Source organism: Petromyzon marinus, chromosome 29 (assembly GCF_048934315.1).
Source record: "Petromyzon marinus isolate PM22_M1 ecotype Great Lakes invasive population chromosome 29, UKy_Petmar_22M1.pri1.0, whole genome shotgun sequence".
In the NCBI taxonomy this organism is placed as follows: domain Eukaryota; kingdom Metazoa; phylum Chordata; class Hyperoartia; order Petromyzontiformes; family Petromyzontidae; genus Petromyzon; species Petromyzon marinus.
The window spans coordinates 1085872-1152328 of record NC_133695.1 but is presented as its reverse complement, the minus strand read 5'-3'; the positions used below and the strand labels follow the sequence as shown (position 1 = coordinate 1152328).

Sequence of the window (66457 nt, the reverse complement as noted above, 5' to 3'; positions counted from 1 at the left end):
AGTCAGTTTATTTTTTGTAAAGTCAGTCGGTTTATTTCAGCTAAGGCCCATTTGAGCAAAAACAGCTACTTTTCAAGCTTGTTGCATGGCAAGCAAGGGTTGGCCGGACTGCCATCAGTCAACTCTCTACAATCGAGAACCTGTTTTAATCACAGCCAGCTGCACGGATTGGATCCCAGAAATCTGAGTGGTGCCAGCACTTTGCTAGCCGAGCGACGTTTTAACGATTGCATGCTGCCTCGCCCCCACCCACAACGGAATGTATTGTGGATGTCACAGCCTCGGCGGAGTACATTGCGGAACATTTCAGAATCAGTGTCGGTCATTATGGCCGACACTTGGAAGCGATATCTCCAAAATGTTCCTTCGGGGTGAAAAAAAAAATACGCCGAAGCAATGAACACAATTGTAATGCTTCACAAGTAGGAGACCACGCATCAGCACATATCTAAATGCCAGTCAAGTGAAATAAAATTACATGATGAGCAATGGCCCATTTTTTTCTCTTGTATGAAGTGCAAATAGTGTGTTCAGTTAAGGTTTCAAAAAGCAGTGATCCTAGCCAATTGTAAGCAGTCTCTGTTCAGGTGATGGCATAGGACTGATGAGAACAATGGAATAGGTTATATTGATCACTCAAACGATAGAATAAGTAGGACACCAATAGAACAATGATAATGATCTATGATATATATTTTAAAATGTACTGCAATCTGTATTTAAGCAACCTTAACATTTGGAATCATTTTCTCAGGTTTCTGTTAATAGATGCACATAGTGTATTAGCGCTCTGTTAAATTGCACGAAGTCGCGAGAGTTTAAATAAAAAAAATAGATAATATATCTTATTCTCCACATTATAACACACTTCAGGAAGTAAGACGCACCCCAAACCTATGCCCGGTGTCAATAAAGTTACACAAATCCGGTCCCACACAACTGCCGGATTATAAGACGCGCACACAAGTTTTGCTTTTAAAATACAGGGAAATAAGTGCATCTTATAATGCATAAAATACATAATTAGTGCAGTGGTTTATAAACTGGGATCTGAAGTTGAGGGAACCGTGTTCCCCTCGGGTGGAGCAGCCTGCCAGGGGATCTGAGGGCTTTGCAATCATTAAGCAATTTTAAGTTAAATTTAAAAACTCATCTTTTTAAACTTGCTTTTACTTAAGATAATTTAATAGTGTTAGTTGTTATATTCCTTCGACAGAAATGTATTAAAATGCAATTTAGTTTTGTATGGAAATGTATTTTATTCTTCTTGTGATTTCGTCTTTTAACATTTTTTTTGTTAATCTGTACAACACTTTGAATGGCATCCTTTGCACGAAATAGTGCTATAGAAATAAAGACTTGATTGATTGAGTGAGTCAATATATTGCCGTGATTTAGGAACTATGATTAGATTGAGTATGTTTTTGTATCTCCTATTATCTACATAGCTCTTCTTCCTATCATACGCAACAACAACAAAATTTCTGCAGCATGTAAGTGGCGTAAAATCTCGGAGAACCGCGTGGATAACATAATCTGCAATCCCTCTCGCCCCCCCCCCCCCATCAACACAGTTTAGAGGCGTTTTTCTGTTTCTTTTACGGTGTAAATGCGCACTTGTTGAGAAAGGAAAGAGCCTGCACGAGGTGCCAGTGACGAGGATGTATTCGCGTGGCTGGCTCCGTCACTGTAATCCGTAACGCGGGTGGCAGCTGGTGACCCCAGGCTTGTGGGACGTGGCAGTGGAGCTTGTTTGAACGCTTTTCGTGGCAACGTGCATTTCGGCATTTTTCGATACGGCATATACATTCAAATGGTCGGACGTGTTCAGTTACCTAAGCATGCGCGTATGCCTTTTACAATTCACTGTTTGCATGTTGCTGAAATGTAAACAGACGGATCACAGTCATGGACCTTTAGAATATTTCATTATATATTGTAAATTATGGGCGTAGGAGAGGCGCAGAGGTTAGTTCTGGGATGTTTTAAAACGGCCACATGAGTTAAATTCCTGGCCAAGGTTAACATCAGTGGCTAATGCTATCTGCATCAGTCCTGGCTCTCTGCCCTTCAATTTGAACTAACCAGTATGGTGAAGTATGGTCAAACAACTCCCATAACCGACAGTGTCCATGCAGACTCCTTCATCCAGCAAGTCGATTGATAAAGGCTGTATACATTTTTTTAGTGTGAATTCTACACACAGACTCCACAAAATTTCAGTTGCAGACGAATCGATACCACAGGACATTATATACATGACAGTAAAACCTCGAAGCCAGACTCCAGTAAACTGGAATTTAGTCAGAAAGACTAGCAGAAATCATGAATGCAAGGACTGCACCTTTACATACAGTGAGGGAAAAACGTATTTGAGCCCCTGCTGATTTTGTACGTTTGACCACTGACAAAGAAATGATCAGTCTATAATTTTAATAGTAGGGTTATTTGAACAGTGAGAGACAGAATAACAACAACAAAATCCAGAAAAACGCGTGTCAAAAAATGTTATAAATTGATTGGCATTTTTATGAGGGAAAAAGTATTTGACCCCTCTGCAAAACATGACTTGTACTTGGTGGCAAAACCCTTGTTGGCAATCACAGAGGTCAGACGTTTCTTGTAGTTGGCCACCAGGTTTGCACACATCTCAGGAGGGATTTTGTCCCACTCTTCTTTGCAGATCTTCCTCAAGTCATTAAGGTTTCGAGGCTGACGTTTGGCAACTCAAACCTTCAGCTCCCTCCACAGATTTTCTATGGGATTAAGGTCTGGAGACTGGCTAGGCCACTCCATGACCTTAATGTGCTTCTTCTTGAGCCACTCCTTTGTTGCCTTGGTCGTGTGTTTTGGGTCATTGTCATGCTGGAATACCCATCCACGACCCATGTTCAATGCCCTGGCTAAGGGAAGGAGGTTCTCACCCAAGATTTGACGGTACATGGCCCCGTCCATCGTCCCTTTGATGCGGTGAAGTTGTCCTGTCCCCTTAGCAAAAAAACACCCCCAAAGCATAATGTTTCCACCTCCATGTTTGACGGTGGGGATGGTGTTCTTGGTGTCATAGGCAGCATTCCTCCTCTAAACACGGCGAGTTGAGTTGATGCCATAGAGCTCAATTTTGGTCTCATCTGACCACAACACTTTCACCCAGTTGTCCTCTGAATCATTCAGATGTTCATTGGCAAACTTCAGACGGGCATGTATATGTGCTTTCTTGAGCAGGGGGACCTTGCGGGCGCTGCAGGATTTCAGTCCTTCACGGTGTAGTGTGTTACCAATTGTTTTCTTGGTGACTATGGTCCCAGCTGCCTTGAGATCATTGACAAGATCCTGCCGTGTAGTTCTGGGCTGATTCCTCACCGTTCTCATGATCATTGCAACTCCACGAGGTGAGATCTTGCATGGAGCCCCAGGCCGAGGGAGATTGACAGTTCTTTTGTGTTTATTCCATTTGCGAATAATCGCACCAACTGTTGTCACCTTCTCACCAAGCTGCTTGGCAATGGTCTTGTAGCCCATTCCAGCCTTGTGTAGGTCTACAATCTTGTCCCTGACATCCTTGGAGAGCTCTTTGGTCTTGGCCATGGTGAAGAGTTTGGAATCTGATTGATTGATTGCTTCTGTGGACAGGTGTCTTTTATACAGGTAACAAGCTGAGATTAGGAGCACTCCCTTTAAGAGTGTGCTCCTAATCTCAGCTCATTACCTGTATAAAAGACACCTGGGAGCCAGAAATCTTTCTGATTGAGAGGGGGTCAAATACTTTTTTCCCTCATTAAAATGCAAATCAATTTATAACATTTTTGACTTGCGTTTTTTCGGATTTTGTTGTTGTTATTCTGTCTCTCACTGTTCAAATAAACCTACCATTAAAATTATAGACTGATCATTTCTTCGTCAGTGGGCAAACGTACAAAATCAGCAGGGGATCAAATACTTTTTTCCCTCACTGTATGCATACCAATTTTGACTTAAAACCTTTTTGTCAATCGATTTCTAAATGAAGGTCACGCCACGCTGTGTCGGTCATGGTGGCTGTTTGTCCATACTTCACCATTCTGGTCAATGTGAATTTGTGACGAAGTGTGGCAGCCAAGTCTGGTTCAGATACCATCCGTGGCCAGGAAACAAACCCAGGGAGTGGGGTTCATAGTGCGCTCTACCACTGCCCTTGTATTCCACTATGAGTCTTGTATTTGAGGGTGTTATTGTGTATCTTTAAAATGGAAAATGTTTACCAGCCTATTGCATGAGCTACCGTCCTATCACCCTTCCATCTGTGCTGGGCACATTTATTTCCCAACGTGCATGTCTGGCTGCTTGTCCCCACTTTTGCCCCCACCAAGCGCGCTTCGCAGGGGGTCGCCCCACCTGCTCCCTGAACCACAAAGACAAAGAAATCCTCCTTATAGCCATACCAGACTGCTGGGGCAAGTGCTGTGAGCGAGCAGCACCGATGAAGGCCACCACGGCACACGAGGGGGTGGTGTGGCCAGCACCACGCCCGGCCGCCTTTGTCTGCCCAGTAGCGATGTTTACAGTGCACCAGGTAACTCATTTGAGGCTGAGTCGACCTAGGGGAGGCCCAGTACCGGTTCAGATAATCGTCACCGGTGTTGGCCGTAAGCGGGAACTGAACTCGGGTCGCCAGGTTCGTGGCGCAGCGTAGCGCTGACCGCCGTGCCAGCGCTCCCCTCTATGAACTACAACCGGAGGTCAACCGGAGGTCAACCGAACCCCACGTACGCCGCCTCCAATCTGGAAATGTCTCCGAGTAGGGGGCACACCGGAGCCACTCGCCACTTGGTGGCCTGCCGCTTCGGCGCTAGGCCCACCAGGGAGAGCGTCGGGCAAGAGCTGTCCCGACCGTTTCGGCAGGGAGGCGTGTTAGAGCCATCCCTTCGCCTTGCCTGGCTATCGACTCCTTGACGGGTCGAGTTGCGCTCCACCACGGAGTGTCCGTCGGCACAGCACGATTTACCACCCACTGCGACTCCGTCGACCGTGTCCGCACTGCTCGCCAGCGACCCGGTGGCGCACTTCCATCCTGGGCATCGACCGCGTGGAGACCTGCAGGGTCATTCGATGGCCAAGATCAAGATGCAGGACGTGCCAGGGGGTCCGAGGGACCGTGCGGGGAAATCTGGCGATGAGTTGGCATGGCCTCCTCCTTCGCCTCTCTCAACATCTGTCAACGGGGTCAGACTCGACCTCGACACAAAGCGATGCATCTGCAAGGCTGGCATCCTGCCGCTTGTGCCCTCGAATTGCTCAGAAACCTCGACACGCTGCTGGCTGGCGTCTGGTGACACAAAGCGTCTGGAGGCTTTTCATTCGCGCTGTCACCAGCGCACAATCTTGGGACCAGGTGGTCTGACTCCGTCGAAAAATGTCACCGGGTGACATCTCTCACCGCAAGCCCCCACCCTGCCCCCCCCCCCCCCCCCCCCCGGCTGGGCATATTCGGGCTCGCATCCAACCAATCGTTCCCCATGAGCTCGCCCTGAGGCTCGGCGTCGACATCGGATGACGGAACCAAATCCGCCCGTGCGCCGTTTCGCCCAAGGGGACTCCCACGCTCGGCCTGGCGGCTGCTCACGGGCCGACGGTGCGGACCACACGCTTCTCCAGGAGGCCCCGGCTCGGGGCTGTGGATCGCGACGAGTGGAGGAACGTTCTAAACGGCGCATTGGTGGCTTATCGACTACTTCTACCGCCCCCCCCCTCGCCCCCCATGTTTTGTATCGCATCACTGTACAGGTCATTTGCTCACGGGCGACAGTTCGGGGCTGTGGTGACGCTGGGTGGTTCTTCACGTCAAGAAGGGCCTTGGTTCGATTCCCATCTCGGGATCCTCTCTCTGCTGAGTGTGTGTGTGTCCCCGATGCTCCTGCCACTTTCACCTCTACAACATTCACAAAGTCTGTCCGCTCACCCACAACTACGGCCGCAACACCTCTAATTCACTCCCTCGTTTTCACTCGACTCCATAACGACAACTCCCTCGGGTTTCCATGCGATGCGTTTAAACAGCACCGACAAATCCAAAATGCCGCTGCCCGGATGAACTTTTTTTTTAAATCTTCCTGTTCCACTCCCACGCAGAACCTCTCCTCGTCCAGCTGCACCACATTCACGTCGACTGCGGGTGCCTTTTAGAACCCCTCAGCCGAGTCCACACGTCTCTCCGTGCTCTCGCCCCGACCTGTGATCATCATCATCTCGCTTCCCTCAGTTCGTGCTACGCTCCTTCCCCCTCCTCAATCCCAGCTGTCTCGCTGTCCCCCCTGTGCCCAATCACCATTCTGTTCTTTCTCGCTCTTGGCCGCCTCACCACTGGAACACGCTGCCCCTACACGTGCAACAATCAGCCTCACTCGCCAGGTTTCTACCCTTTAAACACGCTCACGGATTGTCCCTTGCTTGCCCCAACCCCCTTCCCTAGCATTAGCTCCATCCCTCTTCCCAAATCGCCTACCCATCCATCACACTCGCTCATCATTCACCACTCACTCATTGTCACGGACAGCAGCGTTTATGTCCCGCAATGCTATATTCAATCACGTCGGACAACCCTTCTCATCAACTAATCCCATCACACTATTGGGCTGTACAAATAGCGAATTCAATGTTCAGCGCCTTAGTCAAGGCGTCGTAGTCAACGCGCTCTCTACATTAAAATAAGATGTTCTGCACGCGTTTCCTCTCTGGGTTTCCGTTTTCTCTGATGTCTACACTTTGCTTGAACTGATATTGGAAAAACATTCCAATGCTGAAAATGTGTGTGCAAGTGACTGAATTGGGATTGCAGAGCCTTGGAAGGAGGCCTTGCCGAAACAAAAAGACAGTACAGTATTAAAACTCATGAAGTCGTTCCTGCTTTTGAAGCTTCATGCCTTTCCATCCTTTCGCATGAGAATATGATGGTAAACTAGCACCCTCTGCTGGGAATATCATATAAGCATGCCCCTCAGCGTGGGATATTGTAACTGAGAAATGCAGGTTGTACAGTACACATTCACAGAGAACGATTTTAGATTTGTATGAATTAACGTTACTCATGGGCAGTAAACCTGAACTGCTTAAATGTTAACTGTAAAGCACTTTCATGTGCTCCACATTAGGTAATGTATGTGTGCCTCTCCCCCACCACCGCCAAGCCTTTAGATTAATTAGAAGTCTTACATTTTGTGACAATTTGATGACCAGGTCAAAACATTGGAAATTGACTTCTCACCGGGGCCAAACATTGGGGCAAAGAGCCGTGGAACAATTTGTGAGACCCCTGGCCTCTCCCTCTGCACTCTGCCCTCATCTTAGTGGCCCACAATTATTTTTAAAACAGCCAACGATTGACCTGAACCATAAGAAGAGGCCCACTTTACATTTCATCTTTCCTGTAATGTTACTCAATAGTTGTTGTTTCAGCGGTGCCTTATATCTCTCTGTGACGAAGCCAATATTGTCTGGCTTCCATGAAACGTCAGCAGCAGCCAGCAACTTCATATATTGGAGGAAGAGCATGAGCTGTTTCATTCAGTTTCTGAAGAAGCTCCCAGCACGTGGAGCGAAACGCCTTGCATCGTGCCGAACAACACGTGGTATATTCTCCTAAGTGTTTGTTTTTGTATTCGTATCAGCTGATTCTTGATTCCTCTCCGTGAACTCATCTGCAAAAAATTACAAAGCCTTTAATGATGTTGTCTTTGCCCAAGGGAAGTAATATCCTTTTGTAAACTCCCCAACCAGTACAGCACACGCAGAGACCACTCGCGATAGAATGCAGCACTTGAATGCCTCTTCTGACAAGCCAAGGTCAATGAGAGGCACATATGCCAACACTTTGAAAGTAATGTTTTAAATGCTTACCACCTGGTGCAGTGTTTATGTGGCTTTCCACTTTGCAGACAACTGCACAAAAGTTTGCTTCAAATCATGTCCAGGGTGATCACTGGAGTCCATGATGTGTGATGAAGCCAGTTGAGATGTTCAATGCAGATCTTTGTGTATTCTCCTCGTTATCATGATGCCAGGTGTGTTGCCTGTCGCAAGACAAATGGATGTTTTTTATCGCTGAGACGACGACTAAAACATGAAATAGAGGCCACTCCCACATCCTTGCCTCCTGAAGGCAGGAAACCCCCTCCATGCCCCACCCAGCACGATGCAACCGATAATGGCAATGTAATCCTTCCTATCACCTCCCGTCCAGCGGCACACATGGGAACAGTGGTTGCGATTAGTCAAGTAATCGAACCGGTCATCGGTAGAGTAATCTATTATATAAATAATCAGATATCCCAGCTCGAGAAGTGTTATTCTCATGATTGATCAACCAGTGGTCTATCAACAAGCCACACACAGCAATACAGCATTAATCTTTAGTTGGGCGGTATTTAAATTTATCCATACCGCATTTTTTGTTTAAACATGAAACGTGTGTTCATGCTGGGCATGGTCACGAGCTGACATTGCCTCTCATCTCAATCCCGAGTACCACCGTGGGCCATAGTGTTTGAAGAAACATTTCTCTTCATTGGAATGCCCAAAGCTGGCAACTTCCTCTTCACACATCTGCTCTTATAAACAATGCCGACACTTTTCATCTTAAAAAAAAGAAGTTAAGTTTTTATGCCTTTGGGTAGCTCTATAAATCGTGTTTCTGCGTCGAATTATTAAATTAATATTGTGCGTTTGCAAAATGTTTCGTGCAAAGTTATTGTTAGAATTTCTTTCGTTGAAAACTAACATTTTAAGCCGAATAAATATAAAGTGTACATGCATACGTATATGCGTGTGTGTGTATGCATGCATTGTTCATGGTGGAACAGCGGCGAATTGCTGAACAGACTTTGATATGAATCCAAAGAGTTAAACCCACGGCCACTGTCACTATCAGTGGGGAGTGATATCTAAACCAGTCCTACCACTCATCCCACATTCATGATGTGACACTGACCAGCGTGGTGAAGTCTGGTCAAACAAACCCCACTGACCTACATGGAGTAGGGAGGCCTTCACTCAAGAGTGGATTAAGAACATAATAATAAACAAATATTTTATTTTACATTCAGTATTTATTTTCATACTCCAGTTTTATAGAAAGGAGGGGGAAAGCGTTGGCACTGTGGTTGTGAACCTGCTACACTAAGCCTGCTACACTAAGCCTGCTGCACTAAGCCTGCTGTACTTAGCCTGCTACACTACACTAAGCCTGCTACACTACACTAAGCCTGTTACACTAAGCCTGCTACACTACACTAAGCCTGTTACACTAAGCCTGCTACACTACACTAAGCCTGCTACACTACACTAAGCCTGTTACACTAAGCCTGCTACACTACACTAAGCCTGTTACACTAAGCCTGCTACACTACACTAAGCCTGCTACACTACACTAAGCCTGCTACACAAAGTCTGCTACACTACACTAAGCCTGCTACACTAAGCCTGCTACACTAAGCCTGCTACACTACACTAAGCCTGCTACACTAAGCCTGCTACACTAAGCCTGCTACACTACACTAAGCCTGCTACACTAAGCCTGCTACACTACACTAAGCCTGCTACACTAAGCCTGCTGCACTAAGCCTGCTGTACTAAGCCTGCTACACTAAACTAAGCCTGCTACACTACACTAAACCTGTTACACTAAGCCTGCTACACTACACTAAGCCTGCTACACTACACTAAGCCTGCTACACTAAGCCTGCTACACTAAGCCTGCTACACTACACTAAGCCTGCTACACTACACTAAGCCTGCTACACTAAGCCTGCTACACTAAGCCTGCTACACTACACTAAGCCTGCTACACAAAGTCTGCTACACTACACTAAGCCTGCTACACTAAGCCTGCTACACTAAGCCTGCTACACTAAGCCTGCTACACTAAGCCTGCTACACTACACGAAGCCTGCTACTCTATGAACCCAGCTACCTGAGTTTAATCCCAAGGGTTTCTTTCATTAAACAATTCTTTTTTTTATATTTAGTTGTCTGCGGACAAGATACACACATCAGTTCACCGCATACTCCAGCTTGTAACGCCAGTTGTGAAAGAATGAGGCTCGTAGCGAAGTCCACGCTCTTCTGGTACAGCCCCCGCATGGAGGCAGTGAATGGGGCAAGTGACGCGAACTTCTGGGATGCATTCATGCGTTTGCTTTGTATAGGGGTGGTCCATGTACAGACACTCCACTAGCTCGTAGTGGCCCTCTTATTTCCTTCTCAACAGCTGATTGGATATTGTGAAAGCGATGGCTCCGTATCTCACAGGGCAGAGCGATACAATATTTAATCATTCTCTTTGGGTCTTTCGGAAAAGGCACGTAGATAGAAAAATAATAATAAAATATCACGACGTTTCGATCGCAACACAAGCAATCGTCTTCAGGTGAAACAATACAGTGCATTTTTAAAATAATAATATTTAATAAGTGCATTGCCATCGGTGGAAGACACTTAGAGGCTTTGACAAAGAATGTTGTTTTGGTCTCTCCAATAGTTTCTCGCCATTGTTTAATGTAGTGGAGTATTCATAGATAGATCGTCACGTGTATTCCTGGCATGGCATACAAACAGTGATTCGTCATGTCATCATATGTATTATGTCGGTATGCTCTATGTCATCTTTCATTGGTGTATCTGGAGATCAGGGACATGCTTGTATTTTTTTGACCAACCCAATTTAAATTGTTTCTGCTTTGTCGACTGTAAACACATTCATCATGGGCAGAGTAAGAGCTGCCTGTAGTAAATGTTGGCCAGGCGTGGCCCGAGAGGGTTCGCAAAACCACAGAGGCCCCCTACTGGCTGCTTCTTTGTCTGATGAAAAATGTTGCCACTGTGTTCGACAGCACAACAGATGGCATCGGAGGAGAGGAAAAGTCCAACAACATTTTCTAGATCACTTCCTTCCGCTATTGTTGGATATCGATGGAGTGAGCGTCCCTTGCTTGACACTGCACTCACAAAATTGTTCCGGCAACAACACAAATCCTACGCAAATAATACATCGGTAAAGGTGCGTCCCTGCAATTGCCTGTTTATGCCGCTGGTGGCTCGAGAGAAGCAAGTGCCTCGAGGCGGTATTTGGCCTACTCTTCCACGCTCGCCTGCCCATCGCCTATTTGTGGGGTACCCATCCATTCTGCTGGCAGCGACAGAGGCGGTGAGGGGGATTCAGGGAACTTGGACCACTCGGTCACTCTGGACTGCAGGTCTAGCGTGATGATCGTGACACCTGGGCACATTCCCAACGCAATAGTATCGCCCTCAAAATTGGTTTGCTTGACCCGCTGAATCTGAAGCTCGAATGCTCTCGTTTCTCAAAAAGGCAATTAAAGTTGACTTGCCTCACCAACACAGCGCGTGAAGATACCCTCGAAGCTTCAGGCATCTCTGAGAATATATTCAATGCCAAAAAATGTATCTGGCAACGACCACGATACCCCACCTGTCCAGTAAATGTCAATTAACTGTAGGCATGGCACTGTGCATTAAAGCGAATTATGGCTAACTCTCTGACGTGTTTATGAGTTGTACCGTGTGTTTCTTGGCATGATGTCTAACGTTCCGCACCACGTGCTGGAAACTTCTTCGGGAATTGAATCTAAGAAGCTCCCATCAGGCTTAGGGAAACGTCAGACATGGCGCCTGAAGAAGACTCGGTAACAACCCGAAAACCGCACCGGAGAGACATGCGGAGCAACCCTCAAAACCTTCCTCCACAGTGCGTGGAAGCTGTAGCTCATGGGCCCAGACGAGATCGTTTACGTGTGGGCACCACCTGATTTGGCAAAGCTTCAGCAGTTCCAATTTATCTACGTGGCCAATACCAGTGACTTACGTGATAACTGCTTGATATGGGTGGCTTATCACGTAATTAACTTTGCTGTACTCGACAGTCAATTGGTGCTGATTAAATGTTGCTACCTTACTTGGTACTAACTTCTGCTGTGGCCCATGGATTAAGAAGATGTATTTGCTCAGAGCCTGCAATTGCATTGGCAACGCTAACAACAGGGTGGTGGCAATGTTCTCACTTTAACACTTGTTGTTACATGCAGGCATCGAACGCTTCACGCGTAATAAATGTAACGTTAACATCTAAACCGCATCATGAGCATCACAACGTATGTTAATACATTGGTGAGTCGAAACATCGGTACGTACTTGCGGTCACCCATAGAGAACTTTAAAAAGTCACGGAAAGTATGTAACTATTTCGAAAAGTGTTGTCTCTGCGTATCGTTAGGAGTACTATTAGTGATACAGTACTGTTAGAATATATTTTATTGCGGTGCTATCTAATGTGGAAGAGCCTATCTACTGTTTCAATAGAGCATGAAATACAATTTCAAATGTGTTAAAGAATTGCGTAAATAAAACACTGAAAAAAAGACAATCCAATAAAGAAGCAGTATTAAATAATAACATTACCAACAAAAACTAGCAATGTGCGTAAGATGCATTGATTTGGCAATGTAGTGTGCTGTTTAATTGCGTACACTTCACCCTTTAAACTGCATTGTTTGAACAAATTGTGCTTACTTTTTATCTTCCATAGGTTACTTATTTTTTTATTTCAATATAAAATGTCTGTATAATTAATAGCATCATCATTCTAATGAACCATGATCAAATCCACTGCTGGATGAAAATCTCCCCAAGCCGACCGCCGCCATCCTCCACAACCCCACGATGGAAGAATCCACCGAGCGACCTGCGCACGATTTCATTTCATCGCTCCATCTCCTACGGTGGAGACGTCCTCAATACGTATAATTGCAGCACTTTTATTTATACTTTTGTTACCAAAGTTCGTTGTTGTCGTTGAGATTTCACTGAAAAGGTTCACTGAGAATTCTCAGCGCTGCACTTTTTTTTAATTCGCTGAATGTTTTTTTTAAAACATTGGCAGTAAAACTCATGCTTTTGGTCGCTAATGAATCCCATATTCCACCTCCCCATACGGGGTACAGGCACACACCCCCAAAGGGCGACTCCCGCCATGAGACCAGGGGTACGCACACGGCGTCTTATGTGGAGCGCATTAAATTATCAATCGATTATTGACAGCCTGTGGTCTACTAAACTGGCGTCGTAATTTAGTCACGCCGGGTAATAGCTGTTTCTCTTTCTTTTTTATGAGTCTGCATTGTATTATGGAAGCCAGTGTGGGTTAAAGTCATTGTTATGATAAAGGTTATAAACATTAACATTTACCACTTGCGTGTGTTGCACGAGTTCTACCACTCCTGGCCCACAAATTGTTGCCCTGCCATAGCGGCAGTCCACAGGAGAGGTCACGTGTCCCCTGCATATGAGCAGTGCAATGATGCAAGTACGTTGGCCATTGTCACGTGTGCATGTACAAGCCATGTGGGGCAATCCATTTCCGAATGCAGCCAGCGATGGCTCTAGGATTTGGTGTTACATGTTATTTATGTAGTTTATTGTAAAAATTCGGTCACAGTCCCTGTGATCACTGTTACGTTGCAATTATGGCTTTATTTTTTGGTGATTTCGAAAACGTTTTTTGATTTGGACATGTTTGTTTTGTTGTAGTACGGAGTTAGACTGATGGCCTTAATCTAAGTTTTTGTTGTTTGACTTGCATCCCACTGGGATTTTTTGCACACAGCGTTGGTGTACGGTGCTTTTTTCAGGAATATTTTGCTGTTTTTTTTCATGGATTTTCTGTTTGCACAGTCACATAGTCACTTTAAGATGTTTTTCTTGTTCGTTTTTTTATTGTTGTGGTTGCATCCGATTCAAGAGCCGAATGGCTCACAGGGCTATACCAAAATAAATTAACTGAAAACTGAAATTGAATAAGAGCCTCCCAACGCCGTGTGAGTTTAGGTTATTTGAACATACTTCGCCATGCTGGTCAGTGTGGGATGGTTAAGGCCGGGAGCATAGAATAACAGTACAATAATGGATGTATCTACACTGCTCTCTGCTCCCCACAGTGTGGTAATCTGGTGATTTATTCATTAATAAATCACAATCGAATGCACGCCAACCTTCTGTATTGAACACGTTTCACACGTGCTTGGGACAGCCAGAGAGCCTATTACAGTACTGTGGCGAAAGACTCACTTCGAGACCAACTCGATGGCAATTCCATGAATTGTCACAAATTAGATTCACAATTGTATTTAAAAAAATCCGTTATCTTTTTCACGTTGCCGTGAATTTGTATCGGCTGAGCAACGACAAGGACAGCATGAACCCTTCACATACTGTACCAGCGTCTTAAAATATTAAGTCTGATGCAAGTAACTTTCGGCCTAAAAGTCGCCGTTAATAGATGCAAAGTTACACCCGTAATCTACTACTGCAGTCAATATATTCGCCAATGTGCCACTTTGAGGTTATTGAATCAACAATGGTCCAGTTACCACTCTCGCAATGACTGTGGCACACAATGGTTTGTATGGTATTTGTTTTTAATTAAGCGAATTATGAGAACTCATTGCAGTTGTTGCATTACACGTTCTATGTTCCTGTATATGCCCATTGCTGAAAGATGGTTCAAGGTCCACTGAGAAGTTCTGAGCAGACAGGTGCTACACATGGCACGCATGCCACGGTAATTTGAGTCATGTTGTGAGTCTCCATAAGCAAATAAAAATTGAGGAAGTTAGATAGTTAAATATTTGCAAGTGCCAAATGAGACTTGACATCACAGTAGTTACTACAGTTCAGAGAAACATTAAATATTTTAATGAAATTGTTCGTTATTTCGAGAGAGTATTTTAGAGTAGGCTGTCAATTTGTCAGATTATACGTTTTGTTTTAATATTCAATTCCTCTTATATTGCCCACTGCTGAGATAGAAGTGATTCAATCAGCGGCTGTGCAGGTGCGAGGTGCATTATTACATTGCAAGGCCGTGAGATATAGCAACAATGAGAGATGGTGAGGACTTCATCCAGCATTGGAGAGATCGTGATTGATAATGACTGTATTATAGTGATCAATCCATAATTATCTGGACGGTAATTGTATTGTAACTTTATCACCCGCCCCTTCTAGAAATCTGTGAAAAAGAGCTTCATAGCTCAACGGATTTTTCCTGCAGTCGACATTAATATTCTGAGTCTGATTGTGGTGTTCATTTGTAAAAAAAAAAATTCAGTTTGAATTGTTATATTGCTTAACAACAACGCATTCATTTTCTGTAAGTTGTTATTTCACAGCCAATTCTGGAAAAAAATATATATATAAACTGTGTAAATATATTAATAAAATGTATTTTTAATGATACCGGCGTATTGAAGTGGATAATCTCACTGCGTCTGAATGTAAAAAAACGCATTTCAAAATAAAACATGTTTCTTCATAATAAAGGTTTTTGGGTTAGATCGCGTTTTGTTTCCCCTTTCCCCAATTTTATTAGAATTGTGCTACGAGCATCATATGATGAGATGCAGTGTAATTTTAGAAAACTTACAATGGTGCATCATCTCGTAACAAAATGGTCAGTGGAAGCTGATATCAAAGAGCTACTTCTGAAATTACTTCCACTGTGCTCTTTAAACGCTTTATCACTTGATTGTAATTTGTGGTAGTCAACCACTTTTCTCCCCATTGCATTTGTTTACTTTCTTTGGATAACTTGAGTATAATTCCCATCTTTGTATTGAATTTACTGAAATGAATTGGCCAAATAGCATCCCAGTTGGCCAAACATCCTGCTACAAGCACCCACAACTGTTACACATTTGACACTTGATCTCTCAGATCTGCTATTGCAATGTCCCGCCATCTGGCTGTTTAAACCCTCTCTTGGTTGCCAACGTCTGGTGCCATTCCACCTCCCATCGCAATCACCTTGCCCTCCTCCACCCTACTCACTGATGTCCTGCCCATCATGACCCCCTTCTCCCTGATCACAGCTGCGTCGCTTTCATGTTGCAATTGGATTAACTACGAAAACAAATTCTGACCATTTTGCATAAGTCAAATAAATGGATGCCCCTAATGCATTTGTAGTCCACAATGACAGTCGGCTGGCAAATGTGACCCTCACAGCTCATGCTGCCGTAATCCTGGCCAGTGTGCAGTGCTTACTTAGTCATCGCTCGTGATTGAAGTCATCGTCAGTCCAGATGATGGCAACCTGTGGGATCGTCGTCGAGTGATAGTCTGCTGACTTCACACCTGTCAACCCCTTATCAGTGCTGCCTACCTTATTACAGATTAATACAGACCTTATTGGTCACCCCGTGCGCCTTATAAATCTCAATGTTCATCCTACAAAGTCCCATCCCAAGGGAGAAACACAAACAAATAGACATTGTTTTTGCGCTGTATTGAAACGGCTGTACGCCGTATGGACCTGAACACTCAACTTTCCTGTAAACGAATACAAGTAAACCGTATGGGTTGACAGGTATGTGACTTCATTTCATCATTCTCTTAGCTAAGTGGAATAAAGTATCATTAGACCTCCTTTGCCAGTACCAAAATATAATAATAGGGGTTTCCCCTTTTTTCTGGCAGCAAAACTGAACCCTTTTTACGAAGATTCATGTCTGCATTAACCACAATACCTGCAGTCAAAATGCAAACAAAAACCATACTATGATAATATATGCATTGTCCTTGAAACTGATTGGTCCACACCAAGGGAAGGCTTTCTTTTGAGCCTCGACCCAATTGGTGCTCGACCAGATGACGCCAAAAGGCGTACAGCTCAAAGACAATGCACTATCAAAGTAATGAGGGCTCGGGGTGAGCATCTACATCATTAGACCTCCTTTGCCAGTACCAAAATGTAATAATAGGGTTTTCTCCTTTTTTCTGGCAACAAAACTGAACCCTTTTTACAAGGATTCATGTTACTGCATTAACCACAATACCTGTAGTCAAAATGCAAACAAAAAACATACTATGATAATATATGCATTGTCCTTGAAACTGATTGGTCCACACCAAGGGACGGCTTTCTTTTGAGCCTCGACCCAATTGGTGCTCGACCAGATGCAGACATGAATCCTTGTAAAAAGGTTTCAGTTTTGTTGCCAGAAAAAACGGCAAAACCCCTATTATTATTATCGAATAAAGTAGTAAAAAATAATCCACTCCAGGCGATTAGTTCACTCTAGGCGATTAAATGCTCGTGTGAGGGGAGCACAATTTTAGTAGATTCAGTAAATGTCCGACTGACTGTATTCACACATATCGCCAATGCCCATGTTTGCCTTTTCTCAGTGCACTGCAGTCTCTGATAATGTCACGAAACGAGCAGACTGTGCACCTTCATTCACTCAGATCTGTTCGTTTCATCTCGTCATCGTCATGCTTTGCTATTTGTTGGGTCCTCGTAATCATCACCATGCTCGATGATTTTCGTCCGCTCAGAATTACCATGAACTAAAATAAAATAAAAACCACTTCGCTGGGGAATATTTTCATTACTAATTTCGTAAATAAAACCTACCACTGCTAGCGTGCAATAGATTTCAGTGCCACAAACACAACGATGGGAAAGTGTCGCTGAGCCGAATAATTTCCTCGCTTATTGATTGAACGCGCAATCACTTCCAGGGGCTTAAGCATGCGAATAATCTTTTGCTTCACATTGATTCTGACAATCAGCAGTCTCCCTCTGAAAATAGTATCTCATGCTGGGTTCATTATTGAGGCTGTTCCATTTTCTTTTTCTCCAGTCACGATCAATGGACGCCACGAGTATCTCTCTCTCTTGCAGCTGTGATCATTGACATGGCCTCGGGGCAACGAGACAGCTGTGATCATTGACATGGCCTCGTGGCAACGAGACAGCATGCCGCGGGTCCCTGGCAATACATTATCTTAGCTAAGCCTAATTAACGAAAACGTAACACATTCGTCAATAACACTGCCATATGATTGGTGGTATTTCACGCAATGACCCTTCGTCCTAGGGCCAAAGTAATACAAATATATATCGTGAGTGGAATTTCGTCACTTATTATATATTTGTGCTTCCTTTAGGGCAACGTAATCGATTAATGTGTAGTGTTCGTGTTATTTGTGATGATGTACCACTGTCGATGCAGTGCTGTGTCACAATACCGTTTTTCATTACCAAAGAATAAGTCATTAGATGTGTATCCGCATGGACGTAAATGTGTGTTGAACTGGTTTCTATAAATGATACAAAGTCGTATGGAAATCATGGGACCTCGCTTGCCAGTAATCAAAATATAAGAATAAGTTTGACCCTTTCTGGCAATAAAACAGTTGTGTTAAGATACTAAAACATTGAAACTCTTTTTGTATTCCTTGCAAAAGGTTTAAGTTTGGTGTTTTAACATCTTAACACCTGTTTTATTGCCAGAAAGGGTAAAACCTATTCTTATATCGCATGGAAATGTGTCTAAAATAATTGTTATAACACCAGCTTTCTGTGGCTCCATAAATGTATAAACTTATAGCCCCATGTGGCTCTGCAGTGATTCTGGAAATCCATTGTCGTGTACAAAAATGAGCGTTGGAAATTCGTGAACAGAAACGGACGAATGCAGATCATGAATTCAGAATTTTCTTCCCTATTATTTATTACTCCAGTGTGGGAGCGGTGGCACAACGTTGAGCGCACTATGCTATGAACCCAGTGAGCCGAGTTGGAATCCCAGCCACTGTGAACAATCAGTGGCAAGTGGGATCTCAGAATTGATTCTAAGCCTCACACGACCACCCCACTAACCCGCACTGAGCAGGGTGGTAACATTTATTCATGGTCAAACAACCCCATGAATTGTGGGGAGACGTTCATCCAGCAGTGGATTTACAGAGGGTTGTATAAGTATTATAATATTCGTCAACGTCAATATGTTATCTATAATTGACATGCAAATGCCAGTATTCCACTGTAAGTGGTGTCCATTAATGATGTTTGAACAACTGTTTGTAATTTGGTTTACATACCCAAACCCTTAAACATTCGGCAACTCCCCAAAAAACTAATTAAATAACACGTTTTAGCATACAGTATACTCTACATTCACATATTTGTTTTTTGTTAAAGCTGTTACTGACGACAATTTATTTTCACGTCTCAAAATTGCATGCAAATCATAATTTAATATTTCAAGCGAAGACTTGATGACTTGTACGCAATCGGAGGTTGTGTTGAAATTGTGTTTTGTTTTCATTTCACCGTGACTGCATTGCCCAGGAGCACGTGCTTCCCTGCATCATCCTCTGTAGTGTGAATCCATTCCTCTCTTGCAGTCAACGCTTTGTATTTTATTTTGATGAGGGGTCATTTTCCTTTCTGGACCTTCATAACCACTTCAGTGTGTACTGATGTACATTGAGAATTCCATCTCTCTTTGAGGGGACCTTTTAGCGTACCCTTGGGTACAGCAACGTTAATAACTCACCCACACTGCCACATGCTTATAAGCCTTGTTGTTTATGGCAAGGGATTTGGCAGGCTCTTCTTGTTGGTGGTGATGTATGGCCTGCAGTCGTTGGACAATGCATCCTGGACTCACCGGCTCCACATAATACTGTTGTGCTAGTTAGCATACATGCAGAATGCACTTTGAAGTAGAACGATTATAATAACCAAACAGCTGCTTTGTTATTCTTGGTTCTTTCGGTAAAGTCACGTAGAAGAGAAACAATAAAATAATAAAAATATAAACAATAATTCTCACGACGTTTCGATTGTAACACAAGCAATCATCATCAGGTGTGAAAATTTGAACTTTTCTTGCTGTGGTTTTCACACCAGATGATGATTGCTTGTGTTGCAGTCGAAACGTCGTGAGAATTTTGTTGTTTTATATTTTTATTATTGTATTGCTTTTCTTCTACGTGACTTTACCGAAAGAACCAAGAATATTAATCCATGCAGTCACGAAAGCTTTAAATCAAAATATAGCTGCTTTGTTTATATGTGTGCAGATAAAGACAGACATACTTATATAAGATTTATCTTTTGCAGTTGTGTTAGTACGAATATCTCAAGCACTTTGTATCTTTTCCACTTTGTTCATTCTCAATTATTGTATTTACCTGTGATTCCGCATCGTAATGTTACTGTTATTGAACATTGTATGCTATTACATTCTGACGGAGTAACTATGTCAAATACGGTTTCATACTGGTGCCGTGAGGTGCACTGCATGCGAGGCATGGACGGTGGTGACTCACGTGGCCTGTAATCCAGCACTGTGGAGGCAGCGAAGGTTGGTGGATCACACAAATGTTGTGAAACTCCCTTCCCCTCGACGTCAAGGTGCCATACCCTAGGTCACCGGAGTAAATGGAACAGCAAGCGGATTAATATTTCCATCTGTATGGTGATATTCTCCATGCACTCCGGTTTCCTCCCACGTGAATATAACTAACTCATAGATTGTCTGAAAACATATTTACCCTTTCCCGCTCCGATGACGTACGTGTACCGGTACGTCTTCAGGTCACAAGACCTGAAGACGAGGCTCCCACAAGTCCATGCAGGAGGGCGCGTGGCACAGTTTGGCGCCAGCTATCATAGAGTGCGGTCATGTTGCTATGGTTCTCTGCGATGAGTACAATGTATTTATAAACAACGGCGCTATGCCTCTCTAAATAAAATGAACGCTGAACCGTTTGCTTGCGCGTTCCGAGATTCAGCAGTGAACGGGACCCACAGGCCCTGCAACTTGCAGACGTCTCGGGAAACAGGAACAGGGTTAAAAATAAAAACCCAATGTAGCGGCCCGGACCCTCCTGGAAGAAGAGTCCGTGGACTCGGCGTGGCCTTCCAGGAGATGTTGCCCCCTCACACTCGTGGGATTTTCTCCAGGTGCTCCAATTTCCTCCTACATGTAAAGACTCATTAATCGGCCAATAACGCCACGATACATAGAGCACAGCAGAGCTTGGGTGAGAATTTGGCACCGACTGCATTTCCCGTTTGTCTGCCGTTCCTCCTCGTGCCTCTGAGTCGTTTTCTCTCTTTTAGGATGAGCGGATACCGTTTGTGTTTACAGAAAGGCGTTTCTTATCTGTAACCCTATTAGCTATTCTTCCTATTATAACAAAAGAGACGTGTAAAATGTAATGCTAATATCCGTATCCGTAGGTACCGGTGGTCTCTTTGGGAGCTAAGCTCATCATGCTTTCTATCATTTTTTGTGGATAAGAGGAACCAAATGAATCCAGTTAGCTGCAGATATATTGTAATTGTAGTAGCTTAGCATTTGATTGAATTCTTCTCGACTACCATCGCTCACCACATTCTGGAAACTGGCTGGGGTCGTCAGCACTTCAGGATTTGATGCTAAAAAACTTTGGAGGCAACTCCAGGTAAACAGCATGGACATGACTCATGGGATCCACACAAGCCACCATGCCAGATCCATTCCGCACCATCACAAGTGTAAAATCAAAGGAGCCCAGAACGTGACTACGGAGACCCTGACTAGGCCATAGAGCGAATTGTGAATCGCTGCCAACTTTGTAAATTTAACGAGGCACACTTTTCCCATACTTTGCACTCCTATCGTGTTTTTGTACTGTTTGTTGTAACTGTCTTACCCAGTGCCCCTACTGGACATTTGTGAAAAAGAGCTTCATAGCTTATCGGATTCCTCCGGTATAAATAACGATTCTGATTTAAAATAAATTCAGCCTTACCTGAAGCCATCGTGTGGCTTTCCAGCGTGGATATAGCTCTTTTAAATGGATATTTACTGTGCCATAAACAAGACGAAGTTGCATGTACGTTAGCATGAGCACGTGTACTCACTCATGCTCTTATAGCTGTTCCATCTGTGTCGGTCAGGTCTCCATTCCGGCCATCCTGGGTTTAGAGCCAGAAACACATTTTAAGTCCCTCTTCTTGCTTCTGGGTCAGCTATTACCTCCTGTGTTATGAACTCCGTGGGCCCATAGGCCACAGACAGTTCTGAATGTGCATTAATTGGGTTCTGAAGGGCACGTCTCACTGGAGTCTGCCCCTGGCCTCATCATGCTGAGATGGGGGGTAGCCTTCAAGCTGGTCCACTGTGGGCCCCCTGGAGAGATGGGCCCTTTGCCACTGCTTACAACGCAGAATGGATTCTCTTGGCTTCACGTTGGTTAAGTTTCACAAGCGCAGTAAGTGGTAATTGGGAAATATACAGTACCACTATTTGAAAGAATATAGATAGTTCCTGCAAAGGAATATGACTTTGCAGATATCTTAAACTTGATTAAATTTGATAAATCAGCTCGTGTGCAGGAACGACGTGGATTGTTACATTGCAGAAACCTTGACAGATGGCGACAGTTTAGGGAGGTTTCAGCAGTTGATTATGTATGATGATGATGATATAGAAGACTTATTTATCAACTGGAAAACTTTCCATCCAATGTAAAATATCTTTGCAAGGCATCATTACAATGTACAAATGTACATTGTAATGATGCCTTGCAAAGACATCATTACAATGTACAATGTCGGAGGTGGGGGCATAAATGAACGGAATTGCCATGCCATGTGGCAAGGAACGTCGAAAGAAATATAAAGCCGCAGATTACGGCAGAATACGACTGAAAAAAAGATGTTGGATCCATGCGAATTGCAATTGGGCCATGATAACTGCGTGTGATGATAAAATAACAGAAGGCTCAGCACCATAGTGTTGAGTAATTGGATATAGACGAGGGGGCACATCCAGATGGCGAGCTTTGGACCTCGCTGCTGAAATGTCTTCCCTACAATGATTGATTGGCTCTGGCTGTAGGACCTGCCAAGCAAATCTTAAACAAGACGCCACAGGCACATGAAAGCGTGGGCAAAGATCAACGTTTCACGTTACCATCAATGACCACCAGACTATGGCGTGATAGTACAAATCAGGCGCTCCCCTTCCTAAATGTCCAAGTGTACCCTTTCCCGTCTCAAGATAATGCCGTTCAAGCGAATTGTGATCCATTGATCAATTGGTAGCTTCGCATCACGTGAAGGTGTTCGACGTCAAGTAGCAGCACTGCGATCCCTTTGGAGCAGCCTCTGCTCGAGGCAGCTCTGTTGAGTCTCTCTCGGCCTGGGGTCGGCCACCTGCGGGTCGGGAGCTGCGTGTGGCGGCGGCTCTTTGGCTGCCCACCAACCCCTGCCGTTAAAAGAAGAAAAAAAACATCTTAAACGTAATTTTACGTAAAGATAATTTTTAAATACAGCGGGGAATTGGTGACTATGGAATGCCTTGGTGGTGACAACAAAATGTACAAACTGTTTTGTTAAAGACTAACGAAAGGGGGTGAAACTGAATAGACAGACGCAGTTTATCACATCACCTATTTTTGTTCAAGTCCGAATGTGCGTTGCCATCTGCTGTTTACCTGCTGCTGCTGTGTGTTATGCTGTGTTGTGCTGTGTGTTATGCTGTGTGTTGTGCTGTGTGTTGTGTTATGCTGTGTGTTGTGCTGTATTTTGTACCATCGGACACTCCACCCCCACAACTCCCAATAGGTGATGGGGCAGTTGTGGAGAGAGTGGAGAGTTTCCCATACCTGGGCAGTGTGCTTATGACTGGCTCCAGTTTAACAGCAGAGGTCTCACTCCGAATCAGTCGAGCGGCAATATCTTTTCATCGGTTGCGTAACGCTGTATGGAAGCTACCTGGTCTGTCGCTCCGCACTAAGCTTCAGGTCTTCTCGGCCACGGTCATTCCCTCCCTTCTCTACGCTTGCGAAACGTGGACCCCCCTAATGGAACATCTTCGCCGGTTAGAAACATTTAGGCTGGCCTGCCTACGATCCATCCTGGGTTTAACCAGACTGGATTGTGTGAGGAGCTCACAAATCCTTGAAAGATCTGGGCAAGGTCCCATCGGTGAGCTCCTCCGGCAGGCAAGGCTACGTTGGCTGGGTCATGTAGCCCCCATGCCCAGCCACCGCATGCCGAAACAGCTTTTGTTCGGCCGGATTGAGGGGGCTAAGCGGGCGCGGCACAGGCTAGAGAAGAGATGGAGTGATGTGGTACAGGAGGACGTGGAGCTGAGTGGACTTGCCGATGACTGGTACCAGCGGTGTCAAGATCGGCCTCTGTGGAGGAGGCTCGTGAAGGACGCTACTGGGCAGTTGGAGGCAGTCGCCCTCCAACAACAACGGAGGGCGGAGGAGCGACGCTCACAACGACGAGCGGAGCGCCGGGTGGCTAAAGCACAGCAGGTTGGCACAGTAGGGGGCACAGGTGGTGCATCAGCCACTCATCTCAGTCATCTCAGTCAGGCGACCCGTGGCACCTGGGTCTGCCCCGTGACCTGCCCGCGGGCGTTCGACACTTCACGTGGCCTCAGGGTGCACATAGCCTGGTACAAGCGTCGTGGTGACGTCACCGCTAGTTAGTGGCGAATGGCGGTTGTTGTTGTGTGCTGTGTGTTGTGCTGTGTTGTGTGTTATGCTGTGTTGTGCTGTGTGCTGTGTGTTGTGCTGTGTGTCGTGCTGTGTTGTGTGTTATGCTGTGTGTTGTGCTGTGTGTTGTGTTGTGTGGTGTGCTGTGTGTCGTGCTGTGTGTTGTGTTATGCTGTGTTGTGCTGTGTGTTGTGCTGTGTGTTGTGTGGTGTGCTGTGTGTTGTGTGTTATGGTGTGTGTTGTGCTGTGTGTTGTGCTGTGTGTTGTGTGGTGTGCTGTGTGTTGTGCTGTGTGTTGTGTGCTGTGTGATGTGCTGTGTTATGTGTTGTGCTGTGTGTTGTGCTGCGTGTTGTGTTGTGCTGTGTGTTGTGTACAAGCAGCCCTGCGCGCGAATCCGGCCCGCCTGGTCTAGATGTAGCTCTAGAGAGCCACCCTAGAGCAGACTGTGGCCTACTCTTCCACTCTGGACAGATGTGTTGGAAGGCGTGCATGCCCAACACTGTTCTCCTTCCACTGGAGGAGGGCACTGCCGCCGGTACCCTTCACTGCGCCAAACACATGCACGGCGTGCTTTGGTATAGCTACAGTAAATATTCATGAATGCAATTGATTAACTATTTTATTTTAATATTCTGAGTTTATAATGGTGCTAGTGTCTTCATGTGTTAATATCCATTGTTTAAATATTATAAAGTACGTTTTGGGGGGTAAAAAAGGGCAACTCGATGCTTATCGGAACGTTCTAAGCCTTTAACATGTTGAGTTCAGTTTATTTTGAATTACCCTCTGAACCAATAAGCTCTTAAATCGAGTTTCATCAACAACAACAACAAAACAACACCACCACCACCACCGCTTCTCCGACATAGTAACATTTCCCACACTCGCTCATCGACCAAATCACTCCACGGCCTGCCTTGGTGAGACCAATCTCCTGCACGTGGCTGGGCGCAGCAGAGACAGCGGGGGGAGTCTCAAGGAGCGTGCCCATTGCTTCACCTACCGTGACACTGGCGCTCCTGGATGTGTCAGCCCAGCGTTCCCAATAGTTCGTGAGCCACGCAGAGTTTCACTATGCACGACAAGACGCACGTGCGCGCGCGTGTGTGCGCATATTTTTTTCACTGGATTCAGTCGTAATAAATTACATTGCCTTGGGCTCTTAAGCACAGCAAGCCCGGGTCGGTGAGCGGTGTGATGAGCCTTGTGTCCGTGAGCACTGGGGTGAGTCGATCTGGGAGGCTCTGACTTACAAGCCACGTGTCTGTAAAGTTGTTTTTAATCTTGATTTGAAGTGTAAAGTTATTTTTTATTGAGATACGAGACAACACTGTATTGTGGATACACGTCTCCACACTGTTTATTCGTGAAACATTTTAATCGAGAGGCCTTTAATAATAAAATAGCGTATGTTGTAATTAAATATAACTAACAACGAGAAACCGTAAAGTATTGCCATATACAAGTACTGTACTGTATACCATGCGTTACACTACATAACGATGTCATTCACTGTACTGTAATACAAATTGACATTTCGATATGGATGACGCAGTAGGGGTTACATTTAAACAAATGCACTTGCTCACTAAAATGTGTCGGATTCGTAACATGCACCTGTACATAAGGTAACCAAGGAGACTAACGTTAATTGTTTGATAACAGCAGCTTCAACTTGCGAGTGTCAGTGCATTACTGTGGCATATTAACAGTGGTTTAACCACAGGGGAGGTTTTTTTTTAAATCTCCCCAACCCTATTCCTTCCTCCACCTGCTCCCCATACCCCACTAAAATTGGCCACACAATTAGCCTTGATCTGTTGGCAGCGGTAACTGCATGGCACTGCCATGTTTATAAATACCTGCATAAGCCACTGTGTAATGTGGACCCCACTGCTATTTGTGGTACACTTGGCATCTGCTTGTGTTCGTACCCACGATGTAGCGTCGAGAACACTTCTTTTGAGTTCAATTTACAAAAACGGGTGTTGTCACGCTCCATGATGAGGTGCAATCTAAATGCCTCCTCTACGCTATCCTGTATTTTTATTTAATTCCAAACAATGTGGAGGATGAGGGTACATTTTTGTTGGGTGACATGGGAGTATCCTAGGATTTAGTAACGACGAAAATAGACATTGTGTGGCATGCCAATGTTGAGCACGGGATTTAAAAGCTTTATACGGAAATATCACAGCATCAGCATGATTCAAATCCACATTGTCTAAGCTGCCTTGACACCGATTCGGCTCAAACGCACCCTGCCGAGCCGTTCTAATATAAGGAGTACTGTAGGCCCATCCAGTTGTATTACTACTACGCGGTTATTATGTTTTCAAATGTTATTGTAGAAGAAAAAAATAATTCAAAATAAATTTCACTGGACACACCAACACAACACCCTAGGGTACCACGACCAGAGTGGGATTGCGTGTCCCACATCTCAAGCACATAACATCCATCGAGCGATCCGTTTATAGATACCCCTGCTAAAATACTAGCAATTATAGCAAAAACTACGTTACTGAATTTCAAAGCCTCTGCATACCGCGCACCAATCTTTGATCACTTTGCTGATGCACTTTTTTTCTGGAATATTATCGCCGCCGCTTTCACAATATTCAGTCGTCTATCGAGGGTCATGAGAAATCAGCGAGGTATCTATCAATTGATCACCCTGGATAGACGTTGTTCGTACCGCGTAACTAAATTCATGGGACAGAGCAATATCATCAGTCCATCGGCAGTGCTACACTCGCTGTACTGCCAGGGCTCCCGGCCCCACTCTTCATCCCTGGATGCGGTCGTCCTTCCCCCTCTGCCGTGGCAGCTGCCAAGGTTCAACGCTTCTAAGGAATCCCTCGGTCGAATCGTGGATTGTCGAGCACGTGCTTGCGGCAGTCGTTCCCAAGCATCTTTCGTCTGTGGCCCATGGCAGTGCAATCCTCCGTTGCGTCTCAATCATTCTAAAAACGTCTCCGGTGAGTATTTGGGGCCATGTTGTCGCGTCTCGTTCGTCAACAATGTCCCACGTTTGTCTCCGCGTGCTGGGATGGTTCTTCAAGAACTGAATTCAAAGCGATGTCCGACATTTCGCTTCAAGTGTCCGGGAAGAAGCTGTCAGCACGTGGAGTGAAACGTTGCACGCCGTGACGCACAACGCTGAGTGCAACGCGAAAAGACACAGCTATCAGAGCTAAAGATCACTTTACGTTAAAGCCTGGGTTTCTTAAAGTGTTTTAACTGTATGCTTATGATTTAAAGCTTTCGTGACTGCACATATTCTTGGTTCTTTCGGTAAAGTCACGTAGAAGGGAAACAAGAAAATAATAAAAAATATTAAACATTATGCATCACAAGCAATCATCATGATGATTGCTTGTGATGCATTCGAAACGTCGTGAGAATTTTAATGTTTTTATTGTTTCCCTTCTACGTGACTTTACCGAAAGAATCAAGAATATGGATACTTATGCTTTAGTTACATGACAACCCTCAAGAGTATTCTTCATTGGAAAATATTTAAACATGTCCCCAATGTTTATCGTTTTGATTTATACCTATTCTAACTTTTTTAAAATCATTAAATAAGTGCATAATTCCAGATTTATGGTTATAAAAAATATACAAAGTAATCAGATACAATAACAACATAAAACGAGTCCTACAATAGCCCGAGCATGTTGCAGATAACTACAATCAAGTCCTATTTATACAAAGAACACGAGCTACTTTTTAAAATGCAGTTCGGCTAAAATAATGTTGCATGCACGCACGCTGAACTTCTTTCGCACCGTGCGTAGCCAACCGTGCTCATCGCTGGTGCTCCAACAGCGTTGGGAAGGGGGGTTGGAGGGGGATGTTAACCCCCCCCCACCACTGCTGAAATAATGAAAGCTAAATCCCCCTTCTAAATTCTTTGAGCCAAGTGAATAAAATGTCAGCCCAATATTCACATAGGGAGCGAGAGCCCCAGCAGAACGCACAATAGACAAAAGCAGGCCCCATATAATTCCTCATTCTGTTCCGCGTTTAACATTTAATGATTAACATTGCCTGTGCGGTGTCCCCCTAAGTTTTTGTATGCCCCCCGCCCTCTGCATTAAACAGTGTCACACTACAGGACTAATATCTTAAAATAAGCAAAAGATGGAAATTTAAATCGTCGAATGCATTATTGCCATGTGTGAACAAAAAAACACGAGCAAGCATGCTTTCTACAATGTCCAGAACTTCTATTAGATTGTGGTTGGCACATGCTTCATGGCCGCATTACTCCCGCTGTGTTGTGATGTAGTGCACCGTTATGCTAAAGACTCAGTGGACCAGTTATAGTAGGGTGACTTATTCCAATAGTAAAAGAGGGCCTGTAATTGTAATGAATAAACAGTATTTCAATGTAGATGCCTCGCACGAATGGTTTAGACCTCCCAGCAGTGGCATAAAAGTAGGACACGTGGAGGTCGCTGGCTTCGTTTAATTAACCGATGCAAAAAATAAAATCCAGACCATCAAAAAAATGTAACACCTCATTGTGAAATTGCTGCTGGGACCAATCATGCACAAGTGCTATTTAGATTTTTTTGGCAATCTAATTACATTTTATCCCATGTCAAATTCTGAACAATCTCTAAATGCTATTCACTCGTGTGCACTCTCACCACATAGAACCACGTGTTTAAAGGTATGTACAGCAAAATTATACCCGTGTATGTACAGGAATCTTCCTTAGCCACCGTGTGTAGGAATATGCGAGCGAATGAAAACTTTGTATATACGGAAAATACTGTCTGCAATCTGAGAGGGCTGCTCTGTGGCATTGATCTACATTTTGCATTAAGGAATCAATAATGTATAACGATACTGAGGTTTTTCAACCTTCAATAAAAAAAAAATTGCAGCGAGGAGCTCTGTGTAATGAGCGACTCATTGCTGAAAAACAATTAGATATGCCCGCATCTTATCGAAATTCATGACTGGTATTGATATGAAGAACTATAACTGTTAGGGTTTCCCTGTAATGGGGAATTTGGCCAAACATCAATTTGTTTTTATGTCAGAAGCAAAAAGTGAGTTCAGGTTGTACAATTTATGCAGGTCTTGTCAATGTAAATTACTTACCAACCGTGCTATGCATGTAAAAAATATAATTCCAGGATTATAATAGGTTAATCTGAAGCTAAAGTTTTTGAATACTTGAATTGTGTCTCGGTTCTCGTGAACATGAACTCAAAGGAGCTGAAATTCGAAGTAAAACTAAAATCTGTGCGATTACAATTACGGCCAAAATCTCTGCTGTGTGCATTATTAAACGGCAAACGATGTACTTGGCCAGCAATGGGTACATTTTATACAGTTTCAGCCTTTCGTCTGACACGCATTGATCTGCTCATGTGTTCTACGCATGGGTCGTGGTCGTCTTCAGGGCGACAGGCAGATGGTGGTAGCGATGAGGTGACACAGGGTGATGAGAATTGCTGCAAACTGCTGAGGCCTGTGACCTCCATTATCATCGTTACCATTCAGCTTCGCATCTCTCCCTCCAACCGACTGCAGGATCTTGGTTGAGCCCTTTAAAAAAATGCAAAAAGGAAAAGTCAATATATTAATATTAAAATAAGTCAATCTCTATTTGTACAGTAAACAAGTAAATATGACGCATTCTCCCCATATTCGTCTCTCCACATTACTGAAAAATACTTTTTACACATCCAATTAGCCGCAGAACCTTCCGTGAGTGTGTAAGAGCCCAGAGTTGTCGTATAAAATGTTTTACGTGGAGAAACAGCCATTGGAAGGAGGCGTTTTGCGTGTTTTTAAATAAATATTCTCCACAAAAATGCTCAATGATTACTCTGCTTATTTTATGTAACGCACTTACAATCGATAAAGGCGTATCAGAGCGCTTTACACAAAGTAAAATGGATATGAATACTCAATACTTATAATATATACGAGTGTAAAATGAACAAATCAATTTATTATACAAAATGTCATAGTAAAATCACTGTTACTTGTTCTCTCATTTGATCATTAACACCATGATCATAAAACAGCCACGATCATCAGTTTCTACCACCAGTTTCTTGGACCAGCAGTTACGGAATAACAAACTTAAATCAATGGGCAATGTAGCCAAAAACAGTTGAACAGGACAAGCAACGTTACAGCTGCTGAGGAGCCAAATAGCACAGCTGTTAATTGACAAAGCCATACGACTGTGAACTGGGGCAGTGAAACACCCACGATTAACTGCCAAAATAGCACAGGCTACAAATTTGTTATGAATACTACCATTGTTATTATTTAAATATGACTGTAATTGCGATGTGTTACTTAGAACGCGATCTACCACTGGGTGCGCGCTATGTACGAATTAGTAGTGACGTCGCATCTGGCAGGGCAGCAGGGTCAGTGCTCACGAGCGACTCATCGGCTGCCGAGGTTAGAGTTTTAAATGTTCAATGTCACTCTTCAAAAAAGTGCCCACGTAATGGGCCATCACCCTGCATGTGTTGGGTAATTCAACACCCCGACTCGCAAAAATCTGCCAGCCAGAGGGTTTTCAACACCTGCAAATCTAAATCGAGTTTTGGAAAAGAAGTACACAGCATAACAGTAGAATTTCTACTGCTTGTGCTTTTTTTTCTGTCGCAGTAACGCTGTATAACTCTTTGACGGGTTTTCAGGATATACCGTGTGTTGTTGGGCATGAGGTCTAACGTTTCACTCCACATTGCGGGACCTTCTTCAGGAACTGAATTGTACGTGTTTGGAGCTACTGCAATAACTGTTGATGAAGAAGCTCCCAGCACGTGGAGTGAAACGTTGGACATCATGCTGAGCAACACGCGGTACAACCTGAAAACACATCAGAGAACAATAAGATAATAACTTATTTTTATTTGTAATATATTTAATCAACGAGGATTTCATGGTAGGCACTGCTTTTGAGGGATACTAGTAAAACATAAGCTAAATACAAACCCTACATTCAGGGATCAATATATGAGATGCAGCTATTCTCGTTGTCACGGTATGATACCTGAAGAGAATATTCATTTTATCTTCATGAGGGACGTGCCAGGGTTACAGCAGGGTTCGAATGCGAGAGTGAGTGAGAGCTGAATTATCCATTTGTCCATAGCGAGGGCCAAAAGCCGGTGCTTCTTTTAAATTTAACGTCGTATGTTAACATTGCTCGATTGGCAACAGTTAAAGCCAGAACTCAACACCATTGAGGTGAACAGCGGTTTCCATCGAACGCTTGTTTAAATAAAGTGCACCTCGCATCGATTGAGGAAAAAGAATTATGAAAAAACATTGATTTCTATATGAATCAGTTACATCGATTTTCTGCCTGGCAGTGGTGGGTTGGGGGTGGGGGGGGACAAAGCAGCCCCCAGTCTGGGGAGTCAGCCAAGTCCACGGGATGTGGACACCAGCGACTGGCCCCTAGCACTACGACTCTTCATTGCCACCACTGCATCCGCCTAGTGACCATTCCTCCTGCTGTTAGCTAGTTGTTAATATACTTCGTGTACCGCTGTACTGTATGTCACATTTTGTTGAGATCACATTACACAACACCACAGCTCGTCGGTTTATCTGGTCTCGTGTGGTGGAAGAAAGAGTGGAAGAGTAGGCCAAAACACCCTCTCTCAGGGGGCAGGCGGGGCTCCGTAGAGAGATCCTCAAGTGGAGGTATTTCCTCCATTTGGGTGAACAGGCAATTATGTGGCTGCGCATCTTGAATTAAAGCTTTCGTGACTGCAGGAATTCAAATTCTTGGGTGTTTCGGTAAAGTCACGTAGAAGGAAGACGACCGTTTGTGTTGCGATCGAAACGTCGTAGTTTTTTGTTTGTTATTTTTTGTTATTTTCTTTGAACCTATCGACGTGACTTTACCGAAAGACCCAAGAATATCTGGCCGCACTTTTATCTTTTTACTGTTTGGAGGACTGTAGTTTGACTTTTATCTGTTCACAAAAAAATCACCTCCACCATAAATATGTTTGAGCGTTTTTAAATGTATATACAGTATGGTAAACATTGCTTTGAACGATCACAGATGTGAATATTCGTATGTATTAAACTACAAAGGAAAGCTCCTATTTACGATTCAGTTGACAACCTGCGTCAGGCTGCAGAACACAAACACGCAGCTCCATCGTCGTTGTGATCGTTCACTTGGTAATATTTCATCTCCCGGCGTCCGTTTAACGTTTTTGATTCCCCTCACCGCGGGGGGAGAAAAAAAACAATAAAGGCTGACATTGCGAACCGTAAAACTTGCCATATAAGCAGATGTGTCGGGCCTCCCTAGCACTCTAATGATAGATTAAGGGGTAAATCCACATGATACCGTGGACCTCACAGACGCTTGTCTCTCTCGGACTTCTCGCATTGCTCCTTGGAGAGAACCCCCTTTGTGCGGCGCTGATACACACGGGAGAAGCTGCCCTGTCGCCCGCCAAGTGACAGGCGCGAGTCTCGGCACCACGGCGCTTGGGTTTGGAAGCAGGCAGCTGAATAGATCGGGGCAGCGGTGGGAGCGAGAATGGGGGCCGGGAAATTAAATCAAACTTTTGCAGAGTTGCGAAACAAAACATCTAAATTACCCTCGCAGAGAACGCCGACAGAGGCGTGATTGCACAGAATGTGCAATTTTTTTTTATGTGTTTGTGCTTGTACCAAAAACAAAAATAGAAGGAGGAGTGGTGTCCTAGTGGTTAGCGCCATGCGCTATGAACCCAGCGACCCCAGTTGGAACACCTCTCACAATAAAACAGGGTTACATAGATTTCAACCGTGCTTGGGTCTCCCTTAGATGGACTGAAGTCTTAAATAAGTACCGTGCGCAGTGTTAATCACCAACACTGGGGAGACAAAGGTGGCCACGCCATCTCGTGCAGCTGTGCCAGCGTTTATGAGGTGCTACCCGACAGCACTTGCCCCCGACAGCCCGCCTAGGATAGGATAATATTGTTGTAGACTGTATAACACTGAACAAACCATTGCCAACCATTCCCTATCTATTGTTGAATCAAGGCCTCTCCGTGTTGATGCGAATTCCTCTAATGATGTGCAGAAACAATCAATTCCATGCTTACAGATTGCTCTGATTTTATTGCTCTGTTTCCTAGTCGGAGTTTTCTCTCTTGGCAGCCATTTTCATCACCAGTATCACAAGGGATGCATATTGTATGTTATTTATACAAGAGCATTTTGCATTATATAAAAAAAAAATGTATGAGCTGGGCTCTTTGACTCACCTGTTAAGGTATTTTAGCTTGCAAATTGAACACGTGACAGAACTTGGTTTTGCCTCTTGGCCAGATGACGAACCAAATGCATGGAACTCAAATGCCACTAAATTCCCCAAGTTCCGATCCACTGTGGAAACAATCTACATCCTTCAGTCCATGGATGTCGTTCTATATTGACCTTGGAGATTAATCACACAACTCCTCCAATCACATATCCCTCAATGCACATTCGCATGGGTAAACGGACAGAATTCGTCTAAGAGCTGGGAACGAACACCAATTGTTTTATTACAATTTGGGAAGATTTCCAATCGTTTTACTATATCAAAGTCAATCATTAAGAAAAGAGAGTAGTCCAAGTAAAATATGCGAGGACAGCTCGGTGATTTACTCAAGTGTCACGCGAATTTGAGTTTTTTTGCCAAATTCATCGCAAAAATGCATTCCCCAATAACAAGAGACAGCACATCTCAGATGTGTGTTTCGGGTTATTGCACATGCTGCTTGGCTTGACGCCTGACATTTCAGTTCTGAAGAAGCTACTAGCATTGGGAAGTGAAACGTCGGACATCATGGTCGGAGCACGGACACAGCACATCGGAGAGCTACTCAGCACTACCGCAAAAACCTAGGGGCAGCAGTAGAACACACACACTCATGATGTAATAAGACAAGCCATGTCACATCTCTCACCAAACCCTACCATCAAATACTACTATGGATTTTCAAAATCGTATTATTCATTGCATGTCTTACAATGAAAATACACATCTGTTTTTTTTATATACTGCACTTCACAATGGCTTAAACAAATTTTTGTTTAACTGAAAGCGATTATGTATGTAGAACTTCTTTCGCACCATACGTATCGAGATATACAACGCCATTGAATGCTACTAAAATAATAACAAAAGGCTTTAATAACTTTAGCATAATACACCGATCCTAATTCCCATGTTGACATTTACTTTCAGAGAGATTTTAGATGCAAAAAGAAAAAAAAAACTCATCACATCAATATATATTCAGTAATCTTAAACAAGGACTGCTCTATACTTTATTTTACGCTTATAAAACATTCTCATTCTACTCTAAACATCGCCCGAGTAATAAATGCACTCCGCTAATGCGAAACACATTTTACTGTTTTATTGTTAATCCGTGGTTGATTGATTAATAAAACCCAGGTCAGAGAATACTCATGTTGGCTTTGCGATGCTAACTCCATGGATACCCAAGGTTTACCAACACACTGCTTTTGCATGTGAGGAAACCCCATCTGTTAGACGAATAACTTGCTTCACTCATCACGTGACCTTTACAAACTCTTTGTACCCAGTGAGCACACTTACACAATAACTATCCGCAATTATTACGCCAACGCGATGCTCTTATGAACGCATTCCTGTCGTGCTGGATGGACAATGTAGTCAGTTTCTGTCTTGCATAATAAAACCAAGCGAAAGCTTCGAGCCACAAGCAGCTAAAGGAACCCCAGATTTATGAACAAATAGAAGTACAATACATCAAATAATATCAGCTCGCATTCAAATCCTCATAAACAATCTCACTCACAGAAAACACTGATTCATCTTTTTCATCCCTATCTTGTCTCCATCTCTCATCTCACTACATATGTATTTTTGTCTAAATGAACCTTCTATTTCATGTGCGATGAAGAGGGCCCATTGCCCATAACGTCGCCTATTTTTATTTATTTAAGGCCACAGCGTTTTTGACGAATCTGTTGAGTTTTTTTTGTAATTGTTTGTCCACCACTGCCAACGCAGCATCACCAAATAATGTTTTTTTTTCACTACATATTGTATATAGACATCTCTCTCTTGTCTATGTCTCTACTCATCTCACAACAATGTTACAAGCTGAAGGAGTTGGGAGGACCCCTAAAAATGTTTCCTGCTTTGGGCCCCCAGTGGGCTAACACCACCACCAAAATTCCTGGAACAAGAGGGTGCTGTGTTTTTGATTACAGCATTGAATGGTTGTCCAAACGGCATTGTCCTGATTTCCATTTGCCCCTCTAGGGATCCGCGGTCCACCAGAGCCGGGCCCTCTTTGTAAACAGAGGCGACTCAGCTCCTGTTTCTCTCTCAAGATCAAAGTGGGCCGGCCCTACGAGGCACGTTTTCAGGGGGCTTTGCACAAAGAGAAGAAAGGGGCACCTGATGAGAATGTTTCTCAGAGTCGTCGCCCCTTATTCTCATTATTCTTGTTCGCCCGCTGGTCTCGCTCCACTGCCCCACGACAACCCCAGTATCCTCTCACAGTTCTATTGGCAGCCAAATCCTCTCCCAGGTAACCCGCAACAATGTATAACAGCTATTTACCACACTACAGATTCCGTTGATTTAATAACAAATGTACACATTTCGATGTAATTTCGCATCCCCGTGTTGAGGGCTGGGTCGACCAGACTGTCTTGTTTCAACAAGACCTGACTGTGTTCACCCACCACATTCCGGGCCAAACATTTATCTCTCTCATTTTGACTCACATTGCTCGACTTTGGAATTCCCGCAATCGTCTCTTTTCCCAGTTCGTTAGAACCTCGCTCGGCTCAAGGCACGTATTAACTCATATATTGTACCTTCAATAATGCTGTTTGTTGCTGGCTGCTTATTGTTGAGGACCTTTGCTCAGCAACCACAACACTGAGAAGCAACCCTTGAGAACGCTACAATCATGTTGAGGTGTTACTGCAGACAATCGCAAAAACATTCTCAGAACTTGCGCATGCAGTAATTATGCCGGGACTCTTGTTATTGCATTTTAAACATTCCTCAAGAAATTACAAGTGACCTTTAATAAGGTCTTCAACCACTGACCAGCACATACCACGTACACATGTGGAGGAATCTGTCATGGCTCTTGGTTTAGAATAAATCGCTGGTGCTTGCTTACAGATTTCTTGAGCTGGACTCTCCGATTAATTACGTTATCAATTACTCGACTGATAATCCGTTTGATTACTAAATCACAAAAAAAGTTTCACTTCCGTTCCTACGTCTGCCACTGGATGGAGGGGGGTGATGGACCGGGATGTGACGCTGGGCGTCGCTTCGAGCGGGGGTTTCCCACCTTCGACACACACGTTGTCAGCACCGGCACGCTTTTACAAGGGGCTCGACTCGTCGACCGCGAAACACGAAGCCGATTACAGCCCTTAGTCGACCAAGAGATTTCATCTTCCAAATGTTAACATTTTACTTAAATTTTTCTGCTGCGTTGACTGTTACACCATGTGTGTTAAGTTATTATATATGTGTTTTTTCCCCTCTCTTTATTTTTGTTGGTAAAAGAATGTAGTCAAGTTTATTTTTTTACGTTTTCCACTGGTTCCCTATTCCTGAAACATAAAGAGTGCGTGCCAATACATGCCGTTTGTATCGCGACCTTTGTAGCCATGATTGCAACTGAGAGCTGTACTGTGCAATGCCATCCGTACCGTCGCAGGACGCCGCCGTTAAAATAGAGCCGGACAGCTCAAAGGACCCTTCTTGCTGAAATAAATGTAATCTAAAAAAAACACACACACACATCTAAAGAACCCAATCCTTCTTGCTCATACATTGTAGCACTCCCTGAATGCGGAGGTAGAGTCGAGGGATTTAGGTGTGAGAATAGTCACGTCAACCTTTTGACGTGACCCTTTAAATGAGTATAAGATTGCACACACACACACACGTGTTCTGGACGTTGTGTCCCAGCCCTATCGTGCACACACAGGAGAGTGAGGCCCTGCGCACCACAGACCGTCTGACTATTCAGCCAAAGGCGTCTACATTTGGCATTGCGGGGCGAAAACCTAGCACGGACGGTGTGTGTCTGGACTAGTAGCAGAGTTGTATAATCATCTATCCAGGGGCATGCAGTTGATGAGCGCGATGTACCTGCTGTGTAACCCAATACCAGCGACCTCCCCATGTTCCACATACGAGAACAAAAATGTAATATATAAAAAAGAAACACACAAGGATCCACATCTGACACTCGACCACATTAAAGCAATGCCATCATATCAAAGCAAACAGGGCGCTTTGTAATATAGCCATGAGGTTGAGATGCACTCTGATGTAAACGTAGCAATGGATTTGAAGTTAGCTGTGTGAACGTGACCCAAAAAGAGATGATTAAAAAAAATATTTAACAATTATGCGTTGAGGCTGGCGTTGATAGGATGTTAAAGAGTTGCTTTGGTTGTAGCGTAAAAATCAAATACGGTTGTATATGTATGCATTTATAGTTGTTTCCGTGTGTGGCAGTTGATACAATGGTGGTGGTGTCGTGAATACCACCTACCCCTCAAGCCACCCTGCAGTATACATGGCCACACCACGGTCGGTCACTCGGCAGGTGACCTGTGGCGGGGTGAAGTGTTGGGGTTCTCCCACCTCTTGTAAGACGCCTGGCCAGCATGGAAGAGTAGGCCAAATACAGTCTAGAGGGCCTCTCCAGAGCTCCCTCTGGTGGAGGAGGCCCTTTTTCCAGTAATGGCGTGAGCAAGCAATTGCAGGGCTGCACCTTGAACTTTTACCTTATAATACCGTAGTGGACAAGTTTAGGCCTTTTCCTGAAGTTGTACATTTGCATATATATGGTACCGTAAAACACGTCACATACTGTGTACGCAATATGAACACAGTACGTAGCGGTGACACATTTTACCCACCGTTAAATTATACTAAACTGTCGTAGCAAATCAACATTAAACGTTACAAAATACAGCTGAACATTTTAGTTGATATTTTAATGTTGGAGTATACAAATTCCGTCTAAAAAAACCATTGTGAACCCTAAAAAACGAAAGCCGAGGCACTGTACTAGAACTTTAAACGAGCCCATTACGCAAGGTCGCCCATTCTCCTCGGGGACCTCGCCCCGAAAGCCCTCGTTGCGTTTGCCCAATGGGTTCCGGCTGATCCTATTACGACTTCCAATGACTTTGCTAAAAGGGGGCCCGGGTCCGCTTTAGCCCCCCCCCCACCCTTCCTTCGGCCTGAGCCCTCCATAGAACTCCCCGTTGTGCTTCTACTACATAACACTGCCAGGGTCTCTGCAGGGGCTTCCAAGAGAAGCACTGGCGAGTTGGACACCCACTTGGGCGATCTCCCATGGCCACAAGTTGCAAAATAGTCGCATTGGCTTGAGAAAAACATATTGTTTCAAGTGCTTGTGTGGGTAACCAGTGTTGGTTTATAGTCTGCGGTGTTTTCTAATAAATGTGGTCTGAGGCTTTCTGAGTCAATGGCAACCTGTTGCATTTTTCATCGAGTTTTTTCGTTTGTAAATGAAATTTTCTCATTCTCTCGTCGACTAAAACAGTCACAAATGTAGTCCATCTTTGGTTATTAGCTATCGGTAATGAGGGATGTGTAATCCCCATACTACACCAAAATATCATCAGGTCAGCTAATCGGTGAACTTGGGAAAACTTTTTACATAAATGCTGTGTCTAGCCAATGTATCCCTTTGCTCTTCCTCAGGGCATTACAATCTGGGAGTTGTGGTCAATGCCACGCTTGATGATTTCTGTCCACTCAGAGTCATCGTCGCGTCAAATAAATAAATTACTTTTCGTAGGTATTCTGTGGGTCTTTCGGCAGAGCCAAGTAGATAGAAAAATAAGAATAAAAACATCACGACGTTTCGATCGCAACACAAGCGATCGTCTTCAGGTGAGGGCTTCCACGTGCCATATAATGAATCATCATCTCTTCCACACGAGAGCTGAGCTTTGTTAACACCTGATTATGCTGGATGTTATCGCTGGCGAAACGTCGTTCAAAGCTGTCTGCATTTTTCTGGCCTTTCAACATTCCGATTTGATAACTTGATTTGACTGGTTTGATAACTTGATTTGACTGGTTTGATAACTTGATTTGACTGGTTTGATAACTTGATTTGACTGGTTTGATAACTTGATTTGACTGGTTTGATAACTTGATTTGACTGGTTTGATAACTTGATTTGACTGGTTTGATAACTTGATTTGACTGGTTTGATAACTTGATTTGACTGGCTCTGTCGGGTGGTGGAGGGTTATTGTTAAAAAAGTGACGTCATACCTACACGATCTAACCCAAAACAAACGAATAATACGATGACATTTTCGTCACTAATTTCTAAAACAAATATTAACATTTGTGGCCGACTGAGCGGCAGACACATTTGAACTCTTTAGACACAATAACAATGAGCATGGCACGGGTGCATGAGCAGCTTTACTCCTCACTCCCATCAGCTCTCCCACTGCACTCGTATACCCCTCAATAATGGCCCTTTCGCATGGCTCAGTCAATTCTAAAATGAAGACATAAAAACCCTTGTAAATTATGCAAAATGCCATTCAACTTATTTAGCGCATGCTTAGAAATGCAGTCTTTCCCCACAGGGGCAAAGCTTGCAAATCACGGTTAAAACAATATTACAACCAAGCACTGCCTTCCACTCATTTATGATTACTGAAACGTTTAAACCTCATTTCTGAAGCTCATGGCGCGTTGATTGAGCTGCTTACAAAACATCCTCTTTGAGGTTTATTGTACTCACATTGTACCAAACAGCATGAGCATCTTCGCATGAGCAACATAAAACATTGTTCTGAGATTGAAATTATTGTGAGCCATGCTCGTTATTCCATACCCATACAGCTTTAGTATTTTGTGGAAACCTGGGAGGAATGGTGGCTCAGTGAATAACGGACTGCGCTATGAACCCAGTAACCTGAGTTTGAGTCCCGATATTATGAACCAGTCCAGGCTGCTCACCCTTAACCAACTCCCACTAACCAGCACGGTGAGGTATGGCCAAACAACAACCCGTGACCGATTATCACGGTCGGCTATGTACGGTGTGAAAGAAGTTCAACATGCAGTCTGTTCTCCTATAACGGCGCATGATTTCATAACGAGAATTGGATAGAACGCGATTAATGCATTAGGATACAACACGATCGAGTGAACGGAACTACGTCGCAGCACGAGTAGGAATAAGCGGTCGTACGGCTGCCTCGGTGTAGCGTCATCGCAACAAGGCGGTGGGATGCTGCTGGATGCTTCTAGATCCTACTCACGAGCCTCAGTCTTTGTTCAGCCTGCGTACACATCTCATGCGTTATCTCGGTTAATTCGCGTTGTCACATATTATTTATTAAAATAGATTTGTCCATAAGGCGATGTTCTTCAGGAACGCAACTACCGCCGCGTTATAGGAGAACGGACTGCACACACACGTACGGGAGGCCTTCATCCAACAGTGCAATGGCAAAGACCCGCAATTTAGTCGTTATTCTAATATAACTGTTGACACACTGACCTGTTGTGTGTCATTATTGACGGTGGTAATGACCATCACCTTGGCCACTGTCGAGGTTTCGTTTTCGTTGATGGCCGCGAAGCGTTCGGAGTTGTGCGGGTTTGGTGTTGCACAGTTGTGGTTTCCCATCACGCCGTGGTCGCCGCTTGCAGTGAACAGGGAGATGGCGCTTTCTGATGGCGTTACAACATTTTTAGACGTTAATAAATACAGCACGCAGACCGGTTGTCTTTGATCACTGCACATATGCATGCAATCCTTTTGATCAAAAGTTCAAGTCAAAATAACGGGTCATTCATTTCAAATCAACTGTTCAACTTAATCTCGCACATTCCACAGTCCCATTATCACTAGCAGTACCATTCCAAGAATGTCACCATATTTTCCATTTTAAAGCACATCATGAAACACATTCAATTAAATTTGTTTTGTTATAGTCTGCAAAGGGACATTGTTTTAAATAGAACAATAATTACAACGCATTGCCGTACACATCCCTTTATGGAAATGTTTGTCATTTTCCAATTTGAGCAGCCAAAATAGGCATGTTAGTCACAATTACATCAGTTGTTATCAAGATACGTGTAATTATGGCGTGCGTATGGTTTGTTGACATTCGACTGTTTGCTACCTTTTGGTAAATGTCACCAGCTGAAATGGCATCGTACAACCCAGATTCTTTGGTCAATCCAATATAATTCCCGTAAACCATTACATGCCCTGTGCATTTGAGTAAATAATTGTTTTAGCCGATTAAGGACTTGGATCCTCATTAAATGCTAAACCTCCATTCGCCTAGCCAGAGGAGGATTCATGTTATCAGTTGAAACATCGAACGGCATGAGGCTGTTCAACTCTCATTCCCTGTAACTTGATTGTATGCATAAATAACTGCTGTATAGCAATTTTACTGAAATAGCTGAGCTGAAATGCTCCCTTATCTGTTAGATGTAATAAGGGCTAAACTTAGGCTGCAGATGAGTGGTGGTGTAGTGGTTCGCATACTGTGTGAAATCAGCAACCTGGCAGAACCTCTATGGGGGTGATATCTGAACGGTTTGTGACCTCGGCTACTCGACCACTCCAACTCAGAAATCCACATTCACCAGTGTGGTGAAGTATGGCGAAAACAACTCCCATTGACAGACAGCGTGAAGAGGCCTTTATCCAGCAGTGGATTAACAACGGATTGTTAATTATGATGAATCATCAGGCCACACGCTATTTGGAGGTCTGCATTCCTTCCTTCATTTTATGAGTATTCAAGTGATATATCATCTTCACAGTTTGTCTTGGACTTCATGTTGTTTTCGGGTTTTCCCATGGAATTACACACACACTGCCGTAGCAATGCCGTGTGGACCAATTCGACTCAATAAACATTTTGTTTTGATGGATGAGACATTGTGCACCTCTGGCAAGCACGGTCCATCTGTATGAGAGCGTGCACGTTGCGGAGCACTGCCACTTGCCAACCTTCTGTGCTACGGTAACCATTGCGCATCCTGGTTCCCTGGATCCTGCACCTCTCACCACAGCCTCTCCTCACTCGTCTCTCTCACCACAGCCTCTACTTACTAACCTCTCACCACAGCCTCTACTGACTCGTCTCTCACCACAGCCTCTCCTCACTCGTCTCTCTCACCACAGCCTCTCCTCACTCACCTCTCTCACCACAGCCTCTACTGACTCGTCTCTCTCACCACAGCCTCTCCTCACTCACCTCTCTCACCACAGCCTCTACTGACTCGTCTCTCTCACCACAGCCTCTCCTCACTCACCTCTCTCACCACAGCCTCTACTTACTCGCCTCTCACCACAGCCTCTCCTCACTCGTCTCTCTCACCACAGCCTCTACTTACTAACCTCTCACCACAGCCTCTACTGACTCGTCTCTCACCACAGCCTCTCCTCACTCGTCTCTCTCACCACAGCCTCTACTTACTAACCTCTCACCACAGCCTCTCCTCACTCCTCTCTCACCACAGCCTCTCCTCACTCACCTCTCTCACCACAGCCTCTACTGACTCGTCTCCCTCACCACAGCCTCTCCTCACTCACCTCTCTCACCACAGCCTCTACTGACTCGTCTCTCTCACCACAGTCTCTCCTCACCTCTCTCACCACAGCCTCTACTGACTCGTCTCTCACCACAGCCTCTCCTCACTCACCTCTCTCACCACAGCCTCTACTTACTCACCTCTCACCACAGCCTCTACTTACTCGTCTCTCACCACAGCCTCTCCTCACTCACCTCTCTCACCACAGCCTCTACTTACTCACCTCTCACCACAGCCTCTCCTCACTCCTCTCTCACCACAGCCTCTCCTCACTCACCTCTCTCACCACAGCCTCTCCTCACTCACCTCTCACCACGCTGCAGTGCCATTGGCTGCTGGCCGCTTGGTGCTTTGGGCCCCCTGGGCCTTTGCTCGCCAGCTGTGATTTAACCTCTGCCAGAAACCAAGTTGTTCAACCTCCTCCTCAGCCCCTGCTCTTTGGAACACCATTCTCTTGGCCGATGCTGGGTGATGATCAATTATCTCGACTCTGAAGCCCACCCTGGTTGTACTCTATTCGAGTGTAGTTTGCTCTCCTACCACCTCCCAGCACGGAACTTTTTATTTCCCTTCCGATGCTGCTGTGGCATAACAGCACACTCACCGGACTTGCAATCCCAAGGTCGCCCGTTTGATCTCACGGGCATATGGAAGTTTATGTTTTTCCAATAGCCCTTGCCTCTGTCTACCCAGCATTATAACTGGGTACACCGCGGTTAGTCGACCAGGAGGAAGCATCCAGGAGGGTGGCATTAAGTGTGGGTAATCGTACCCCTTAAAAGATGTCTGACCAGCGTGGAAGGATAGGCCAAAACATCCTCTATTGGGAGTTCTTGCATCTAAACTGGACCCAAAGATGATGTAAGAAAAAGGTTGCACATAGAGGAAGACTTGATGCAGGCAGTGATGAGAAGGAAACTGTCATTGTTTGGACACATATGTAGGATGGAGAACAACAGGAGAATTAAAAGTGTGTCGTTGTTGTTGTTGTTGTTCGGAGAAATGGAAGGAACCGGAAAGAGAGGAAGACCTCACAGAGAGTGGCTTGACGACAATGACGACAGCACAAGATCGGTACCAGCAAGATGTGACACTTCTTGAGCATATTGGCACCAGAAGAGAGAGAGGAAAGTGGAAACAAATGACGAAATATGCAGTGGACACCGACTGCGGGCTATGCCTCATGGATCGTGATGATGATGACAGGGAGTTCTATGGAGCTGCCTTCTGTCAGCAGTGGTGTGAACACGAAGTTGCAGGGTCCCCAGCTATTCAGAGCCTCGCTCATGTCGTATAGACGGCAGGCTTGAGTGGGACTCACTCAGGCAGGGGTTGTCCGTGAAGAGGCCCAGCAGGTACTGGCACTGATCCAGCTTGTTCCCACTGCCGTCACACGTGCACCACGGCGACACCGCCAGGCTGGTGTTGATGTAGTTGGGAGTCATGACCGTGCCTGTGAACGCACAACAACAAAAGGTGCAGCAGCGCAGCAGCGTGGTTGGCGCGTGCCCTGCCCAGGCACAAGGAATGAAACGGAGCCCTCTGTCAGCTTTGCTGCCTTCTTCATAACCCGGTGCCTGGGCCACGGGACAGCTGCACCTCCCGCACACCCAACAATAGCGACGCCACTGCCCTGAAGGGTAATGCATGCCTCTCACGACTGCCTGCATCGCGAAGACAACACAGATTAATAGCGTGTCGCAGTTCATTTTGAAGCGTCCATCATCCGTCATTAGCGTTGCACAAAACACATTTCGCCATTACACAATAAAATGCTGCTTACAACTGAAGCCTATTGATTTTTTTTTGCATTTGTTAATTATTTAAGGCAGACGTTCCGAGAGACACTTGATTCTTACGCGTGCCTTTCCTTGCAGTTATCAATTATAAATGTATTACTGCAGCACGTGTTTTCGAGATACTATCATGTCAACAATGTTCCTTGCAATTTGTCATTGCAGTGACTCATCCAGAACGTGGCGGTGTTCCGGCGTTACGTACCGATGAGGCCAGTGTAGGCGTAGAGGCATCGTTTGTAGTTCTCTGTCTCACAGCCAGCCCTGCAGTAGCTCACTGGTGCACAGTTCATCCGGAAGTCATCCAACCGAGATCTGGAAAAAGGAGGCAAAAAAACCGCAAATTTGAAAACGAGGACATGAAGTCCATAATAAAGTTAAACTGCATCTATATTTCTTGTCTTAAATCGCGTAAATATAAATGTGTCGTTAAACCCGCCACGACCCGAAACGGCCAATTAGTAAGATTTGTCACGTAAATAAAAAGTGCCAATTAGTTACTACTTCAGCACACCGGTGCGTTGCTGAGTTAACCCACAACATTTACAATTCGAGTACGACTGTGGATTGGACTATCGAAGGTAAAGGATCCAGGGGCACAGTCTGTGTAACACGACAATGTTATCTTGAGCCACGCTGTTCCATTACCATGGTCAACACTCAACGAATCATCCTGAGAGCCATGATTCTCTCATCACTTCGTAGCCGTCTTAGATGGCTGCAGTAATAGCTCTTTCGACAATGTGCAAGCCAGGCGCTTGCTGCTGCGAGTGAATGGTTCCCGGTGCTTACTGGGTAGATTACAGACCACATCCATGGTCCGTTTGTCCTGGAAAAGAGGAGTTCTGCTATATTGCAACGATATAAAATCGATCAAACCAGTGGATACTGACTCGCCACTGAGTCGACTGTGCATGCACTACTGTGTAATTAACGGTTCGATCATCATCATAATCAGCATTCATGTCACCTTGTTGAAAGACGAAAATCGTGGACTAAAAAACACACACGTGTGATTTTTGCCCAAAATCTTGTGGATAAGCCATAATTCAACATGTGGTGGGTGTCTGGACACCCACGACATGCACCGTAGCTGCGCCCTTCAGGCTCAGGACAGCAATGAATGGAGAAAGGGCCAGGATGGCAGAAGCCACAAGTGTGGGGGGGAAATGTCAAGAAACAGCTAAATAAAAAACACACACAAGAGACCGGCTGTAAGGTGGCTGATTCATCACTTGCGGTGTAATGATGCATCGATTCTTATAATAAAGACGTTTAACATTAACAATGCATTTGTAAGACTCAATGTTATTCCATCGCTATATTGTATATAATGGGTTCAAGTGATCGGTGCCATAAAAACAAATAAATGGAATGTAATCTTGAATATAATCGTGTCCCTGAATTGTGCCAATGCATCGACTCGTCGGGATGGTGAATCAGTCCACCCCTATTCACCGGTCTACCCCACGACGCTGAGATAGCGTTTATTGGGTAGTATCTTGGCCGTCAAGGCCGCTATGCCCCAGCTATGAACCCAGCAGCAGCAGCAGACCCCAGGGCTCCAGGGCCCCACTGAAGAGGGCTATGGGCTACATGCAGTTTAAACAACTCAAAGGTGCTCATCAGACGTGCAATGATTCGCTGACCTCTTGGTTCTATGAATTTTAATGATTTCGGGTGACAATTTGATCACTAAAATTATTCGTCGTTTAACATTGCGATGAATGTCGTGCATCTAACGTTCACTTGCCAACCCGACTGATGTAAGTGATAGGCTGCAAGTTTTCAAACCGATTTTCAAAATGAATCGCGGCTTAACACCATTTCTTTTCTCCAAAATGTTCACAAATCTGTACGATTTCCTTTGTAAGTTGTTATGCGTTTAAAGGGTTTACTGATTGTCAGCCTACCGCTTCAGTCAGTCGGACTGGTAAGTATGCTCAGGCGACAGGGCTCACCTGAACGATAAACGAAACATCAATAAGCGATCCGTGCATGTGCAATTCGATGGATGTGTCATGAGAGTGAGGATCAAATGTAATTGATGAATCAGGGCTTAGTTGATGCACAGTGGCAATTCAGTTTCTCACAATGCAGCTATTCCCAAAACTTCAGGACAGTCCTGCTGTGTCTGCTTGCAAATGAGCTTAATGCTAAACTATTTAATACAAAAATATATTTTTATTTGACCAGGTAAGGCCCACTGAGCCATGTAGCTCTTTTTCAGAAGCGATCTGCCCACAAATGATAGCTCAACAAAGTGGCTTATCACGTGAAAATTTACATCAGCCAAATACTCTAAACGCATGTTTCTAAATGTGGAGGGGAAAGCCGGAGGGCCCGGAGAAGAAAATCCGACCACGGGGAGAGAGAGAGACACGCAAACTCCAAATATACAGCAGGTATCAGGGTCGGAATCGAATCCACGACCACGATGTGCATCACCACGTGTGCTGAACGGCAAGCGGCGCAACGCGAAAACACCATCGCAGCGTCCGTAATGAAGCTGCCGAATCAAAACGGCAACCAGATTAAGCACTCTGCAAGTTGTTCTCAGTGGGCTTGGTCAGCTGAAACTCTAACGGCGTTAGACGTTCCAATGCATGCTGATTGACACTGCTCTCCGCAGCTGGCTTGCACCTCGCAGAGTCCGCGTGAGGTTAGTGTTCCCCACAGCTAACGATGTATTTTGTGCCAAAGTCAACATGCAGCGGCATTCAGCGCGGCGTAGATATCGGAGAGATAAATAGTACGTTACTTGTGTGTGTGTGTGTACTCAACGACAAACTTAGTTCTAGTAAGCTACAACCCAGGCACGTTGGTAGTACTGCGATAGTGAATAGCAACCTTCCGCTTTTGTCTTGCGAAAATGTTACTTTAAAAAAAAACCGTTCAAGTCGTTGCTGTTGAAGTGTCGGAACGAGGATCGGTCGTGCCAGACCGACCTGCACACGCGGTCATGGAGGCACTTGGCGTGGACGTTGAGGCAATTGGGGCGCTCCTTCTGCTTGTACGAACACTCGGGCATGATGGTGAGGCGGCGGCGGTCCTCGCAGTTCTCCGTGCTGCAGGTGCAGAACAGCAGGCTGCGGCTCCGCACCACCGCCACGTTGTCGTAGAAGCGCCGCAGGGCCACGTGGCACGACTCGCGGTCGCACGGACTCTCCGAGGGCCGCATGCACTTCATGAAGAACTCGGTGCGGTGCGACTGGCACGAGGCGTTCTTGTTGCAGGCCGACGTGGCCTCCACGCAGTCCATGCGATCGTCGGCCGCCAGGCCCGTCTCGCCCTCTGTCGGGACGGTCAGCGGTGACACACACGCGGGTTGGGTGGGGGGGGGTATGGTATAGTCTGCTTTTTTAGATTGTTCGTACTTCGCCCCCCTCTGCGCACCTCCGGTTAGCACGGTTGGCTGCGTACGGTGCGAAAGAAGTTCAGCGTGCGTATGCATCAATCAGAGCGGGAGTTTGCAAATGATAACTACAAAATGGGATATTTTTTCCAGTATCAAAGAATGAAAAAAAATTATGATCGGTTTTCCCCTTTCTGGAGCTCCATCAAATAGAGATCCCTCTGCCAGCAATGACGTGAGCAAGGCATTGCAGGGCTGCACCTTTACACCTTTTGCTTACAAGGTTCCACCATGGTTTTTTTGCTATACCTAAAATTAACTAAATGCGTCGTGTCCAGCACATACTATACGTGAACTTTGATATTGCTGCTATGTAACGTGAATGCCAGATATAAACTTTCATAGTGTTTGTTGAATAAGAATTTGATATGAAGATCAATAATAGATGGGCAATACGAGATTTAACAAAATGCTGTTCACGACATTTCGCTCGTTAGATGTCTTTAAAAGAGGCCGAACTGTATGCAAGGCTCGTAACTTAACGAGTGAGGCCGAAGGCTACATCCGATGTATCCTTCACAGATGTGCTGCCAAGACAAACACATTCTGTCATAGTCGCTTTGATATGTATGAGTGCGTCTCCTCCAGGCTGGGTGGAGAGCGTGCCCCCCTTGCTCTGTCCTGTTCCCGTACGTGGAGAGTGTGGCCCCCCTTGCTCTGTCCTGTAGCTGTCCCCGTACGTGGAGAGTGTGGCCCCCCCTTGCTCTGTCCTGTAGCTGTCCCCGTACGTGGAGAGTGTGGCCCCCCCTTGCTCTGTCCTGTAGCTGTCCCCGTACGTGGAGAGTGTGGCCCCCCATTGCTCTGTCCTGTAGCTGTCCCCGTACGTGGAGAGTGTGGCCCCCCCTTGCTCTGTCCTGTCCCCGTACGTGGAGAGTGTGGCCCCCCATTGCTCTGTCCTGTAGCTGTCTCCGTACGTAGAGAGCGTGGCCCCCCCTTGCTATGTCCTGTAGCTGTCCCCGTACGTGGAGAGTCTGCCCCCCCCTTGCTCTGTCCTGTAGCTGTCCCCGTACGTAGAGAGTGTGGCCCCCCTTGCTCTGTCCTGTCCCCGTACGTGGAGAGTGTGGCCCCCCCTTGCTCTGTCCTGTAGCTGTCCCCGTACGTGGAGAGTGTGGCCCCCCCTTGCTCTGTCCTGTAGCTGTCCCCGTACGTGGAGAGTGTGGCCCCCCTTGCTCTGTCCTGTAGCTGTCCCCGTACGTGGAGAGTGTGGCCCCCTTTGCTCTGTCCTGTAGCTGTCCCCGTACGTGGAGAGTGTGGCCCCCCCTTGCTCTGTCCTGTAGCTGTCCCCGTACGTGGAGAGTGTGCCCCCCCTTGCTCTGTCCTGTAGCTGTCCCCGTACGTGGAGAGTGTGGCCCCCTTTGCTATGTCCTGTCGCTGTTCCCGTACGTGGAGAGCGTGGCCCCCCCTTGCTCTGTCCTGTAGCTGTCCCCGTACGTAGAGAGCGTGGCCCCCTTTGCTATGTCCTGTAGCTGTTCCCGTACGCCTTGCCGTGGCATTCAGGGGCCAACCCCACTTTGTTTTTGATAACCGAAGCGCTATACGCAATATGATTAAAATAAACATTCTCTCCCATAGGGAATGTAACTAATAGCCTGTTAGCCTAATTGAAAGTAACAAGGAATATAATGGGGGTACAGTATTTATTTATAGGGGATGTTTTGTTTTAATTCAGAGGGTTGTATTCGTGCGCATAGCATTGCATACTGGATATGAATTATGCATATACAGTGCATGTACGAAATTGTCTGATTAGCAATACCCGTACACACACTCCAAAAATAAAACCCTAGACAAATGTTGATGTTGTTCAAGTGCATCCTCGTCTTTTTTTCCTGCTGCGAGCTCCTACAGGACCTGTGAGTACTCCATCATATCGATCACCGATGATCCCTCCCCAGGGCATCTTTGGTCCCAACTGAAACGCGACCCGGCCAGACGGAACGCGCCCCCCACTACTGCGAGAAGCGTCGCCGATCGCTCCTGCTGGACGTCTGTGAAAAAGAGCTTCACAGCTCATCGGATTCCTCCTGCAGTCGAAGTAAATATTCTGATTCTGCTTCCGCGCACGTCCTCCAGCATCGCCTTGGTAAATATCCAGCACGCGATGAGTTCTCCACGCATCCACGGCAAACAGCATTCAGCAAAGCTCGTACCAAATCTGGCAACTGAATTTAAAACTCATTTGTTTAGAGCTTATTTTTGTGTTTAGTTTGTTGTTTCCTCCCCCGCACCGCCGATTAGCGCGGTTGGCTACGTACGGTGCGAAAGAAGTTCAACATACGTACATGAAGTTCAACATACGTACATGAAGTTCAACATACGTACATGAAGTTCAGCATACGTACAATGCCAGTGATGATGATCTGATTTATTGAATCGGCTATACAACTCCTGGCTCTCAGCTCAAGAATTAGCATCGTAGCCTCTTGTCTCTTCGAGCCATCTGCGTTGAACAGCTCACGTAAGGCTGGCCCATCCAAGTGTGGAGGTGACAATCAAAAACTAGAAGGTGATGTGAAGTTGAGAGCAAAGAAATGTGGCGAGGACGAAACCCGTCATCTTGAAATAAAAGAGTTCCAAAAGCGTACAGTGGAGAGCATGCATAAACTACATCCAGACATAACCTGTTAGTTTCGTACACCAAGTGTCTGCCATGCCGTATTGATTTTGTGATGTGAGATATTTTCTCAAGTAGATTGTGAAGGATTTTAGCTCAGTTCAGGCGTGCGAGTGAGGCAGGATTCCATCAAAAGAGTCCATCGAGTGTAACATGCGAGAGGCTGGCTCAGAGTTAAAGCGATTGCAGATGTCCACATGACCCTGGCAAATGTTTTTTTACTCATTCTTTTTTTTCGGTAAAGTCACGTATGTAGAAATACCATAATTTCTACATACGTGACTTTACCGAAAAATAACCAATGAGTAATTTATGCAGTCACGAAAGCTTTAATTCTTTATTAAATGTTTTGTTGTTGTTGCATAAGTCATTCAAATTGTGAAGGAAAACAACTATATGTATTTTGGAAAGACCAGCCATTAATAGTCCATCGAACCAAGTATATCATGTTGGTTTTTTTAAATCTGAACTGTAATCCACTGCATCATCACCAGCCATGTTCAATCCACTGCTGGATGAAGGCCTCTCCTAACTACCGCTACCTCTCTTGATCTGGCGATGTCGGAATCTACCCAGCGCCTGCACATGAACTGAATTCATCGCTCAATCTTCTCGCTAGTGTCCTATCCGACGGATTACATTCCTTGGCTGCCCCTCTGTTATTATTCTTGAACATCGGCCATTCTATAAGTGATCTGTGTTGCCCAAACCCACGTATCTTTCTGAACAGTTAATAAGTCACTAAGCTGCCTGCGCATATTCTCCAATCCACATATTCCTCTTTCTGTCTCTCCATGCTTCTAAACTTTAAAAGTGTACTTCTTTGCACACTTTTAAAGTTTAGTTCCATATATTTCATGAATGACTATACGTTTGCGTATTGACACATACACAAACCGTCAATGTAGTGCGCAGATGGATACTAATATTACAGGACTTGAGCAGAGACATGGCAGGGCTCTTGTAACATGGACATCCTTAGTCAGGACCTTTAATTTGAACAGCTCCATGACAGCAATAATCAATTAATAGCATAGTTCCATTATTCAGCCGTTTTCACAGTAATGACTTTGCATCCAATTAATTAAGAGAACAGCAAATAATAACTCTTCATGAAACGTGGCGATATTTCCATTTGCTGCGAAAGTAAAATTATCTTTGCACAGAATACTAATAAGAAGACACTTTACAGTATCGTGCCATTTCTTTGTGTGTACGATATACATTGCACTGAGCAATAAGAGCAGATTGCAACTTGGCATCTACATTGTGATTAGTTTAAAAGGTTTGCATTATTGTGTGTATTACAGAAAATTGCATACGTATGTTTTTTTTGTATGTACGTGACTGGCTTCAACTTGTGAAGAGTTTAGAGTTTTTCACGTGGATCGAGGGTAGTTTCAGAGATGATTGTGCGGCGGAGCTCAGTGGATAGTCGTGCCATGAGTCAATGAGTGATGGCGATTTGGTTGGGGAGGCCTTCAACCAGCAGTGCATTGATCATGGATGATGATGATGATGCAGCTGATACCTGAAATACCAAATATGAAAACAATATTCCCCAAAGCAATTTCTCAGGTTCCCATTTGGCCACTGCCACTTTCCACCTGGTTCTGAGTGTTGACATCGATTCTCCTCTAGGATTTGCAACGCATAAGGAGACGCAACTATCGTCCAAGCGGGATGATTGATTTGTTACTTACAACTCAGTGCTCATGATAACAACAACAATAGCCAAAGATTCCTGTGGGTGACTGGAACTGTATGACTTACCCAACTGAAGTGGGATGTAAGGCGTATCCTGCAATTTTGCGAATATGTCGTCATCTGCAAAGAATATGGCTTAACGTTAGTCAAAGGCAACATTCCAAAATACTAATTAATCACACTGTCAAGAGCACAACCTCAGCAACCTTAATTGTAACAATGTAGCTGAATAACATTTTTCAAAAGCAAACAACAAGATGTTATTTCCACGTGCTGCTGTGTCTTACCGTCTGTTTAATTCCATCTATATACCTGCATGCATGCCTTCATAAATCATTATGTCAAAATATAGGTCTGACATGCACACAAGACAGCTCATTTATTGTACAGGCAGGTGAGAGAACCCATCAAGTCTATTCATCAAGGGGTTCCTGACTTATAAAGGCGAATACAATAATGAAGACAACTGCACGAAGACTGACAAATAATTGCTAAACATCCTAACCAAGAATAACAAGCACATCTAAAATACTCGTTTAGAACGTATGTGGTACATATACGTGGTACATACGCGGTACTGTACCCTACCTCATCCTCCCGTGGAAGCTAAATTGGGTTCAGCCTGGATCCTGCATGGATGCGCAATCACTTAGGAACCAACAGTTGCTATAGGCTTCTGCATGACTACGTTATGGCCAGCAGAGGGCAGTGCTGTGCTCTGTGTATGCCACATCTATGCTCCTTACCTTGACCAAGCCATGGGGTGGGGGGTGTTAACTACCTCGCCTGGTATACAGGAGGTCGTGGGTTCGATCTCGACCCTGACGCCTGCTGCTGTATATTTGGAGTTTGCGTGTCTCCCTCCCCGTGTTCGCGTGGATTTTTCTCGGGATCGTCTGGTTTTTCCCTCCACATTTAGAATCAGCATCACGCGTTTAGAGTATTTGGCTGCTATAAATGTCATCGTGATACGGAACTTCATCGGGCTATCATTTGCGATAGCCAGGTCGCTTCTGAAAAAGAGCTGTATAACTCAGTGGACCTTTACCTGGTAACAATAAAAAATATATAGTTTTAGTTTAGTATGATAAAATAATCCCTACAACCCACACAACGTGGGGAGGCCCCCAACCAGCGGTACGTTGACACAATTGGCTCTACCATGCACGCGTGGCATTCACAGCACACTTGCATATTTCATACAGCGCTGTCTAGAAGCCTCAATGTCTCTCCGTGTTGGTGGCGACTTCTCTTCTGGGAATCTGCTCATTGGCAGGAACGGGCACGAAGCCTCCCGAGGCCTGAGTGCGTCCCACTGTCGTTACCCACCAGCTGGACTTGGGATACACATCCACGCGAAGGCAGCGTATGGCAACAATTTGAGAAACATCTTTAAACGCTTTGGATTGAGATACAGGTCCAAAATCAGAGGGCCGCACAACGTGTTCTTCTGACCACAGGGACTTTGTGCAACTGGAAACCTACACTCGTGTACTATAATTAAACCCCGCTGTTGTAAAACAACGGGCTCGTCACAGTAGCAGTGCAGGTAAGTCACGCAGGAAGGAAACGGATAACAACCACAATCAGTGGAGACGCAAACGTGTCCACGAGATCTACCGTGTGTATAATTACGTCACACTAACGTGGCAACACTTTGTTTCTCCATTGGTCTTAAGTGTCTTGGGAGTGTGGTGCGGTGGCTCGCCCGCTGCCCTACACATACAGCATACCTGAGTTGGATTCCCAGCCACGGTTATCATTAGCACGGTTGCCTAGGTATGGTGCGAAAGAAGTTCAACGCAGCCTTAAGTGAGCACCTGGTGTGAAGGCAGTCGGGTTGCCACCTGTCCTGATTTTCTGACAAAAAAAATCTAGAACTTAAAAAACACCGTGTTTGACAGATGCTAATAACACAACACTCAAGACAACGCATTTGCAGGCAGTTCTTCCATCTGCAGGTCTTGTGAGAAATTCATTTTCTTCCCATGAAAAATCCCGGGTAGTTGTGTCTCGCAGGTGGCAACCCTTGGTGCAAGTCAAACCACCCCCTCTCGTGCGCCATGCCGGCTTCATTCTGTACAGCGCTTGCCCCAACAATCTATGTAGGTAGCTACACAGGCCATCTTTTGCCTGTGTTTCTTCGTGCAAATGCACAACAACAGCCGCCGTTCGCAATTACATGGCGGTGATGTCACCACAACGTTCGTGCCAGGCTAGGTGTGCTTTGAGGCCACGCAAAATGTCGAAAGAGGTTACGTGGCAGAGGGTTGACTGAGACAACGAGCAGATGCACGAGCTGTGTTCCCCACTCTTACCTGCACACGGAGACAAGGATGCCCCATGGAGCCGTCAAAAGACTTTTGTTAGCGAGCACCTATGAAGGCCGGCACGGCGCATGAGGGGGTGGCGTGGCAACACCATGCCCGGCCACCTTTGTCTCCCCAGTACATTGTCTCTCCAGCCACCTTTGTCTCCCATGGTTTACACATTCCACCAGGTACTCATTTAAAGCTTCCGATATTCGTCACTGACGTTTGATTGCGACAGGGAATCGAACTCTGGTCGCTGGGCTCGTAGCGCAGTGACAGACGAAGACAAAGGTCCCCCATGTAGCCTTATAGACTCTAGGGACAAGTGCTGCTAGCGAGCACCTATAAAGGCCTGTTACGGCACACGAGGGCGTGGGTGGCCAACACCATGCCCGGCCACCTTTGTCTCCCTAGTGACAATGTTGTTACACATCGCACTAGGTACTAAATTGAGGCCGAGTCGACCTAGGGGAGCCCCAGGACCGGTTCAAATAATCGTCACCGGTGTTGGCCATGAGCGGGTTTCGAACTCGGTTCGCCGGGTTCGTAGCGCAGCGTAGCGCTAACCGCCACACCACCGCTCCCCCAGTGTCACACGCACACGCCGGTGGGTGGGTGCGCGTGGGTGGGTGGGTGCGTGCACACGTGGGTGGGTGGGTGGGTGCGCGCACACGCGGGTGGGTGGGCGCGTGCGCGCGCAACCTTGCTCGAAGCTGCTGTGCATGGTCCAGTAAATCTTGAGGCAGCGCTGCTCGTTCTTCTCGGCGCGCTTGCACTTGCAGCCGTAGATGGGCTGCGACTGCAGCGCCATGAGCGCGTCCATGCAGTCGGCGCCCGCGCGCCCCGGCGAGCCGTGCACGCACGCGTCCAGGCTGCGGAACGACTGGTTGCACGCCGCCTCCGCCTTGCACAGCCGCAGCGCCGCCGAGCACTCCACCCAGTCCTGCCGTGGCTGCTGCTGCTGCTGCTGGTGGCTCGCGCCGACGCTGCACACTGCGGGCAGAGCGTGGCCACGGACATCGTTGCGGACAAGCGGCGGCGTGGCCCGGGGGAGGCCTCGCGCATAGCCTCAAGGCCCTTTCCGTCAGGGGGGTCCCTGCCGAGGTTTTCGTAGTCGGGGGGGGGGGCGGGGGAAGGGGGGGTGCTGTGCGTAATCCCGTTTGAGTACATTTGCAGGTAATTGCTGTGAGCACTGGGGATGATTTGGCCAACACCAGCGAACATTGTGTGGGGTTTCTTATGAGAACCTAGAGGAAGCCCATGCAGAACAAGGTGAGAACGTGCGCGCACACGTGGGTGCGTGCACGTTCTCACCTTGTACACGGCTTCGGGAGGCCTTCATCCAGCAGTGGATTGATCACGGCAGATGAGGGTGATGGTTTGAAACATAATCGTTGCCTGGCTCATGGGTGGCTGAGATGTCCTCGTGGTCGGAGCGCCCAACACTGCGCCTGGTCTCTGCTTTCGTGCACTCAATGGGTTGATTCATTCCGTTGCGGGGTAATTGTCGCGTGGAATTGCTCCTAAAGTGCACCATCTGCCATGAAATGGATGTGAAGGTCTACGTGACATAAGTTGCGAGTTTTCTGGTGCCATGGCCTGAACAATCCACAACTGCCAAATATATGCCGTGTAGATTAATGTGTGTGTGTGTAATGTTACGTCACTTTGGTATTTCATTTATGACACTATCCTGAAGTTTAAAATTAACTGCTTGTTTGAAAAATATGTGCTGCTCTTAAATAATGTGTTACCATGTGGCCGTGTTCCTAATATATAGATGGATACTGCAATGTGGCTGACAGCATTTAAATGTCTAAACTGTTTACATACAAAATCACGGGGATTTGTTTGTTTTGTATTCTAAATATATTTGGCGTGGAGGCGAAGGCTCAGCAGCTGACTCCAAATACAGGACACGGGAAGTCAGACACAGCCATCTCTTATGAGAGTTCGCTTAATCTCTCGGATTTTCAATCAAAACTATGGAAAATTATCTGCAGCTCAAATGAGGAAGAATGTAAATGATTGTGTGCCTTAAAACGTACAGCTGTACCTCGGTTGATGATGTTGACATTTGCACCAATCAATCAACTCTAAATGGACAAGCGCAATCTGCTGTTCTCCCAACACCCAGTAAGGTGGTTTTCATCATCATCATCTCAAAGCATGTATTGCTTTGTGCCAGTTTTGAAATCAGACAGATAATTCCCAGACTCAATACTGGGGTGCCTCGCCACAGAAAACATTCGGGACTATTTATATTGTCCCAGTCTTCTAATTAAATAATCGCAGCTTTTATCCATATTTGGCCACTGATAATATAACACTGGCAGTTAGAGGGCTGCTCAGGGTAAGGTGCTAATGCTACATTTGAGCTGAAAAACACCCGAGTCCCTTAGACAAAAAGGCTAATATCACGGCCAGCACCGTCCACTCTATAGCCAAGTAATAGGATGTGAATGTGTGTTACAGATTGATGTGTGCAGGGTGGAGCAGTCGGCACTGCTTAGCATACTGCACTCTGCACCTGGTGACCTGAATTTGATTCCCAGCCACGGCTAACATAATTGGAAAGTGATATCTGTACCGGAGTGGGACCCCCCTTCACGCAACTTCAAAGCGCAGCATGATGAAGTATGTTCAAACAACCCTCTGTGACTACATGGCATGGGGTAGGGAGGGGTACTCCTCATCCAGTAGTAGATTGACAACATAATGACAATGTACTGTATTAACAATCCAGAGAGTATTCGAGAATAAAATACTGTTAAATAAAATCCACATTTAAAGAAATGCTCTTCTGATCAACTGCTGCACACCCACACACACGCAAAACAATTCACCATCTCAAAATAGCGGATGGCCATCCTGCAGCCTTGGCAGTAGTTCAAGTATTAGTAGGCAGCCCTTTCAGATCTCACGGAAATTGCTATATCCTGGATTTTTGCCATGGCGAAGCTATGGATAAAAATGCTGGTGCCCGCACTGCCCAATTGAATTCTCTCCGTCCGAGGCCACAACTGCGACTGCTGAAACTAAACAGGACACCCTCTCGTGCACAACGCTTGACACGCGTGTGCTCGAGGCAACACCCTCGGTTAATAATGTATGGGTACGGCACCAGTGACTCCCCGATATTCATCAGGCCACTTATATGTGACTCACTGGTTAACGATGCGCTGCTATGTCACGTGCGGCTTTCAGTTGAGAACTCTTCTGTTCTGGAGCTTGTGATTACCCTCGGGATTTTGTGTAAAACTGGTGGTGTTGGAGGGAATAAACTGGCGTGACATATAAATCACTGTCTTTGCTTAGCCGGTGGCTGAAGGGGAAATACGAGCTAATTGGGTGGAATGTGAAATAATTGTTATCTGGAGCACATGCAGCGCATTCTCAGAATTTGTAATTGTCTGAGAAATTATTAAGTAATTGGTAGAAGACATTTATATTTTTTTACGTAAAATAGGTTGGGGCAGAACATGTCGCTAGGAAGCACAATGGCAGACGGTCAAGAATTCTGACTGAGTGGCCAAGGAATGGAACGCGTCAAAAAGAACAACAGTTGAAGGAGATGGAGCAATGAAATCAGCTCGTGTGCTGCAGGTGCCGGATGTAGGATCGCATCGCAGGGTCATGAGAGACGGTGGAGGTTTATCAGGATCTTCATCCAGCAGTGGATTATGATGGTGATTTTTTTAATTTCTGCTTGTACAATATATGGCACGTAGCTAAACGATGCTTATTGAAGCAATGCACGTTACACAGTAACGCATATATGTGGGTCCTATCGAGGAGAGAATAAGTCCACACAAAGGACCGAAATATTTCCCTAATACTACACTTGACATTGTGAAAAGCCCCGAGCGGTAACACGTCACCCTATACGCGATTTGTGCCGATATCATGTTTCTTAAAAAAAACAATACATTCTTGGAATAAGAAGTGCTATAAGGGACATTTGTTTTAGTTATTCAATGGGGTATTAGCCTACTACAACAGAGCATTTACTAACGGCGACTTAAATTGTGTTATAGCTATTGTATAAAGTACATGCATAATCAAATCATTCGAGGTTAAAAATAAAATTCTACGAGGTATAATACACGAGATTGATTTTTTTTTAAAAACAACGTAGCCTGCGAGTAAGTTTACATTAAAATTAACTCGTTAAATTATATTACCATCACGACCATCGTGAGTATATGGCATTTACATGTCATGTCGAAAACACTAAAAGACTCAATAAAACAACAACAGACTGCAGAGTTGATCGAGAACGTGTGCATACCATTAATTACTCCTTTAGAGCATTTTTAAATCATGTTGCAGTCCTTGGTTAATTCACTGCTGAATGAAGACCAACTTCACACTGGTTAGTGCTGGTTGGTAGAGTTGTGGGTGGGCAGGACTAGTTGCGATGTCACTCGCCACTGATGTGAGCCGGGGTCGGGAATCGAACTGAGACGGCTGTGTTCACGGCACAGTGCGCGAACGATGTGCGCGCCGCCGCTCCCTCTGGCGCGAGAGTTAGAACGTCATCTTTGCATGAGTTATAGGGAATGATACCATTGCGAGAGTGAAGTTCGCCAGTAGCCCCCCCCCCCCATGCTTACGTCTTCTGACAAGCAATTTAAATTGCTCCGTATATGAGCACAGAAAACTGCTGCGTTTAAGTGCAAACAAAAACACATTCGAATGGATCAATGAAAAAAAACATAAGGGAGGATAAGACAGAAGTAGGAATAGATGGATAGACATATGGGTGAATAGATGAACGAATAGTCTCATTGGCCGGTGGATTAACAGACTGGTTTATAGACATGTGTATAGACGGATGGATACACTGATTAATAGACAGACGGATGGGTAGACAGATGGACAGCATTTATTGACACTGCATTCACATACAGACGGATGATTAGCCGCATGTATGAACATATTTTATGAACAGGAACATGAATAGACGGGTGAATTGACTATCACACAAAGAGATTGGATGGATTTCGCCCACAGCACAAACATTGGGGGTTGAACACATTTTGTGAACAGACGATTGAATTGACAGTCGGATGAATAGAGGAATGGGAAGATTTTATAAATCCGTTTAAATTAATAGACAGATGAATAGCTCGATGGCTGGTATAGACAGCTTTGGTGAATAGACACTTGCATCCATAGACACGCCTGAATGAATAGACAGACGTGAACAGATATCAAGAACGGCTGTGAAGTCAGACAAACTGAATAGGCAGCTGTGAGTGAAAGGGAATGCGTGGGATAGGACAGAGATACTCACGCACTGAGGCGAACGCGAGCAGGGCACAGGCGACAGCGCACATCATCATCATCCTCGTCATCCTCGTCCTGCTTGCGACGAGCGGCCAAAGTGAACCACCAACGTGGACCACCAACGTGGACCACCGGTAACCAGCACCAGCGAACAACTGCGCGCCAGCGACTTTCACTTTGTGCTGTGCCCGCTCGCTGGGAGCAGCACGCACTGGATGGAGCACGCCTTTGTCGCAGTCAGCGGCTACAAGTCAACTCCAAACCAAAGCAACAAGGCAACACAAATAATTGCACAAGCAATCAACGAACAACGCAAGGGGCAGCGGGCCCGTTGGTTAGACCGGCGAAAAGAGAAAGAATCTTGGTTTTGTAAATTTGAGTGACTTGCTGCTGCTGCTGTAGCAGCTGTCTGCCCCAGTTCGTAGAGCAGCAGATCTGAGCTGTCGGTGGTCAGGATCCGCACACTCTCAGCCCTGGCACCCAGGGTACATGCGGCAGATTCCTGTGCGGCGCTGTGTTATAACGGAGCGGGCTTTGGCAGGAGGAGTCGCGTTTTATATACCGGGGTGTGCGTGTGTGCGCGTACGTACGCACGTGTATATATATACACACGTGTACATGTCAATATGCGCATTGGCTCTTGCACGGCATCATCGCTCCGCTACGCCACCTTGAGTCGGCCTTCTCTTGCAAGTCACAGCTGCTGCTGCTGCGTCACTTGGCTCTTCACGTGCGCGTGACTCCGTCAGTCGTGACTCATTGCTGGTGATTTGTGATCGATATTGTTTTATTATCTTAAGTGTGTGTGTGCTGAAATGTCAGGTTGGACTCCGGGAAAGCGTGGCTCGGAGTCATGAAGTAATTGTCGAGAAAAGAACAATGATACGCCACTGCATGCTGCGGAGTATAAGACGCACGTGTACTGTAGCGTGTGTCAAGGGGAGCGGTGGTGTAGTGGTTAGCGCTGCGCTGCGCTACGACCCTGGCGACCCGGGTTCGATTCCCGCTCACGGCCAATACCGGTGACGATTATCTGAACCGGTCCTGGGCCTCCCCTAGGTCGACTTAGCCTCAAATGAGTTGCCCGGTGCGGTGTATAAACATCGCCACTGGGGCGATAAAGGCGACCGTGCGTAGTGCTGGCCACCCTTTCGTGTACCGTGCCGGCCTTCATAGGTGCTCGCTGACAGCACTTGTCCCAACAGTGTTACAGGCCACACGGGGGATCTTTGTCTCTGTAAGCAAAGACGAGCTGGGGATGGGTCTTGACAATTGGGTAAAATAAATCGCTTGGCGATGTTACGTCGGCAGTGATGCACGATCACAACCAATTAACAACAACAAAAACTACTTACAACGTTTTCGTCAATGCTCCTTCTTTAGAGCACCCCGTAGCGAGTAAAGCGTGTGCCTTGACTTCATTGCGACTGGACGCAGCTTTGCCGTGCCTCTTGTCATCACGGTGAATGTACGAATGGTGGAAACGTAAGTTTCGATTGCGCCCGCGTTACCATCGTAACTGCTTCATCAAGCCAAGGTTCTCCTGGGCTTTGTTGGACCATACTTCACCAATTTGGTCAGCACTCACTGGTGAAGAGACGACTGCCAGGCGCAATGTGCGGACCGCTACTTCTCACAACTCCCCTACACAGTCCTGATGGATATAACATCATTACAGCGGACTACACGTTGCATACAGTAGTAATATGACATTATTACAGTGAAGAATCACAACATTTATTTATACTATCGCACATATATATTATATATGCAGCTTTGTGTTTAGCCACGCCAATGTTTAGAAAGTGACAATGACCAAGAGCAAACACGGGAGCGCAGGGAGAATTATTTTCGGGAACCTAAACCGAAATTGGAGGGGGGGGGGGGAATCTGTGTACGTGTTAGATAACACGTGTTAGATAACACGTACACATCACGTACAAGGGATGACATCGGCTCGTGAGATCGGGGCGCATCGGTGGCAAGATGTTAACTTCCTTGCCCGGTGGACAGGAGGTCGCGGGTTCGATCCCTGACCCTGACGTCTGGTGCTGTATATTTTGAGTTTGCGCGTTCTCCCCTAGTCGCGTGCCTCCACATTTCAAATCAACATCACGCGTTTAGAATGTTGGGCTGCTATACATTTCCAAACGATAAGCAACTTTGTTGAGCTGTCATTTGTGACCAGGTCGCTTCTGAAATAGAGCTCTATAGCTTAGTGGGCCTTACCTGGTAAAATACAATTGTGTGCAGATGCGAGGTGGATCACAGGATCGTGAGCGATGGTGATGGCTGATGATGATGATGATAACGATGAAGACTATAATTGTTTTGCCGTTCTGCATTGTTTTTTCTGTGTTTTACTACGCGGATATAGTGCGCTGTAGTGAGTTACTTTGCAAAAGTATATCTTGTCTCTGAAAATATGAAACAACTTCAAATCTAATGATATTGGGGTGGGTAGATTGATGACAGTGGTTAACGGGCAATCCTCCATCACTAAACCACACTGACCTGCATGGTGAAGAATGGTCAAACAATACCCATGACCCACGCTGCATGGAAGAGGCCTTCATCGAGCTATACATTAACGAAGAATTTCAAGTTTTTTGTCAATACTTTTTTTTTGTTAATGATAGCGAATGTCATTAGTGATTTATAATTTAAATGCTAATGCCCATCTGCATGCCATTGTGGTTGGTGTTTTGTAATAATAGTGATGTTTAAACAACCGTAATTTGTTCAGCATGATGTCTCAGAGTTGGCAGCTCCTGGCGAAGTTGCCCGCATGCGGAGTAAAACCTTCCGCACATCACGTGACTGACGCAAAGTGCAACCCGACGATGCAGAGCAGTGCAGCACAATCTCGACAAACTTACGCCGTCTGCAATTTGGTTTGCACACCGAATATATGAGCCACATTCATTTATTACTCAAAACTGTCGTCATATATTTGTTTACGAGTCTATTTTAAATGGGTTGTTGTTTTATCCTCCCCAAAGCTGTTATTGGCAATCATTTTTCATTTTCCATTATTGGATGCAATTAATAATTCCAAATCACGGCTGCATGTCTTGTTAAGAACAAAAAAAAGTGTACACCGGGAACATAAAAATAAGTCATAGTCTGGTTATAGTTTTACAAACATGGGCTTTTAAATAAATTACACCAATCCACGACATAATTTCATGCACAGCAGATTGGAAAATATTGGCAGCTCACTGCAAAGGAAGGGGATAAAACACCATGGCTTTGGTGATCGATGAGAAAAAGAAAAGAAACAACCTCTTCCCAGAAGACCAGCTGAGTTGTATTCGGCAAGTAACTGATTACGCTGTTTGCCAAAAGCACTTTGCTGCCTATTGCCAAAGACTTGCCAGGCAAGGAGTGGTTTTTCCAGCAGAACCAGTGTATGGCAGTCAGGAGGGATTATTGGCCCTCTGGCGAGCTTGAGAGCTTCGCTTTTTAGACATCACGCCTTTGCATTCCTACACTTGACTCAGCTTGGAATTTTGAATAAACGTGTAAGTCTCGAGCATTAATGGTTTTTAAAAAGGTGCTTGATGGCAGGCAAGTGAAGCATACGTTGTGCGCTGGAGAGCGAACGCGCACATCTCCGTAGGGGTGCTTGTTATATCGCATTATTTAGGTCGCTGTAAAAAATAAATGTCTGTACAACGTCTGAACATGGTTTTAAAGCAAAACAGTCAAAGCTGCAAAATAACTAGCCGTGTTTAGCATAATTTGTATTTCATAAACTTGGAACAACAATGGTTAGAGAAATTACAAGGCAGGTTTAAATGCCACAGTTTATATTTGTTCATTTCCATCTGTACAGCTGTAGTAAAAGACGGCACGGGAGGATGTAGCCCGCAGGTTGGAATGCGAGCGATTTGGGCAGTCTGCGCAGCTGATAGTTTCATTCCAAAGCAACATGGTCATTGTTGAAATGTACATTGCAGACCCCATACAATAGTACAGCCTAAATTCAAACATTTTAATATTACTTTAATAACTTATACAGTCAACAAAGTGCTTTCGCAAAAAGATAATCTCACAAAATTGATTAAATATCGCATTAATTAGTAAACAGTGATTGTGGATTTATTGTGGATTATGAACTACAACTTTGTTTTGTTAATAGCTATATTGTGCATTATTATTTTGTAGTTCAATGGTCAATATGAAATTAAGTGATTAATGGTGATACAGTATGATATTAAGAATTAACGTAACCACCAATCGCATGAAACATATATTAATTTAAATTTATGTAAGAGCACACGCATAATATGATGCGTTTATCATATTACGCATCTATCAACCAATGCATAATTCTTGTGTAATTTATAATTTAACCAAAAAATCTGATGTCCTAATATTTATGCTTAAAACACAGACAAATGTTACAATTTGGATTGAAACTCGTGAGCAGTGAATGAGGCATGCTACATTTAGTACACTGAATAAACACGGGAAAGTTATAATTATATTTTTGGTCATGTCTTGAAAAAATACCAAAATATAGTCTCGCTGCTACCACTTTCTGCCGAATTGTTCATATTCTTAATTGTTCACATTCGTAATTGTTCATATTTCTAATTGTTTATATTCCTAATTGTTCATATTCATAATTGTTCATATTCCTAATTGTTCATATTCCTAATTGTTCATATTCCCAATTGTTCATATTCCTAATTGTTCATATTCCTAATTGTTCATATTCCTAATTGTTCATATTCCTAATTGTTCAAATTCCTAATTGTTCATATTCCTAATTGTTCATATTCTTAATTGTTCATATTCCTAATTGTTCATATTCCTAATTGTTCGTATTCCTAATTGCTCATATTGCACTGCCATGTGCTTGGTGCTGCTCTCCCACCTTCTCTTCAGAAGCCATTTGGCTGTAGACAACAGCCTTCTGTTGTTGTTGTTGTTGGGTGATTGGGCCCTGACGGATTGGTCTTAACTAGAACCCCAATTCCGTCGTCTTCACCAGCAGCGAAGGGGCCGAAACGTTCGCGCCGTGCAGCTGCTGTGGGTCCCACTGGAAGCTCTGCCTCGTCACGCGGCTTATCTCCGATGGTATGGCCACTCAGACCTGGTAACAACGATGCACAAATATGAGTGTTCATCAGTAATATGAGTGCAAGGAAAAGCAACTGAGTTATGGGCCACAGTCCACTGAGTTGTTTAGTTGCCAATTAAGGTCGAGGCAGAGCCCAGCAATTACCTGGGTGGAAGGGCCTCCAAGTCGCGGGAGGTCTAAGAGAAGCCGTCCAGGAGAGGGCATGTGGCCTACTCTGAGGCTGATCGGACGTCTCGGAAGAGGTGGAAGTACCCGGACTTTACCAACCACACGTGACCTGCCAATTGACTGTGGTGGACCCATACATACTCATGGGTAGAAAAAGGTGGATACACTTCACTGAAATCAGTTCATGTAAAACACAAGTTGCTTTGAATCAATGATAATCATCAACACCGTGAAAAACATGGCATTTGAAAATGATTTTTGTTTATCACCCTGTGTCAATCCACTGCTGAGAAAAGTCGTCCCCACACTGTCAGCCATGGGATCTGTTTAACCATACTTCACCACGCTGGTCGGTTTGGGTTTGTGGAGGGGGGTGCTGGAGCCGGTTCCAATACCACTCATAACTCATGTTAGCCGTGGCTGGAAATCGAACTCAGGTCGTTGGGGTCATAGCGCAGTGTGGGTACCACGGTGGTGAGATGTTAACTAACTCAATACCACTCGTAATTCATGTTAGCCGTGGCTGGGAATCGAACTCAGGACTTTGGGTTCATAGTGCAGTGTGGGTACCACGGTGGTGAGATGTTAACTAACTCACCGCATATACAGGAGGTTGAGGATTTCATCCCGACCTTGACGCCTGCTGTATATTTGGAGTTTGCGTGTCATCTCCGTGGTCGCGTGGTTTTTTCTCCAGGTCCTCCGGTGTTTCCCTCCACATTTAGAAAAATGCCTTTAAAGTGTTTTGCTACTTTTAATTTTCACACGATGATAAGCCACTTCGTTGAGCTATCATTTGTAGCCACGCTTAAGGGCCTTAACTGGTAAAATAAATCAAAAGTTGTATTAGTTTAGTGTACTGACCTCTGCACGGCCTTTCCTCTCGTAGGCAATGCCGCAAGTATATGTCTGGTAAAGGCTTTTGATTCAGAATGTAATGATTAATGAAGTCATACACTCACAAGACACCCTTGGAATCCTGTGTTTAAAAAAAAAATTCCGTGCTGACAATTTACAGTAGTCGTGTTGCATTAGACGAATGGAGCAGCAGACAA

The 66457-nt window shown here is 45.2% G+C and overlaps 1 protein-coding gene across 2 annotated transcripts; it reads right to left on the bottom strand.

Annotated features, from left to right (window-relative positions):
* Window positions 1–25672: 25672 nt before the first annotated feature.
* LOC116947382 (GDNF family receptor alpha-1-like) lies at window positions 25673–60839 on the bottom strand. 2 transcript variants are annotated; one of them, XM_032963044.2, is made up of 8 exons: window positions 60150–60839; window positions 55553–55843; window positions 52605–52658; window positions 47751–48096; window positions 45008–45117; window positions 44328–44459; window positions 40986–41119; window positions 25673–29913 (listed from the first exon to the last, which is right to left on the bottom strand). In XM_032963044.2, the coding sequence occupies exons 1-8, from the start codon at window positions 60208–60210 to the stop codon at window positions 29764–29766; spliced, it is 1278 nt and encodes a 425-aa protein (XP_032818935.1). In that variant the 5' UTR covers window positions 60211–60839; the 3' UTR covers window positions 25673–29763. The 2 variants fall into 2 exon arrangements, with proteins under 2 accessions (XP_032818935.1, XP_032818934.1); XM_032963043.2 differs by having other exon boundaries at window positions 40947–41119; window positions 60150–60823.
* Between the last annotated feature and the right edge of the window lie 5618 nt (window positions 60840–66457).

Excerpts from the sequence above, each read along its gene's own strand:
- LOC116947382 (XM_032963043.2), bottom strand. The coding sequence starts at position 60,210 with ATGACGAGGATGATGATGATGTGCGCTGTCGCCTGTGCCCTGCTCGCG. Across the intron at positions 52,659-55,552 it reads GCACAGCAGCTTCGAGCAAG|ATGACGACATATTCGCAAAA; the intron begins GTTGCGCGCGCA and ends TATTCTTTGCAG. Across the intron at positions 44,460-45,007 it reads CGCCTACACTGGCCTCATCG|GCACGGTCATGACTCCCAAC; the intron begins GTACGTAACGCC and ends GTGCGTTCACAG.